Genomic DNA, 72089 nt, shown 5'->3' with positions numbered 1-72089 from the left:
TGTACAGTACAACATGAATGGTAAAAGCTGTTCCGATCGAAATTAATTGTATTCAGTATATTCAGTACACAACGATAATGGATCAATCATCATACAGTTTAATCAATGCAATTGTCATTAATCAGTTACAAAACACAGTACAATGGACAGTAATTAGTATGAAATTATAAAGCACCACCACAAACAAATAAAGCCTCTAAAATGGATCATATCAGGTACAGATATAAAACCAGCCATCTGAGGTGTTGTTTTTGGATTGGTTTGCATTAGATTGTAAAGTGCTAGTGTTTTTCATTTTCTGTCCACCCACTGCATATGTCAGGCAGTATAAATGTAATGTATGAGATCATTCCAACATTTAACGGTGGTCTGCTAAAATATTCACCCTCACCAAAATCTGGCAGATGCTGACATCTAGCTGACACAGAAAGTAACAAGATTTTTTCTTTCCATCGAGGACAAAAACAGACAGAATATACAATACAAGGCACCAACAATGTGAAGCGAATTAAGATTTTTCTTTTTGCATACAATTTTGGTTATATTGTTTGAGGTGAACTTTAACAGTCTGTTGCAAATGGTGTCCACAGATGGGTGCTCTATTCATACACAATCTCAGTTATGACTTTCAGTAATGTTATAGGTTCAAGCTGAGATTTCCTTAAGAAGAACATAAACACTAGACTGACAGCTGAGGAACCATGGTTTTACTGAGGTTAGGTCTCTGCACAGTATTGTTTAACACTAAACCCTTATCCTGTGGAGAGTGTAGTTGTCCATTTTTGCAGGCGATTGTGTCTAGACACCAGCTTACTCAGCCACCCCCTTCTGATCTCATCCAGCAGGTAATCAGTTTTTTTTCCTTTTTGAAACCCAAAGTCTCAACAACTCAAACAAAAACCAGAGAGAGGTACAATAAGTGTAAATAGAGCTTTAACAGAACCTGCACTCCAATAACTCATACTCATTCTAGTGTTTGTTTCACCATCTGCAGTCTAGCATTGTGTAATACACACGTTTTTGTCTAAAAAATGGTAACATAATCAAGGCAGTTGCCAAGTTGAGACCACTTAATGCTTCAGCACCAAACATTCATCTGTAGCATTATAGAGATTTATGCATACGGACGGTAAATATGTCAATATAAATACAGACTGTTAAACACCTGACTAATTTCCTAATGAGTCTACAAACAGACATGACCTTGTTGCTGTTCGACCTCATCTTCAAATGTGTCGTAAAAAATAAGTCCTATGAAATACGATCTTTAAAGTCATTAAGTTGTCTTTTAATTTGACTCCACTGAAGACATTAGAGGAAGCAATTATTCCATTAGCTTGAGCTGAGAATGTGTCACCTTCTGGGGATGAACGGCTAATGTATTGCATCTCCATGTACACATGAATAATTCATTATCATTAATTGCACTTACTGTAGGACCTTATCCAACCCTCGAAAAAAGAAACCACCTTATTATACATTCATTTTAGTCACCGCACTCAAGTGAGGAGACATTTAAGCTGGTAAACTAACAGTAATAAAGCTGTCTTTAAAAAAAGATATATTGTTTCCACTTGGAGATGCCATGAATGTCTCTTACTGTTTTCAAATTAGTGCCATGTTTGTGTGGTGTTTCTTAAAGGTCCCATATTATGCTAAATGCACTTTTTAAATGTGTTCCAACATATCCATGCGTCCACGGTGTGCCTAGAGACTGCCAAAATATTAAAGAAAATAACAATCTCTCCTTTTCTCACTCTCCCCTTTTCTGAAACCCCCACCCCTCCCCCCAAAAACACTCCAGTCAGAATTATCCCCTTTTCTGACCTCACAAACCGTAAAGCCAGAAGCTTCCACTGTGCAGCCCACACCCCTATTTCTTATTGGTCCACGGCCCTGACAGACAGAGGGCGAGGCGTGTCTGGCTTCGCTTCCGGACAGGGGGCGGGGAGAGCTCAAAGATTGTATATTTACGAGGGGACCTGCAACTCTTTTTTAAAAAATAGGCCATTGTGAGATTAGCTGAACATCAGCATAGTACAATAAATTATCTGAAAGTTTTTTTCAGCAAACAATTAAAGAAAAACGTATTAGGGACCACTAAGACCATATAATATGGTGTATAATAGAACCGAAAAGTGTATAATATGGGAGCTTTAAGGTTCACAGAATTTCAACTGACAAAATAGAAAATTGGTGGACTGGGGGTCAGTGACAGAATACCCCCCTGGTGCCCTCTTGGATTCCTCTATGGTGGTCAAAACATTAGAAGGTGCCTTTATCGCTGGCCCAGTGTGCAAGAAAATGTGAAAACTAGAGAAAGCATGTTGCTATGCCATATACTGTAAGTTAACACATCATAGAAAAGGAGTTGGCCTCTATGCCTCCAAATGCTTCAGAAGTTAAAGCTGGGGTATATGATTTGGGAGAAAAGAACAGTTGGGATAGAGATTCGAATCCAAATACCTCAACCGCTCCACTTGTGTTCTCTCTGGTCCCTCCCTTACACGCTCTACACCAACAACGTCGGTGCCAAAGTGAATGGACAGTCCCAACAGCTAATAAGAACGGAGAATCGGAGCCTCGCTCTGATTGGTCAAAGTGTACATGAGCTATGGCAATTTTTGGGGCCGGCACACAGAGGCAGGGGAGAGCAAAGTGATGAGTAGATATTCTCAGACCACTTCACCTAATGGCTAATATGACATTTTTGCCAAATATTACAGTGAAAAAGTTACCCACCCGAGCTTTAATAGTTGTAAATGCATCATAACTTCTTTGGTGCTCCACGTCATTCAGCTTCCACCCTTCTTTCTTTTTCCCGAGCAAGTCAACTGCTGAAGGATTAAAGGAGCTAATGTAAACATTTAAATCAAGCTGATTGATATCTAATTCAAGTTTTTTTGTGCTTTTCAAAAGAATAAAAAAGATTTCAACAAAATGAATACAGTTATTCATATTAAACTGATATCTTCATTACTTTCGCCATCCTTTGAAGAGTTAATTTGCAAAAAAAGCAATCACCTGCATTATTAAAATTATTAATGTAAATCTGTTCGATTATTGTTACCATAAGTGTACAAAATAAAACAGGATTTAGGAAAATAAATAAAATCTGAGATATCTAATTTTGCAAATGAATCCTCAATCTTATCTTTCCATGATAAGATGACATCGCATTTTGTTTGTGGTGACAGCACAGCATATGACAAACATTCATTGTCCATCTAACCGGCTAAATAAACCTTGCAATGATAGCATGATTTCTGAGCTCAGTTACTTAAATGAGTGACATTGGCCTCCATATTTATTCTTCCTCAATGTTGTGTGTCACACTGCACGTCTTCCTTGCTTGAGGAAATGGAGGGGGAGGGAGGACTATGTGTGTGTACGTGTGTGTTTGCATGTGTGTGTGTGTGTGTGTGTGTGTGTGTGTGTGTGTGGGTGTGGGTGTGTATAGGTGTGTGTGTGTGTGTGTGTGTGTGTGTGTGTGTGTGTGAACTGACAGGGTTGATGACCTTTTCAGAGAGCCATCATTTAATAAACCCTGACAGCCTTTTAGAGACCACTTACCATTCATCTGGTCTACAAGATTAGGCCCTCCAGTGAAACTACACTGTGATGGAATCACTGTCCCCAGTCGGCATACTGACAGCAAGAAAACACAAAATCGATATTTCAGTGACGAGGATTCATATTTGAGAATTCTGGCAGCGACATGGAACAGACCTCGTTCTATCCGTCTATTTTCTTTACCTGGTTAACTGTGCAGGGTCATATGGGGTGTCGAACTCTATAATGGATTTGGCAAGAAGTTGGGTACATTCTGGACAGGACACTACAACAGCACAAATGAACATGAGTTGTGCCCTCAACCTGTACCTCCTCTCCAAGTGAGAAATCTACCCTGACAGAGACAAAATACTAATGGTGCATTCAGACAACCCTGAAACTACAAGTCAGACATTTCAAAGATACCTGTGGAAGAGCTGGATCAAGATTCTTAATGCCTGACTATACGTTTGTAGTCAAAAGGAAAATAACCATGTTGATGTCATCAGGGTTATCTTGGCTTGGGCTTGGAGGCTAACAACTTTTAATGTAAAGCATGGGTTACAAACGGGGGACACAAGATTTAAAAGACTTTGACAATCACTAGTCAAGAATGGCGCAACTAACGGGCAATATATCCATTGTCCAGTGTTGTTGGAGCCTGCATCGGAGGGACCCTTAAAGTAAAGATATTGTGGAGCCAAGAGTCATTTAGCTTATCATAAAAAATTTAAATGGATGTGATAAAGTTAGCCCGACTTTATCCTGCCCATACCTGCACCTCTAAATAATTATTACCATGTATCTTAATTAATCTTCACACAATCGGTTAATTTGTGATTTTACTTTGAGGTACTTGCAGTATGTAGCTATTTCTTGGCTTACAACAGTTGGGTGCAGTAACTTCCCCGAGTCTTAGTTTGCTTAGAAGTTGCTAAGCAACCAGTGGGGGTGCTACCCAGAAGTAATGGGTGGATGGATAAATTGCAGGGTGTCAAGAAATAATAACTTCACCAAGTCTTTCTCGACCTTCCAATCAAACTTTCAGCAAGAACGACAAACAACAAAAATTAAAATTCCACACATCAAAGGCCCCAACCAGCTGGGTAAGGCCCTGTTTCCACCTAGGATTATGATGTTATTGTGGCCATCTGATCACAAGTGGCCAGCTCTCAGTCCGTGTGTTCACACTTGTAATTTCACATGTGACTTCTTTGTCTACTTGCGATCGGATACCATTTACCCGCTCTGTATGTAAATCAACACAGTACATCATTTCCGTTTGCATTGGTGTTTTTAACCGGTGGGGTTCAAACAAGTAAACATACAGGGCTGTACAGTGCCACAGTTTTAATCGCATTTGCTATTAAAATGCATTACGTGCAAAGATAATTACAAGTCTAGGTTGACGAGATAGGCTACTGTCTCATTTAGACAAGGAGGAGCTAAGCACAACACTGCTTACTCATTAACACTCGCCAAATGCGGGTAAATATCATAGATAGTATATAAAAGTAAAAAAAGTTATTACGCCACTTTGGCTGGTGAAAGATGTGTGCTTGCCTTTCAGAAAAACCACATGTTAAAGACAAGTGGAAACGGGGTCTTAGGTTTCCTTCTATGAATTGAAAAGAACAGTCCTCCTCCAGACTCCCCTAGCATACGAGACAAGAACAAGAAACTGAGATTCAGAAAAAAAAAATTCTGAGTTATTTTTTCATTTGATCTTCCAAAAATAGGCAAAGTACATTTCACTAGTGCAACAAGACAAACAGATTTTACATGACCAGCCCACTACCACTATCACATCCAACACACAAGTCGGCACATACACGCCAGTGAGACAGGTTCACTGTGAGTGCCTGGACACAGTCATTCGGCGACACGTTTCATGCACCGCTGCAGCAAACAAGAGAAGTGCATACCGGAAACAGGCCGACAAGCATAAAAGCAAGAGCACCAGCACAGGGCACGCAACCGCTTCTTTCGTCAGAGGCACCCGTCTGCATGTTTGTCATATTAAATATGAAGCAATTACACAGCCTCACACAAGCCACACTGCTTCTCAATCTCGCATCTGAAGTGAAACAGAAACCTCTCCTTTCACTTGTTTTCTCACTTGCTTGGAGAAAACTTCAAGAACATCTTATGGAATCAAACGCCTATTCTCCCCTTTTTTCTCTTCAGACCAACTTTTTGCAGTGCGTTGATATGCAAGATGAGGGATAAATTGATGAAGTTACACTTGGATGAATAAATTAGTGGGCCAACTTGTACCAGAATATATTTACATCTAGATGAGATTACAGCCCTGACATACAAGCTCATTACTGGCCTGTGCTGCTTCCTCCATAGTCATCACCCAATTGCATCCTAACTCATTCAGCTGGGTCGCTGCTGTGACTGTGAGAACAATATGTGCTGTAACTGGCTGATTGATGTGATAAATCAGGGGGAAGGAACGCAGAGAAACCACCAGATACACATTATGAGAGCTATAGTTTCAGAAGAGACCCTGAGGTGCAGATAAATGTCTCAACATTGGGGTCGACAGATTCTTAATTAAAGGCTAAATAGCACTGGGTCTGCCCACAAACATCATCAGAAGAAAATCCTAATTAACACACTGACCCCTCTCTTTCCACTTTTTCCTTGCCCACCAGTATGGCGCAATGGTCCTTGGCAAGCCTTTTATGTCCATAGATAAAACACAATGTTTATACGCTATCGTAAAGAAATATGAAACAGAAATTCCACTTTAATGTGGTTCTGTTAAGAGGAAGAAGGAGACTGAGTTGCAAGAAGCAACAACCTAGAGGGCTGTTAACACCAAGCATTACATGTACAGTAGCTACAAACTTCTGTGTTTATGTACATTTATATTTTCCAGAACTTATTCAGTTTTAGTTTTTTCTAAGCCATCTGCTACTCAAAATACTAAAGCTTTGTGTTGAAGATTGGTCTTATATTTCACTACATTTCAGTCCGAGTTAGCCTACTTTATTTTTTGCTTTCTATTATTTAAAGTTGTTAAAATAGCTCAACTAGTGACAACATTAGTATTTATTTTTTATTTTGTTAGATTTATTTATTTAGAAGGTACAGCGCCCATTAATAAACATGAGCACCTGAGTTCAACGTGTAAATGTGACAGATTTAGCCATGCAGGCTTATTTTCACCTGTAGTCCCTGGCAGGTTGATAGCTTAAAAGAAACATTAAAAACTACAAACATACAACACATAAGCACTAAACAAAATGACAGAAGCACAGAAGAGTAAAATGACACACCCATTATTACAACCCATAACATGTTTCTTTTGGTGTGAAAAACATGAAACAAGTGGCAAACAGACACAGATAAAAGTGCATGAACATAATGCAGGTTAAAACACATAAGCATTTAAACACAGACAAAAGCACATAGGGGAGAACGGGGTAATCTGAGCCACTTTTTACATTTGCTCCCCTCTAAGGGAGCTAAAAAAATGTATCACTCAAATTTACACATTTCCCATTAATTCAGGATGTTTCCTAGAAATGGGCATTAGCAGATTTTTTTTCAAGACAAACAGCAGTGAAAATATGATTGTTTCAAAAAAAGTTGTCATGTGGCTCACTTTACCCCAGCTGTGGGGTAAACTGATCCACTTACTTTTTCCACTACACTTTGAAACTACCATAACAACACATATTGTAACAGTAAGAATCCTGAAAGCTAGCCACACATTCCAGAACTAATGTCGGACTAGTAAAAGAATGATGGGGTTTGGTCAATTAAGCAAAGCAAATGTTCTAAACACTTGAAAGTAATTCTGAACAAAATCAAATACAACATATTATAATTCAAAAGGTTTTAATAAGATTCAAATTAAAGATAGAAGCAGTTATATTAGAACACAGTCTGGGGGTCAGAACACAGGATCCTTAGAACCAGCTAGTGTCTGGGGGTCAAATCATAGGAAAATCAGAACCAGCGAGAACAGCCTGGGACTCAGAACACAGGAGAAGACCCAACTGGATTATAACATCAGCCTGTCATACTCTACAACTAGGCCTACTCTACATTCCAGCCCTGAAGGTTACAGGGAAAGATGAGAAGGTGCTCTTTCCGTGTGGTTGCCCCAGGTCGTCTTCCTGGTGTATTTCCTTGGCATGATGGCTTTTTTAATGTGTATGACATTAAAATAAAACACATGTTATGTAATATTACATTAAAATATGTTTAAGACTAAACTTAACTTGTGCCTCATGGTGGGGGAAAGTGAGACAGTGGCTCACTTTCCCCCACAGCATTTGGCACACTTTCCCCCACCACCACAATTTGAGAAAAAACTACCTCTCTTTGCATTTCAGGCTAATCTTCAGTTATCAGCATCACATGGTTTCATATGTTGGTAGTTCATCAACACGTATGATAGAAGTTTTTCTACGTGAATACACTTGCTTTGGCACAACAGTTGATTAAGAAAATTAAGAAAATGTACTTTTACGTGAAAAAAACATGCTTACCACAGCACCATGAGGTCCTCTCTTTCAGGGCCATGGGGAAATGAGAGGGGCTTGAAAACATATATCTCACATGACCACAAATGTTTTCCGTTGCCTAGATACAGGGGGTGGCTCACATTACCCGATGCCTCAGATTCCCCCGTTCTCCCCTAAGCACAGACAAGGAGCAAAACACATATACAAGTAGCATAAACTCAGACCAAAACACATAAGCACAGACAAGAAGCATACATAGATCAGTAGCATAAACACAGACAAAAGCACAATAAGTAAACACAAAGACAAGCACACTATCCCAGATCATTATGGCCGCATACTGTATCTGATTTGTCAATAGCCAGTGTTTTATAGATTTTGAGAAGGATTTGAGTGATGATTCTTAGTTCTGTGGGTATAGTATTCCAAGTATGTGCTGCTCGATAGGAAAAGGCTTACTCTCCCAAAATTACTTTTTCTATATGGTATTTTACAATCCCCTCTTGTGGATGCTCTTTATAAAGAGTTTATAAAACAAGTATGTTTCTTACATGATTAGCATTCGTAATAACAATGCTAAAATATATAAATTTTTTTCCATTTACTTAAAGCTACCATAATCAAAACATTAATGATACAAATGTATCCAATGTGAAATCAATGCGACAATGTGAGGGCTCACTGTTGCAGGTGAACCTAAAGGTATCATCATCTCTCTATTGAGTTTCAGCTTATTGTTTAAAATGATTAAAACCATTAACTCAAAATACTCTGTTCAATTCACAAGGATTTTTTTTGTCTGCCACAATTCTCCCGTACAAAACAGCAGGATTACAGGTGCACAGGATCAACGTGACTGGGCTGAAATGGCCTGAGAATTAAAGTGTAAGTGAAAAGCCTGGACACAAATGGAGGAAGAAAACAACATAGTGTGGTAAGGTAAAGGTTGCTCTACAGGGAAATCTTCTGAAGGGTCTCAAGGGGAGGATAAAAACCTCTGTCATCAGTGACCTGAGTGCGCACACACACACACACACACACACACACACACACACACACACACACACACACACACACACACACACACACACACACACACACACACACACACACACACACACACACACACACACACACACACACACACACACACACACACACACACACACACACACACACACACACACACACACACACACACACACACACACACACACACACACACACACACACACACACACACACACACACACACACACACACACACACACACACACACACACACACTGCAGCTTGATTGAAAGCCAGATATCATCCAAATAAAAAAACACTGGAGAAAAAGTTCCTCAATCTTATAATAAGTATTCTCAGCACAATCCAATTTTAAAAACTGAACACAGGGTGGAACATGTTGGCATTTACAATCATGATGTATTGTGCTAAAACGAATAAAAGACAACAGAGTTGACCATTGTGTGACATTTGAAGGGCACTGCCTTGGAGACTGGGCACACCAGCACCTGTCACTTTTTGCCTCCAGATGTTTACTAGATGCCATTTGACACTTTGCGACAGCCATCTATCACTCAGCACAAAGCCATATCCTTCTCCCTCCCCAAGCAACATTACAATCTCCAGCAGCAATCTGAATATGAGATGCAGGAAGGGAGAAGAAGAGCAGGCTGTGGAGAATGAGGAGTGTAAGGTTAAGTCGCAGGCTTCCAGTGACAGTCCAACAACAGGGGATTTTGAACGCATGTTGTCAGGTACATGTTATAGCCCCGAGAAATGGCTGCTGTTTACGGTTTACAGCAGGCAATGAAGGCTAGAGCAGCGCTGTCAAGGACCTCATGGGTGCCAGCTGATGGACAGGCCATGTTATTTGTATTAAATCACAGAGAATAAGATTGACTCTGCGTTTCTGTTTTGATCAGCACTCGTTGTATCATGTGTTTAAAGAGATAAACAGAAGCAACGTTTTTTCCTGTTAAAATCTCTCGAGATGTTTTTCCTTCCCCATTCACCTAATTGGAAGTTAGCCGAAACCCTAATCTGCTTTTTGTTTTTATTTATACCACTGTAGCAGAAATTTTGCCAGGAAACATGTAATACGATTTGCACCTATATTGCTAATGCTACACTCCATAGCTGTTGCATCGGCAAAAGGTGAGGTGTGTTTTACTCCTTAAAGTAAAATGACCAATAAACTGATTTTAGCTTTATTTTAAACTCAAATGTACCAGTGATTCAACAACTTGAAAATTAAACTGAAAGTAAAAGGCGCTCCGAGGAACTTTTCGTTTGTTATTTCTTGCATCCCCTTTGGACAAAAGCAGTAGTGTTTTTACTACGCCAGCTGTTGTTCCAGGGTGAGCGTACCCATGACAAAGGCATTAAGAAAAACTATATAAAAATAGTATTCTTTGCACTGATGGTCTCGTTTGTAATGTATGATCATCAAACATTTTCAGGGTTTTTGTTTCCATCTTTTATTATTTTACAATGACGTGAAGAAGGGAAGAATCTGGTTGGGATGGTGTGCACTGTGCACATTTCATCTTATTTACTCTATGGTCTGTAACAGCTTTAAAACTGCTGTCAATCATTTAGAGAGTGGAGCTAAATCCCAAAAAATAAAGCACAACCCCATGTAGTAAGAGTGCTCTGACCTCCCTAGAGGCAAAAGTGTGAAGATGAAGAAATATAGATAATGTGAGGTGTTGTGGTAAGTGACAGTTAACAGGGAAATGTGTGACGTTTACACAACAGAAATGAATTACTCTTGTGGAAACTTCTGTGGGTTTACTTTTGCTTTTAGATCCAGTATATCAACAATTAGACGTCTGAGTCAATTAAATGCAAAATTAGCTAAATTAGCCTGCTCTATTTTATTTCTGAAAATCAAATAATCACATAGGGAGTTTGATTCATGCAAAAAAATTAGGTTTTCTGTACCTACTATATGCTTAAATGTAAAGGTTCAACTGTTCAGCAAAATATTTTGACGTTAATTTCTTTGACAGGAGCCGGTTTCTATTGTAGTTGTTTTTCTCCTTAGGACTTGGTCCCTATCATGACACAGAAATTCAAATCAGTCAGGGTAATATCGAGAAAAGAATGCTCTCACAGGGCTTTCCATTCAGTGTCATACAATTAATCTGTAGCTTGGACAGAAATTGCAATGCAAAAATGCAGTTATGTTGTTTGGATGCTGTAGCTGGTCTAGCTCTTAATTGGGTTTCGTTTTAGTAGGTATGCTTATCACAAAATGAAGCATTAAATCATTAAAAGACCACTGTCTTTTGACATTTATCTGCAGCTTTCAAATAAAACCACGCTTGTATGAAACAAACTTGAGAAGGTTGTCTCAAGTTCATTTGCCACTGCACACAGAGTAATAAAAGAATTTGATACCAAAATAGACTTCTAATCGGAAAAACAGTAGATGACATTACAGAGGTTTGGTCAGAGGGATGAATCACCCATTGTCCTTGAATGCAATTTGTGGTTCAGAGCAACCTTTGACTTTGGTGTGCTGTGAGAGTATAATTTCTATAGGTTACAAGGGAAGCCTTTAACCATGTTGTTAATAATGACGGCAAACAAACACACACACACACACACACACACACACACACACACACACACACACACACACACACACACACACACACACACACACACACACACACACACACACACACACACACACACACACACACACACACACACACACACACACACACACACACACACACACACACACACACACACACACACACACACACACACACACACACACACACACACACACACACACACACACACGCAAAGACACACAACAACAAACTCATCAGAGTGTAAAATCAGATTCATAAATTGGCAGCAGGCAAAGAAGGAGGCCTGTCAGTCAGTAATGCATACACAGAGCAGGAGTGTTTGCTTAGATTCTCAGGCGGCAACACTGTTATTTTGTGAAACAAATCTGTACCTCCTTCTACATATACATATTAATGGCACAATGGTAGTGTGGACAATATATACCTGTACATAAGTTGCTATCCTACTTTGCTATGCAAGCATTCTTCTATAACCCAATATCAACAATTCCATTCCCACCTTCATTCTCAACTCCTCAATGTCAAACAATGGAACCATACCGCTTCTGCAACAGGATTTTTTCTCTTAATGTTTTCAAACTGCAGTTGTTAAGTCGCTCCTAAAGAAAGGCAACTCAAATCCTTCAATATGTAAAAAAATAAATAAAAGAAGACCAACATGATTGTATTTTGCAACAAAGAGTAAAGAGTAAAGGTTGTTCAGATGAATTCCTCATCCGTAAAGACAAAACCCCAAGATTGTATAGACTCAGATCAGCAGTGACATTAAGGGTGTATTCACACATGCCGTGTTTAGTTCGGTTGAAATGAACTCAGGTGCACTTCCGCCTTCGGTGCGCATCATTCAGACATTTGTGAATACAGCAATCGCACTCGGGGGCGGACCAAACAAACGCTCCGAGACCCAGCTGAAGAGGTAGTCTCGGTGCGTTTCCAAACGCACTCTGCTGCAGTTCGTTTGTGGTGTGAATTTGTCCGGACTCGATCCGACCCAATTGCAGGAAGCACTGTGGCTTTTCTTTTTTAATAAATCGCCATCAGCTTCACATTATGGGAAAGTGTTGTTGTCGCCATTGTCGTTAGGAAGATAAGTTGTGGTTTGACTAGGAGCCCCGAGCGAATAAATTACATTTGATAGACAGGACGCGTAAACATGCTGATGTGTTCAGCGATCAGATGAAGGAGAGGAGAGTGTCTCCCGCACAGTGACAACAGGTTCACGCTGCGCTTTTTATGAAGTGCGTGTTCTTATTTTGCTTCCCATGTTACGGGACCGTCAATACTATCCCTGTGTCAGTTTGGAGCTGAGCCGCGCCAAACTCACACCCAGCTGACACACGGCTAAATCAGCTGTGTGTCAGCTTGAGCCTATTCCTCGCGAGCCGCGCGTCCAGCAGCAAAAATATAGTAAATAATATGTTTCACATCGTAGGCTACAAGCCACACATTGACACAGGCCTGCATATTATAACCATATGAAACAACCATAATTTTATGTTTTTTATGTTCTTTTAGCAGTTAACTTTTCAAAATTCGTCTTTCCTCGTTTTTTTGCTGTCTTTGCGGTGTTAGTTGTAGGTATCCGGGAATGGTAAATTGAGGGTTCGTTTGTGAAGACATTGCTACTCGCTGTCCACAATTTTTGAAACTCAGTAAGGCCTTCAGATCTTTAGCAGTCAAACTTGGTGATGCTGTTTTTAGCCACTATGCTGAACACAAATGGAACCAAATCTTGATGATCACAAATGCGATAATAATTTAACCCTAGAAACTTTCCAATTTAAATAAAACCTGTTCCCCTGTGCCTTTGATTGATTGGTTTCCCTACTGCACTATCATTTTAATTGTTGCATTTCTGGAAACATATAGCACTTTAATTTTATGTCACATTTTGAAATTCCATATTTTATCATGATTTTACTTTGCTTTTATGCCTTTTATGGTTGTGAATGTCATTCTTGTGTTTTTTCTTTCTCATTTAAAGTACATCGAATTGCCTTTGTGTATCAAATGTGCTATACTAAATAAAGCTCTAACTATCAGGCTAATAATTTGGCCACAATATATCACATTGACCATACACACTGTGTCATGACTCACGGCTCGGCAGTCTCTCCTTCTCCTATGTGTGTTTTCCCCCGTCTGTCTCTCCTTTGTTTTGTTGTTCCATGTGTCGGCCTCCCTGTTGGCATGTGGGCGTGGTGGCACTCTAGGGCAGGCTGTTCCAGGTGTGGATCGTTGGGCTAATCAGGGCAGGCTGTTTCCAGGTGTGGATCGTTGGGATAATCAGGGCTCCCTATTTAAACCTGTGGACTCCAGTCATTCAGCGCCAGAGTATACTACGTACCAGAGCGTTGCCGCCGCTGGTCACCTTACCTGCGGGTTTCCGGATATCCACTTGCCTCTGCTCGCCACGCCATTCAGCCGTCCAGTGTCCTGCCTGCCTGCCTAAATAAACATTGTTCTAAACTGACTACCTGGTGTCCGTTCTGCTTTTGCGTCCAACCTCGAGCTATCACAACATACTGTATATAGTCTTCTTTTTCAAGTTGTGTGAGAGAGAGGCAGATATGCAACAATGATTCAAGGTCTGATTCATACACAAGACATGCCAGCACCTGAGCCAACTGAGCCTCCAATGCATCTCAGTTGCCCAATGTTCAGTGTTCATCTAACTTCACACTCAAGGTGTTGAACATACACAAATCACAGTAGGAATAACATACCACCCTAACCCTAAGGTCAGGTCAGTTAGCTGTGCACTTTCTGCTAAAAGTCAAATATGCAACTAGCAAGTGGACCAGCTTAATGGCAGTGTGCAATGGTCATGGAATTAGGGACGGTTTGAGCAGAGAGTTTGTGCATGCAACAAAACCTGTTGCAAAAGCTTGTTTTTATTATTTGATTTGGTTTGAATATATTTAAAAAAGGGACAAAGCAATGAGTGCCAGGAAGAGGACACAAAAAACAAGAGGACATTTGAAAGTCTATTTTAATTTAATTTAGTGAAGAACTCGGTGTGTTGAACCCTGGGCTAAAATGAATAACCACAGAATTGACATGCCCAAAGTTAGTCAGGTGGCCATGAAGGTAGATTTTGAAAGAGCATTTCATTTCCATTCATTTAGAATGGGCGACAGCTAGGGCTGGCCCAAATACCATTTTACAGGCTTCGAATACTCGTTGGATTTTCCGAGCGAGTATTCGAATACTCGTTCTAAAAAAAACACACCACCAAAACAAACATTAATAATCCGAATGTACTCCCTAAAACCGAGTGTGTGAGCCGCAACAGTAAGCTGCGTAGTCTGTTGATGCTTTAATAGCTTTCGAACGGTAATAAAGTCGGAGTTCCTTACTTTTTCCCCGTGGAAGCGAACAGGTGTTGTTCCGTTCCAAATCAGCTGTCCTCTGTGCCATCGTAACCCTTACATGAGCTTTTCAATTAATCCCGTAACATGCAAGTTTTCCGGGAATTATAAATCCATACAAAGATCCAATATTGACAGTCTTTTGTGTCCATATTATATCCATTATTGACCGCGTATTCCCATGATGATGCAAGCTGTTGATGATGGGCAATAGCAGCGCACGTAGCGAACAGCTAAGCTTAGACATTAGCATTACACCAATCAATACTTTTCCTTCCAAAATCGCGCTAATGTTGTGGTACAGAGTTAAGAGGAACACATAATGTATTCTTCCTCCATCTCTCTCTCCCTTCTGGCTTGGTGCCGCTTTTAGTTTGTCTCGCTCTGGTAACGTCAGCGGCCAACTAGGTCAAAGTTCAAATAATTCGATAATATATTTTAAATTAACTTTTCAATTGTTGTATAACTTGTGTATCTAAATATTATTTGCTGACAATATATATATATATATTAGAGGTGGGCATAGATTAATTTTTTTAATCTAGATTAATCTAGATTAATTTTGAAATTAATCTAGATTAATCTAGATTAAAATGGCTCATTTGAATTCATTCATAATATGCGTGTGCTCCCTAAATAATGACTCAAAGTAAGTCTTTGAGAACGTGTTTCTCAAGCCAGGTGGCGCATCAGACCAGGGGCTCATCTCCTGTTTCCAACATGCATCACAAACTGCTTGAGGAAGCTGTTCTACTATGATAATTGGTGATGAAAATAAATAATGTTCAACAAGATGTACTTGTGTTTACAAACTGTTTATTCAGTTAAACATGAACTTTGAACTGTAGGCCATAAGAGGTAACGATGAATTGTTTAGGGCTGCAACTAACGATTATTTCAATAATCGATTAATCGGTCGATTATTTTTTCGATTAATCGATGAATCGGATAAAAAAAATAAACATTTGTAAATGCTGCATCTTTATTCAAAAACTGAACATTACTTCAAATTCACAGTGCACACTGAAGTGTCAAAACACCAGGTTATTGCTCCAACGTCCCGGAACTATTAAAAGTAATATTAAATGATAAAAAATTAATAATAAACTTAACTGGGATAACACAAAAAAAACATACAATGTATGATATACATTTATACAGTATAAGGGATGTCCATGGTAAACCAGTCAACCGATAATATTTTTAACCGGTAAATACTAACGGTTAAAAAAATTAAATCATCTTAATTTCTCTCAGATGACAGGAGAGTTAATTTGTATTGATATTGATACCATTTTCAAGACTCCTTAACGATCCAAGTCTTTATTGATATCAAAATTGATAATTTTCTATTATTTTGTTGAAATAGAACTTGTATTATTGCTTTAATTGCTGATATGATCATAGCTCTAGATAGGACATTAAACAGGTCATAATTCCATTCCATCTTTACTATCTATTTTATCTTGCTGGGAAAACAAGTTTCGCCAAAATCTCAAATTTCTTTTTTTTTGTGTTGCATTTGAACACATCAATCATATTACTGAGCCGGCCTGAACACATCACAGTTGACATGTTTGCTACTTTTTTTAAGCTAACTAGCTTTATATCCTTCCGATTTTAACATGGATTTAAAATCTGGATCACTATTTTTAACTGACGGGACTTTCTACACCGTTCGGTTGTATGATTACTGCCGCTGCATTGAATGACTGTTGATGCGCCGATGCCGATTCTCCGAGCACGTCTGCACACCGTCTGCAGCAGCAGCTGACAGAGTTTTTTTGGACTAGACGGATACTGAGTTAATGGAGTTTTTTTTAACCCAAAGAAAGCAAAGGTACAACACTTTTATATAGGCCTGCAGTCCAGTGTTAGATATGACCAAAATACAAGCTGTGGCAGCTCACACTATAGCTTTCCCGCACGTGAAGCGAGCCTTCACGTGCGGAAGGGGGTTCACCCCGACGGCGAACAGCATCTCCCCTGAGCCGAACAGGAGGTGGAATTAAGAGATTAACGGCGATATTTTTTTTATCGCCCGATAAGAGTTTGGCGTTAACGCAGCCGTTAACGCCGTTATCGGCCCACCACTAATATATATATATATATATATATATATATATATATATATATATATATAAAATATATATATATATATGCAGTTTGAGCTACTTTTGCAAAAAATACATTAAAAAAAAAAATTGAGAGAAAAAATTAAAATTAAAATACAAATACTGATTTGAGCTCCGAATACTAATTTAGCAAACAAATACTCGGATATTCGAATAATTCGGGCCAGCCCCAGCGACAGCACATGGAGGACGTGGGAAGAGAGCCAGGTCAAAAATAAATAAAAATAAAATTGTTTCCCCAGGGTGGAGATCTTATGAGCCTTTCACTTGATGGAAGTGGATACATTTGAAGCTTTATTAAATATAACTTGAGGGGGAAAAAGCAGATATAACGGTACTAAAAGATATATGGATCAAGAGAAGACATCGCCTGAAGCTAGATAGTTGTGCCATGCATGTTGTGTGAAATCCCTTTGATGATAAATATTGATTATAGCCCAACCTTCATGGTCACTTAGTTAATCCCCTGGAGGACATTTCTTTCTCTGCATTTGACCCATTTAAACAATTTAGGAGGAGTTGGCAGCCACAACACAACAGCTTGAAAACCAACTCCCACACAAACTTGTCAGTTCTTAGGTTCAAAATACACGGTCTTTCACGAACATTGCAGCACTCCATTTAAGTTAAAATGACTATATTATTAGGTGGGAAATGGGGATGAATAAAGGTCAAGCGGTGTGATGAAACGGGATCAAGCGTTAAGGGATGAACGGAGAGACTAATGTGGATCGATAAAATGGTGTGGTTCATAAGACAGAAGGAGGTGAGAGGCAGGGGCGTGGACACATAGGCCACGAGAGATTGGATGAGTGAGGCATAGTCTTATACTGAACCTAAGTTATAAAACATTTATTTGGTGAAACCTAAACCAACGCACCCAAGGGAAACCCACCCAGATGTATTAAAGACAGGCAAACTCTCAAGGGAAAACTTTAACTTATTATCCACTAAAACACTGTGCTTCCCAAGGCTTTTATACCAGAGCTATGAATCTGAGGGAAACATATATGAGTGGAAGCTTTACACTGAGGATTAATATGTTTGCCAGTGGTTGTTTCATCTCTAAATTTTTTGTCTATATACCCAATTTTATTAAGACACAGCAGCGAATGGGTTAATTCAACCGCTACAGAAGCGCCAGCCAATGGTGCTTGACATCCTCAGGTCCTTTATGATGTTGTAAGGGTGACAGTTCAGCATGTGGTAGCACTTTTATGTGCACTGAATGGTCCTCTACCAGCCACCCCAGGGCTTCACAACTAATCACAGCTACAGTACAAGAGTGTCAAATAATTTTCTTGCTTCCTTTATCACTACACTCATCTACTATGGGGCAAAGGAAGGCAGAGTTAAAGTAAATCTAAATGAAGCTGCTATGAATAGTAAAGAATAAGAAGAGCAGGACAGATAAGATGCCAGATAATAAAATAAATGCAAGACACTCTACTCGGCTGAACCCTTTTTTTGGAAGTTGATAAGAGACAATGATTTAAATATCTTAGATACACCACACATAATTTTTACATCAGCTGCTGTTGAATACAATTCTATTTTTGCAACACATTCCCCTTTCCTCTTTGTGTAGTTCACAAGTTTAATTTTTCTTAATGTGATGTGACACAACCCCTCTTTCCTGCAGATTTAAAGCTAAAAGGGGATTCTAAACCACAATTTCAAGCAGGTCAGGTACATTTATGGGTATTTTTTGAACGTGTGTGTGTGTGTGTGTGTATGTGTGTGTGTGTGTGTGGGGGGGGGGGGCGATTATACGTATTGGACCTTGATGTTGTTGCTGCAGCAAAAGGAGTGTTTCTGGTAGGACTGATGCAGTGATAGCTGAAGGATTAACGGTCAGGGGTCAAACCACTGTGCTGATTTCTCCTCCATCTAAAGTGGATACACTCACACACGCACACTCACATGCAGACACACACACACACACACACACACACACACACACACACACACACACACACACACACACACACACACACACACACACACACACACACACACACGTCCACCAGCACCAGCATCACCACCACCTCCACCACCACCACTAACTCAAGTGGTATACAGCAGGATGTGCATGGATGTGTAGTGGCCTTGGGCATAAACATTCAGTTTCCTTGTAAAGCATCCCAACTGTTAAGTGCCACCCCCCCCCCCCCCCCCCCCATGAAATCAGTCATGGTTGGTGGCTTTGGGGCAACAAAAACATTGCTTTTGGCCACCAAACGGGGGCTCCAGCTACTGAATATAGATATACATCAAAAGAAAAAATTAGACAATGTAATACATTTTTATTTTTTTTAATCAGAAGAAGAAACCTGTATTAAGTTATGTTACATAGGGGGTAAAGATATTCTGGTCACACACACATGTGGAAAGTTAGAGGATTAGCTCTGGTAATCCTTTAAGTAAAACTAAGCAGCTCTTCTGTTCCCATCAGTTTGAGATTGGCAGTTAGGTCTTTTGATGTGACTGGTAATCTTCCCCATGTCTGAGAAGTTGCCTGGTAGCATTAAAGCACAACAAAGCAGCTGGGGCACACAAGTCGCCTGCCTCAAGCGCTACGCAGATTCACTTTCCTTCAAATTGGAAAAGGGCAGAAAAGTACCCGCTTTCTTGGGATTCCACATACATCCTGAAACTATTTGTGGAATAGTATCCAAACATAATGTACTTCCAACAGTATGTTTTTCGTATTGCCCACACACTCATTAAAATGCCAAACACTGAATGGGTAATTGGGACTAGATAAAAAATGTTCCACACTATCCTTGTAACTATTTTGCCTATAAAAAGTGCATGCAGTGATTGGTGAGCTTCCCCCTTTTTAACTGGCAATTTACAACCTGTATCATGGTGTGACTTCAGAGGGTGCTTGGTACAAATTGCAACTTGGGCGTTCAACAAAACACTTGAACACAAAACACTTTGTTTACACTTTCTTCAAAGTTAGCAAGGTAATGCACGTCTGACTCATTTTTCAAGAAGTAACTGAGCTGAATAAAGGACCTAAAGCAACACATGAATGTAAATAGGAATTTCTTTACATATAAGAAACTATGTGATCGGGACGTATTGAAATCAATCAAGTAATAATCACAATACACATTCTACACATGGTACTGTAGCTTTAGGTTACACAAGCACAATACATAGAATTACTTTAGAAATATACCCTGGCTTACAGCATACATACAGCATATATTATTGAGCACATTATGCAAACACACACACAAACACACCTCTTTGTCACCTGTGGGCATTGGAAAAGGTGGCCATGGATTGTGCATTTTTAACCAGAACAATATAGCACATACTGTAAATCAAGTGCCAACATGCTTTATCACATCTGACTGGTGAATAACAAATGCTGTCAGAGAAACAAAGCCAGAGAGGCTATAGCAATTTTGGACTGTGATATGGTTGAAATGCATTCATTTAGCCAGAGCAGATGTGGTACCCAGATACGCAGAGAGGCTCATCATGACAGATTCTCCCTCCGTATTGTTGGTTGATGAAAAGAAAACAAGCTTGGCAGCTCTGATGATATGGCTCTGGTAATATAACATACTGTACAAGTAAGAAACTTATAAGCTCTGTTTCCAATAAAGTAGACTGAATTTCTAAGAAATGATCACTCGGCGGCTCATGTGAGAAATGTGGAGAGAAACATGGTGTGTTACAACTGCATCCCTGTGAGTTAGCATGGTCAAACACATACATGATGAATTTCAATATATCCAGCTGAGCATTAATTATGAATCGCCTGCCTTGTTGGCTATGCATCAGGAGAGGCAAACTATGACATACCGCACATTGGGTGCATGAAGCCGAGAAAATAGCATATACAGCACACATGAAAAGTGTGTGTGTGTGACAAGATGTGTTTGTGTGCAGAAGTGCGGGAGGAGAAGCTTGATTTTACTCATATCTTTTTTGACAAAAGATAAACCTGTGTGTGTGTGTGTTAGGGGGTGGGGAGGGGGATTTGGGGGTCGTTCTCAATGTATATGTTTTCCCTTGTGGTTTTGGCTATCCCCCTATTTGATGCTTGATGTATTTCTTTTTGATGGATTACATATATATTTTCTACAGCAGTAATGTTATTCATAGGTTCTGACACACAGCTGTCACAGTCAAAATTACAACAAAAGATACTTAGGATTAATCAAAGAGCATGACCGTTCTCCTGGGAATCCACCCGTACACACACGCACAAAGTATACATAAATACATGAAATTACACAAAAAATACCGAACACGCATATTCTGGGCAATGTTGGCCTGTATGACAGACCACATCAGTCACACCACAGGCATTCATAAATGTTGAGGAGGCCAGCATAGTAGGTGGCATGACATTATTCCAACTCATTACCATCAACCTGGAACATTGTAACATGACAAGACACAGTTTGATGCTTGTTAATAATCTATTTTTACGGAGTTTATACGGCCATGAATCGGGGCCAGTGAATGCCCAGTGGCCATGTCCTAAACAAAATGAATGAGATTGTAGTAGAGATGAGGTTTGTTACTAAGTAGGAGAGCCACAGAGATACATATCAGCCTGAACTAAACGTATGTGTTGCAGCCTTTTTCTCAAGCTGATGTTTTCTTGCATTTAAAGCACAGCAAGTGTGATCGGCCGTCTAGAGTTTCTATGAGAACGTAGTTGAAGCCCTGATTTGGTTTATGGTTATACAGATAACATGTTGACTTAGCAGGAAACATGAACAAAAGCATAATATTTGCTATTGTGCTGAAGTTATTTAAGTCAACAGGTCAGATAGACCTGATTAATATTTCTTCTTCTTCTTCAAATTGTTGTGTTTATTTGGTATTTCAATTTCTATACCTTCTAAATCCTAAAAACCTTTGATTATTATTAAACGGTTATTATTTGTATAGATTAAACGTAACCTCAGGTTGTTCACATCCCTCATTTGACAGAAAAAAAGGGACAACAGTATCAAAAACTTTTCCTCAAAATAATTCAATAAACATCATCACAATCATGATCCTTACGTTTCTTCATAAAATAAAACATCCTTCTCGATAAAAAAAAATTACATCAAGGTGCTAGGGGAGAACGGGGTAAGTAGGCACACTTTTTACTCTAGTGAGAATTGCTCATCACTTAAACATCTTTCAATAGTCATTCCTACATTAAATTTAAGCTTAAGGTGTTGGCTTGAAATGTGTACTCCTAACTTTTTCTATCTTATTGTAATAAAGAAGAAAATTAATCATCAAAGACACCCTTACACATTGTGACAACCGACCCCATAAAGGGGTCGGTTGTCACACACTATGGGGTTGTTTGTCAAAATGTTATCTTAATGGGAATAATCTTAAAAAGAAGGCAATAAAGCAGAACTAAATTTGAAAGTTTAATTGCATTGTCGAGTTGACAAATAGGCCTACATAACTTACTGTAGCCTTGGCAGCTGGTCTAGTTTGGGATGCACTGGGTTGTTTTGATTTTGATGCCCTTTTTTCTTTTGCATGCTAGCTGCCTTTTCCTGCTATATTCTCTCCTTCTCTGGGGTGTCAGTGAGGATACAGCTTGACAATTTCTTTCGTTATTGGGTTCCTTTTCTGGCTGCAGCCTTTGGATAACATGTGACAACCAACCCCCCAAAAAATGTGACGACCAACCCCAACTTGAATTTCTTGCTAGCATCAAGGCCAACAACCATCTGACAACTAATTAGCTTGCTAACCACAATCTAAACTATAGTTTACCCTTCACACTTTTTATGGGTAACAAGTGTTTTGTTATAAACCCATTGTGTAAAAGCCTAGAAGAAAAATACTGAGGAGCTAAATATTTTCAATTTGACATGAAAAACACAAACAGTCCTCAAACCTCAAATTCAGCAGTCTAACTCCGATGAAGACTAGGTGACCTCTGATCCCAATTCTGGATATTTACATACCAAAATTTCACCGACAGCGCCTTCTGGTTCCGAGATATAACGATTGTGACAACCAACCCGTGTGACATATTACCCCGTTCTCCCCTATTGGGTCTGAAAAGATGCTTATTTTGCAAAGTAAAAGATTATCCCACAAAATTATCAAGGAAAGTTAACTAGTAAATTTAATTTGGACCATGTGATTTAAAAAAGAAAAAATAATTACACCAGTATTGGATCATTAATCAACATCATTAATCAGTATTTTCAATCCCAACATATGCTGCTACTAATAAATCACAGCTTCAGTGGGGAAATGGATATATGCTGCTTTTCTAACTGGATCACTGGAGTCACTCAAGGCAAAGTGTTCCACTGTCCGGTTTTAAGAAATATGACGGACCTCAAAGTGACAGTGTTACTGAAGAATTCAACATTAAACTCCTTGTCGGACTGAAACCTAAACGCCCCGTCAAAGTAGAATTTTTTCAGATGGGGGGGGGGGGGGGGGGCTTATCTTATTTGGCTTTATATGGCTCCACGATGAAATTATATTTTATAATTATACAGCTCTGAGTCAGCTTCTTAAACACAGCCCAGTGGGAGTATTATTCAACAGCTGTAAAACATCTTGTTTTTAAACATGGGATGTGCAAAGTTCATTCTGTTCTTCCGATTAAAAAGAAAACCAACATTTGCATTGCATGAGATTCAATTGATCATGAATTATTTTTGCACATCTTTCAGTGCAGATGAAGATAGATTCCATAAGACCTAATGTAAAGCATGCCCACGTGTAGAACATACAGACATTTCTCAAGATCCTCTGAGCTTCCTGTTGGTAAAAAAGGAGATTTAGCCGTTTTTTTGAAGGCCTCAAGGATTTCCCTATTTGATTGTGATTAATCTCTGTGAGTAGTATGTTAATTGAGGCTGTGCTCTACATGATTTTAAATGGAGGGAAAACAACATTTTTACAATATCTTTGTAGAAAATCGTGATCCTCAGGCTAAGTATGCTAACTGAGTGCTTAAGACTGTTACATTTCACTTATATCCCAGCAATGTAGTGATTCAAATATTGTGTTCTCGTTTAAAACACAGCCTTAGAGTCATAAAATATCACACTTAATGTAAGATCAACATACTGTTAGAGCACTGATCCATGACAAATCCAACTATGCAAGGCAAAACATTATGTGGATATGCTTGTTTTTTTTTTTTTAATTCATATCGACATTAGTGTGACTGTACATATCAGCAGTTTGAGGTGTTCTTTATGTTTTAAAAGACATAATACACAAAAGAATCTGTGAAACTGAAATCCCAGACCCTGAAAGGGTTGGACTGGGTGTTTTGTATGCAGGCTCAGCGAAAAAACAGACCGGAGGAGGACAGAGTATCAGGAAATCTGCTTCAAACTCTCCATGGCAGAGGTTATGAAAAACTATCAAAAAATCCAACACCAGATCAAGTTTTGGATGTTAACATGAGCCAGGACCTGTTAGGAAACAAAAAAGTCAGAAATATGTATTTGTTACATGACCCAAAGTAAATCCAAGTGACTGCAGCAGCCTCCCTCAATGTTTAGCTCTTTAACACGGCTTTGTACTGCATGAAGACTCAGGTGCTACTCAACCAAGGAATTACTTTTAAGTATTCACAGTGAAGTCGAGGTCACCGTTAAATTAATCACTCCTCACGCTGTAAGTAGAGCTTGTTAATTGGGTTTTTGAAGAGGCTCTCCAATGAAAAATGGCGGCATCCTTTATTCTGTATAGGCCTGCATGGTTAATCCGAGAATGTGTCATTAGTTTTAGGTCACAAGTTTTCAATAAAGCCTTTTATAAGGGCTCTGGGAAGTGGAAACTCAAGTGCACATGCTCACACCTTTTGATATGTTTTCCTTTGCAGATTCGGTTAACATGTGAACCTCTCACCAACACACACCTGTTGTGTCCCTGGATGACTTTGGAGATGGTAGGATTATAATTTTTTTCCTATTTATAGGTCATGCAGAATGAGCAAGGACAACATATGTCATTTCCTGAATGTGACCTGAATATGGAAACAAAATGGAGCATATAGGTTTTTTCCCGAACAGTACCAAGAATAAACAGATGCTCTGTGACTTCAACATTATTGTGATATATGAGAGGCACAAATTGGGAGTAACCCAAATGATGAAAAACAGCCCAAAAAAAACAGACCGGAAAGAGTATGGTCATACACATGGTGCATACACATACATTCACACGGCTCAATAACAAGTTAGTAGAACAGCATGGTAAACAAATAAATGGGAGGAAAATAGGGAAGGCGAGGGAAGCGTGGAAAATACACAGAAGGATAGGAGGGCAGATAAAAAAGAGAGACATAAAGAATAAGAGAGAGAGAGAGAGAGAAAGTAGGGGATGACATGCACCTCATTCGTTGCATGTGACAGTCCTTCTCCAAAGCCATCTCTCTCACTCTCTCTGTCTCACTCTCTCTCTCGCGCGCGCACCTATTCTCGCATCCACATCTCACCATCTCTCCGTCCGCTCCGCTTCTGTTGCTCCGCTCAGTAACATCGCTTCATCCCCTCCTCCCTCCACCTCATTTTTCCTGATTTTTTTTTTTTCATTTTCAAATTCGATTCCTCATTTTCGACATGGTCTTTACGTGAAGTCCGACAACTTGCAGAGCCAGAGGACGCCGTTTAGAAAGGGGGAAACAAACAACAAACAACGAAACAGACGGCACAAGCTCTGTCGGGGAATAAGAGAAAAAACTACGCACATTCGCATCTTTTGTTGAGTGCCTTGGCTTGATCGGAGCAACAGTATGGATCTGTCATTCATGGCGCAGGTGAGACATTTGTTTCTCTTCCAATCTGCACGAAGATGTTTGGGAACTTTAGTTTACATCTGTCCATTGTTTTCATGGGCGTGGTCGCTCAACAAGTTCCGTTTGACAATTATTGATTGTACACGATGAACCTGACGATAAAAAGCATTATACATTTAGTTTACTTTAGAAAGGTCATTGCTTATTCCCAAATTGCTAGTGGGACTTAACCCCCCTCCCAACAATGAATTGCTGTAATATTGGAATGGTCATTAAAGGTCATTAAGTTAATAGTTAACATTTCTAAAAATATTAAGGATTAGGACAGTTGTCATGCCTTGGACATACTGAATAATTTTCCTGATTTTATTTTTTATATTAAATTTTTTCTAGTCAAATGTCACCAGTTTGAGTGGACCAGGAATACATGTCATATTGTGGAATGTGTGCTTTTCAGAGCACTTGAACATGGCAATTGACTTTGGCCTCATGGTGAATATGTGTTATTGCGCATCACTTTGTTTTCATTAGGAGCAGACATGGTAGGCTTTTTCCTCCTCTCCCCTCTCTCAGTGTCTGGCTGCTTATGGTATGTCTGGTGCCATTTACTTTGCCATTTTCTGTGCGACGGCTATTAAATGGTTCAGAGCATTATCTTTGTTGCCAGTCAGTGGCTGTTCAGCAGGCCAGACTGAGCAAAAATGCTCACAAATCTTTGAAAAAGAAAGAATTCCTGAATAGAAATGCATCGGAGCATGGTGCCACCTGAGAATACATTTTTGTTCAATAAAGCATGATTGAAAGAGAGGTGGTATAATAACTTTGCAGAGCACAGTCAGCATTATTCACTGTATAGTTGTGCAAACTTTTAGTGAGTAAAATGATACAAACCTGTGTTATGTAAACTGACAATACAATGTCTTCAAGGACAAAATGTGCTCTAGTTTGAGAAACTGGTTGGGTGTACAGGAACCAGGCTTACAGCAACTGACAACAGCAAGGAAGCAGACAACTGTCAGCCTTAAGGAGTTATGGGCAGTCAGTTACAACTATAAGTTGAATACCACACAGATTGAAAGCAGCATAGTATGTTTCTTCTGAACTGACTATGTGTGTACTGTAGATGCACAGCTATACAGCGCGCTTAACCCCTCACTCCCAGTTAAGAAAGGAGGGTATGGATGTTGTTTTTAAAGATTTAAAAAGCAATTGTGAAACTGTAAAAGTATCGGATACAATATTGTATGATTAGCTTTACAAATTGGAAATTAAGGTTGAAACCAATTTTTAATAGTGCCAGACTAGCTGTCAAATAAGTGACATTGTCCTGGGAGCCAAGTGACAGATTGAAGCAAAAAAGTATAGGCCTATAATGAGTGGAGTAGAGGCTGCAACTGTCAAATTTTCAGAATTAATTGATTAATCTACTAATTATCTTATCAATAAATCAATTCATTGGAAGCTAATGCCGAGAACACCAGCAAAACAGCTTTTTGTTACAATGCAATGTCATCCAGCAAGGTGTCCCGTTGATCAATCATCTACTACATACAAGCGCACATCATTTCTGCTAGATTACTTTGTAACATGAACTCTGTATGTCAACTGTTGACCTCGCGATCGCTGTGACGAAAGTTGCTGCTTTCCAGGTTTTGTAAAATTCTGTCTGGGAGTATCTCAAATTGTTGATCAGTGTTTTTGTGTCTCTCTGGTAAGCCTCAAACAGCATTACTCAAACTGGACTTGACTGCATGGATCATATTTCATTGTTTCACAGGGACCGAACAACAGGTACCCACCTATGTCCTGCAATGTTTTAATGCAGGACTGTTTTCGGTCTAAATCCCTGATAAGAAAACCTGAAATAATAACTCATGGAGCCAGATGGAGCCAGGAAATAAATATTTTACTGGAAATGATCATTTGCTTATCAATAGTGTGGCGACTAATTGAACATAATCTGTCTGATTAACTTCGAGTTCCCCATGACCTCAAACACTTACGTTCTGTCACTCTTCAGTTTCTTTTCTCGCAGTATCCACATACCCTCTCCTTAGGGAATGCATTTCTATCAGACAGTTAATGGCTAATTTGACAGGTGAGGTGATTTTCATGTCAGTGCATAGTGAGTCACTCTGTAATGGTGACAGTGAATGAAGTCAGGCAAATGTCTTTGGAGTTTTGAAGATTGACTTCACAATGGATGATTTGTTTTGCTTTTGTATCTCAGTACAGCTCTGCCGCCTGCAAATCACTAAACCCTCGCCATTACTTTGTGTCCAAAAGATGACGGATGCTGCCGAAACGGTTCCCTCCTAAAGACAGGGAAAGTTTTTAAAGAACTGTAACTCAGAGGAACTCTGCTTACTGATTTTCTCGCTGTGGTAGAGGATAAAGAATGAGTAATTTGGAGGATTTACTGGTCATTTCTTGCTGCTGTTTATTTGAAGAAAACACAATAAACTCTTCAATGATATACAGTATAGTTTTCTGAATTTAAATTCTTGAAGACGTTTTGGATTCAACAGAAGAAATACATGTTCCACAAGACTAGTGCATGCATCGTTTGTGTAACATGAAACAGAAAACCAGTTCAGACTAGTAACATAATTGACCATTGACCATTTGAACAAAAAGAAGGCGTTGCAATATGGGGAACATATTGCAACGCCTTCTTTTTGTTCAAATTGATTACTATGATACCACAGAAACATGCTAAATAGCTCTCTGCAGAACAATGTGTGTGCCTTTGTGTTTGGTGAATGATTTGGTGGCGATGCCTCGCTGGTTTGAAATGAAAAAGGGCAAACTTCATTAGTTTGAAAGTGGTGGCATCCTCAAGCATGGCAAAACATCGATTAATTGGTGACAATCACACTGAAGCTATTGAATACTAATCTGCGGGCAATGAAGCGATTTGTTTTTCTTATTTTTCAAACAGACTTAACTAAAAAATGTGTTCATCCAACTTCCCTTAGCTCCCTAATTATGGATATTAAGTTTTTCTCAATCACACAGGCACATACTTGCACCCTGTGCGTGCTGTTGAAATTATTGAAATGGCAGAAGTTAGGGCATACAAATGAGCCAATTTGTTTCCCCGGTTACTAACTGATGTTTAGGTCAGGTTTGATGCATTGTAGACAGGCTCAAGTGCCATCTTCGTCTCAGACTTGTTTCGACTGAATGATCTGCCACATGGCAGCTAAACCCCTAAGGGTCTGTCTAACGAGCACACACTGACCCACTGGCCTTGGCCTTTTACACCGTACACACGAGCAAGCACGCACAGACCTTTTAAAAAATGTATTATAAGCAACAGTCCATCCCTATGCTCTTGAAAAAGGCACAGAAAGAAAGTCAACACAGAACTCCACATGCCCAAATCCTTTCCTTTCCTTTAATTACATGTCTGGTGCAGTTCCCTCTTGAGCGAAACGCTACAGGTCTATTTTCATATTCTCACTTCAGATGTTTTGCCTTTTCATGACAGGCCTTCAGCAAACCATCGTTACTCATTTACAGTGAAGCTGTGGCTCTGAGTCATTCTAACTGACAGGGCTGTCCATCTCTGCTCGTGTTAGAAGGGATGGATGACAGTGAGAGGGCTAGGATGGAGGGAGTGGTTGACAGCCTCAACATAAACAGAGCCATCTGTATTTACCCACAGCAGCAGGAATCTCAGACCTGGGTCAGGCAGGAACTGTAAAACGGTGTTACCGACCACAAAGATTGGTTGGAAACTCCGCAAGAAAACTAGTTTGTGCACCATAAAGCAAGATATTGGAACGCAAGTTGAATAGTTCAGATGAGATTATTTTTCTATTAAACACACTTCTTGAAAATAGCAGCAGTCACAAGGCCCATATCAAAACCATCTCTGTTCTGCATAAGAAATTCAATTACATAATATTCTTATCGCACTGTTCATTTTTCACGCCCAGACTGCCCCTTTAAAAAAAATGCTATCATGGTGTCAATGGTGGGGTCTCATTTGAAGAGTGTAATAATGGCACACCAGCATTTTCATCTCTAGGAGTTCATTTCCCCTTTAGTCTTTTGTCTGCTTTTTCATCAATTTGTTTTTTTTATATGAAAGCTGTAGTCTATAGAAAGTGAAAACTTGCAATAGCCCCAATTTTTCATGACCCTGCAGTGTTGTTAAAAGCTAGAGAAAAATAATCACCGTAAACCAATTAAAAGTTGCTGTATGCACAAGAGAAATCATTGCTTTAAATAGATGAAAAGCGGATGAATCCGTCTTTGTTTGTCTATTTTAAGTGGCTTTCCACTAAGAATTATTTGAGGATTGGAAGCCTTTTATTGTCAGTATTGTTCATAATTATTGTTTAGCTGCTAGTTCTATCCCTTCATGTCTTTATTCTATTTTTGTCGGGATACATCAAACTAAAATTGTTGGGACAAAGTAAAAAATCTGAAAAACCACAATGTGACTAAACAAGTGTGTGTATTCAAGCACATTTATACAGGGCCCGTAAACAACGTTAAAAGGTATTGAGCCTGTAAATGAGGAAAACACAATGAAAGCCTTGTAGCCATGAAGCACAGGTAAGGCTCTTCACAGCAGAGCCACTTGATAGTTTAAACTCACTTGATGGATGAACCCCATGCAGAGAGAACATGGGAGGCAGGAACACTCAGAACAAACAGATTGTGCTGCACTTTGGTGGAAGGTTTTTGCTTTGGCTGATTGTTGTGCCAACATCCCAAAAATCACACCAAAGAAAAATACCAGTTAATGTTTCCATGCTGTTAGTGTGTAGAGTCAGTGCCACTGTATGGGATCATGTTTAATAAGCAACTGAAAGGATCAGCCTCTTCCTGTTTCAGTGAAACATCTGTATGCTCTCAATGGGAACATATGGCTAACCACCAGGAAATTGCTGGTGTCTATTTTTGGCTCTGATAATTGTTGAAGCAGGCGCTAAACAGCCTCTCCACTAAATTGAAAAACGATTGTCCTGTCTTGGCTTAGCAACTGGTACGGTAACTAAGCATGGGAGCTTAAGTAATTTACCAGAAATGTCAATCATCATGTCATCATTCAGCAATTCTGCGTATTTAAGATCTCTTTACACGGTTTCAACTGTCTCAATTTAGCTGCCACCCTCATCATTGTAAATGCCAAATAGGACTATGTTGTGCAAGATAAGAAAACTTACAGTATAGCAACAGCAAACAAGGGCAGAGCTTACCGTGCGGTAACAAAGCTTACTGTATATCATTTCCCAGAGTGTCTGTGCTACCTTATCTTAGAACATGTTTGCACGGTAGACAAACATCTGCCAGCTATTTTGCAACTGAAATGAATGATTGCATATTGAAAAAAGTCCCGGGGAGAATAGGGAGACTTAATGGACTGTGACAGCCAAGTATGAAATAATAACATATTTTCTTGATAGAAATAACCCCATAACTGCATGATGCTTCCTGTATAACTGTCCTTCTGATATTCAGTAGGTATGAATAATGTAACCCTACATAAATAATCTATTCTCCACCCATTCTGAGATAATTTCACAACAACAATATCCCTTGTATTGATATGTTTTAGAAAAAAAACTGAGCCATTATTTGGGTTGAAACTTTGATGGATATTGCTTCAGTCTGTTCATCTTCAAAAAGAAAAAGAAAGAAAAGGAAAAGCTCAACGTTTATGTTGCAATTGCCGTAAAATCACTCATAAAATTCTAATCTGAATTCAGCTCATGAGCAGGTATTTTGATGAAAAGGACACAGGTGGAAATTATGAGAGTTAAACAGTGGGTGCTGATGAAGTCTGGAGAAATGCTGAATGACAGCGGCTGAGTACACACAGAAAGCGCAGATGAATTATGATTGTATTAAACATCACCACGGCTGCTGTAATTTATTGGACTCATTTAGCATTTTTTTGCAATCATTAACAGGCTAAACATAATGTAGTACAACTATGTATAGAGTGAGTCTCCACAGGTTTTGCTAGTTTGCCAGAAGATTTTAACAAACATTTCTTGTTGGTTTCAACACAAATTTCCGATTTTATTTTAAAGGGATTATTTTCAATTGTTTTAAACAGCTTTTCTGTTTTTGAGCACTTTATGTCTGTTCTCACCTCTTTTGATCCTTGAAACCCCAGGGACTACACACAATGCATCTCTAATAATACTGTCATCAAAACCTGCTTTTGATTTGATCTATTTCATAGGATGTTCTCTTTGAGTCTGCCTTGAAACCAATGACATAGACAGTCATTTCTCTCTCCCACCTCTCATTCATCTCTTTTTCAATCTGCAAAGCAGCTGAGGTTATTGCATATAATGCCCCCATCCCCCTGTCCCCCTTTTTTGTAGAGAGAAAGATCTTTAGTTTGGAGTCCAAGACAGCATTTTAGGTCTGAATGACAGTCTCAGTGGCCACAACTCGATAACAATCTATACAGACTGTATCTATACGGCATCTCATTATCCAGGATTATGCGACACCCTTGCCATTAGAACTCAATTACCGTATTTCAGTCACATAGCTCATTTGTGTCATATGCATCTGATCATTTAAGCTACAAATGGACTAGTTTCAATTTATCCTGCTGATAAAATCCACCAACGCTAAATGCCCCCCTCCCACCCCCTGTGCTAAACGACTATGTGTTGCTGCTATTGTCTGCAACCAGCTTCTGATATTTTACACCTTTGGATTTATAGCAGCTTTTTTTTTGGCAATCAGTACCAGCCAAGCCCTGGTTAATGCTACAGAGCTCAATGTTTTATATAAAGCAAATCTGACTGTGACCTTCTCATTTCAGGTGCATGCAACTTTAATGGCAAGATGATGAATCAAGCACTTACAGTAGAGTCAGTTGTATTACTTATGGAAATCATTTGGAATGCCCGCTGGTATGCATGAGTGGTGGGGAAGTACACTAACTTAGATTTTTCTTAAAATGTTAAAATGTAATGGTGCTTTCAAGGAGTTTTGAATCAATTTACAGCTGGGGCTTGAAGGTTTCATTTGCATATCTTGTTAGGTGCGTGGGCTAAATATTATAATGGTCTTGTTTTCAGCAGAGTTTCCATCCAAATGCAACAGTCTCAGTCCTGCAGAGATCTATGGTCTCTGAGTTGCTGTTTCTGCTGTTCTACCCCCAAGCTTATTGACAGAGAGCAACAAACAAAGCATTATCTCATGAGCTTTTTATCAGGATTTCAGGCAATTTGCCCCAAAATGACTGAATGAGTATTGAGCGTCTCCATGTTGCAACCCGTAGCGCAACACAACAGTCTGGTGTGGGGGGAAAGTGAGCCAGAAATGCATTTGGGCTTACAGCTAGAGAGTTGCAGCTCAGATAGGAGGTATGGAATTAAACAATGAAAATCTGTTTTCTCCAGAGCATAAAGGAAACATGGTGCAGGCGCTTGTACTTAAGTGAGCTCAAGTCTTAACAATCCTTACCGTATCTTGCTTGTTTAACGTGTTGTCTACAGTCTGTAAATGATAATGTATCAAATCTATTACACAAGCTCACAAAGCTCATGTGTGTAAACCTTGAAACACTTGGCGATGGTATTCTTTATTGCTGCAATTACTAATGAAAGAATGAACTGGCTTTAATTGATTCATTTTTAACCAAAGAGTCTTATGTGATGCTCCCAGTTTACCCATAAACACACACATTGTGAGGCAAGGCACTGTGTCCTGACGCCCACAGCATTGCTGCTTCCCGCTGAGAGATATATATATAAATCCACCTCAGAGTGTGAAAGACACAGGAATCTGTGATTTATGGACAGACAGGCCTGAAAAACACTGCGTCTTAAAGTGAAAGTGTATGTTTGTGTATTTGTGTGTGTGTGATCAAATTAATTGGTAATTTTTGTATGCTTAGCAATAATTTACATGTGATTGTGCTGTGTTGTACACATTTTCTAAACTATTTACTAAGCAAAATGTTTTTCCTCAATGCCTCAAACTGTAAGTTGCACACACCACACATTAATACAAGGACACACACATAATGTATAAATCCTACAGACTAAGGGCATGCAAAGTGATGGAGCCCTGCTGTTACAGCATCTGAAAACACCGTAACTAGGCCAACATGGCACTCGCGTGAGACATTCATAACACCCCCTCCTCCCACAGGGGGAAAACATATCATTCATAAGTGCTGATGCCAACCTGCAGCCGTACATACAGCACCGCAGCAGCTACACCAGTGTGTAGCAGCAACATGCTAATTTCTGTTTACAGCCAATTGTCGTTATGCTGATAGCACAATATGGAAAGCATTCAGACACATGAGTCCATAAACAAGTTTCTCTTCAACAAAGACACTTCACAAAATAATATTTTCCTTTTCTGTACATAAACCTCTTACTTTTTTCGAAGTGGTTTGCTTGTAGTGTTGTAAGGTTGAATCAGCAAGTTATTTTAAGTGGAAAACTTTTTTGGCAATAAATCGCTTATTAACTTACCATGCCATGATGATTATGGTATGCATTAAGTTTGTCTTTCAATTAATTTTTTTTTCAGGCATTATAATGTATTTTCCCTTTCATGACTCGTTTGGCAGGTCTGTACCACTGAATTGTGTTTGTAAGAAAGTTTGAAGTACAAGCAAATTAGTGAAGGCCACTTGCATTAAGAAAGTAAATCTGTTTGTATGAGTGGTTCTCAAATTGATTTTTGTCAGCCAGTAGACACACATTTTTGCTACAGTATGAAACATTTCGTACAGTAGTGAAACAGTATTTAAAACTTAGAATCTTTATTATAGAGGCTTAGGAAAATAAAAAATGGCTGTGCTGTGACCCAATTCAGTACATATTATAATTATATTGGGTATATATTGTGCATAACAAGTACACGAATCACACAATATTTCTCTTTATCTCTGATCCGCTTCATGTTTACTCTGTCTTATTGCAAATTAATCCAGAGAGGTAAACATGACCTGTTATGGACTCACAGGTAACTCATTCATTGAACAATCAAGCAGTTTCTTTAGTATGCATACTGGCTTTTGAGTATATTTAATATAGTTTCTGTTCCATTTTTAAACAGAAAAAAACATCCTCAAACCAAAGCTCAGAACTAGTATGGAAGATGGACACAGCTTTTCCATAACTTCTTAGCTTCTTAGGGACAATTAATCATGTTTGTACACAAGATTGAAAGTTTGTGTCAGCAGCAAGCAAGCAATTACACAAGGGAGGAACAGAACAAGGGAGAAATAGTTGTGAGGGCCCTTTTATATGTAAAAAAATAAAGTTTACAATATATAGGTAATGTATAGGGATGAAGGAAGCTCTGAAGAATTGCATTGTGTTATACTTAATTTGTATTTCACAGAAAGCATGGTGGTTCAGGGGGGTCTGCAGAGTTGTTGCGCAGTACACAACAAAAAAAGTTAGTGGAGAAAGTTTGCTCATACTGCATAATAAACGTAAGCCTCTATCAAGGCCTTCTCAAAAGGTATATCAAGGTTTGCTCAGTTTTCAAAACCCAGTTTGTGTCTCTGGAACTTAATTAAAAAAGTTCTCAAACTACATCTCTTATAGACAATTTTAAAGTACCCAAACAGAAAATTAAGCACATAAGTAGTATGTTTACATAAAGTGGATGTGCCTGCTCTCTTGTGTGCATGTTTACTTTAAAGTAGGTACAGTATGTGCATGTGAGAGTGAGGAATTCCTTCCATCTGGCCATGATTTCTGAATAATTCTTGCTACCTTTTAGTTACAGTCCCCAGTGGAGTTATCTCACATAAAGACACAGCCCTACAGCGCATGTCGCTGTGGATAAAAACCTCTGCCAAATGCTATAAATGAAAATATATCACGATATGTGGAGGCATGCAGATAACTTTGGTCAGAATATTAAATGAGAGAGCTGCAGAAATAGATGGAAAGACATTGAGGAAGATGTTAAGTAAGAACGTAGGTTAATTTTTATTTATATAGCACTTTTTAAAACAGACCTTAAGTCCTTGACATGTTACACAGGCATATTAAAATGAATTTGTCCATTTAAAAAAAATATTATAAAAACAATACAAAACAATTGACAATATAAAACAGTGGAGAAGACAAAAACAAAGTAGGAAGTTAATTTCAGTAAATAAATACTGTAAATATGAAGAGCAAAAGTAGTAGAACATTGTACAATAAACACACAAGAATAGACAGACCAAACATAACAATGCACAACATACAAAATACAAACAAAGAAAATGGCTCAAATCTATATAAATGCTTGCCTATAAAAATGGGGTTTGAGGAGCATTTTAAACAGTACAGAGATTGTGCAGATCTGAGTTGTTGGGGAAGATGATTCCAGAGGGTTGGGGCTTTGACTGAAAAAAGTGTGATCACGAAGCGTTCTAAAAATGTACTTATACAATGAGTTTGATACTATAAATAAAACTGTAATTCAGAAAGCAGAAGGTGATGTGAGGAGTTGAGGAGAAGCCATTTCAGGCTACATGAGATCTGGAGTGACTGTTGACTCTCAAGTCACTGTACAGTATAGCCTAAAGGAGCCAGGAGGGAAAGGATTTGAGACCAGCAATGACAAGGTCAGAGGAGAGAGAGAGAGAGCTAAAAGAGACCACAGAGCGATGTGTAGCATCCAAGACTCAACCATACCTGGAGGCTTGAGTGGAACACAGATCTCATCTTGGCTTTGTAGGGTTTTTTCTTAATACGGAGATAAGTGATAAAAGCTGAAGGTTGTGCTGTATCGTTCTTGCCTCCATTTTAATAGCATTGCTGGTACTTTTCCCTTTATATTGGTATTCGCAATTCAACAGTGAACAATACGTTCTTCAATCTACCTTATAGCTCCCCAATCGACATTATACTGTACACACACTGATAGAGCCAAGTGTATTTGAACCTTCAAACAGTAGATTTATTTTCCTTGCCAATGCTAAACCAAAGGAAGTGCATCAAGAGATGGTAAAAAAATGGTCTGCGCACATGACAATATTCTCATTGTTTTTTTCTTTCACTGTGACATTGGATGACTCGCTATAAGCAAGAAGTAGCTTTGTGTTGAAGTTCTGTGTAGAAGCTTTTTCACATTTCTGAACTCTAAAGTGACACAGATTGGGGCTGAAATTTGTGTGACTGATTTTAAAATGTATCTTGCAAAAACGTTGGCCAATGTGAAGAGTGATCCAGAATTTAAATTATGACAATATAGGCTAGTTGTTTAATTCGGGGGAAAAAAGAAAGAAAGCTGATTTGATGGTGTAGTAGCCGAATCGTTCCCCAGGCTGACAAAAGACAAAGGACTGTAGACTGGACTTTTTAAATCAGTGTTCCAAGTTTATTGCAGGAGTTTCCAGAAGACATACAGAGGATTTCATGGAGCATGATAGCAGCAGGGTGAGGGTCTTTTTCTTCATTTTCAAAGCGTACACAAGCACAGAGTGACGTAAGAAGCTTGATTCCAGTCCAGCCTTTTTTCCCAAAGTCTTAGTCAATAAAACTGCACACGGTTCTTTGTTTATAACACTGGAACTTCGTGGATACCTGGCCATAACGGAGCCTCTGTGAAGTCCCCAGACCGACATTCATGCCGTGACCTTGACCTTGACACAGAGTGCTTCCTGCCGTTTACACCTTATCTCCCGTTGCAGTTCTCTCAGTTATTTTTAGATACTGGGACAGACATGAAACTTTCAACTACGGCGTCCATCTGGATTTCTCTTTCCGACAGATGAGTCCCACCGCATACAGGTAGTCTCTTCATGTTCCCTTGTTATTTTATCCTGTTCGTGACGCCAATTGTAGTAGCCGAATCGTTCCCCAGGCTGACAAAAGACAAAGGACTGTAGACTGGACTTTTTAAATCAGTGTTCCAAGTTTATTGCAGGAGTTTCCAGAAGACATACAGAGGATTTCATGGAGCATGATAGCAGCAGCCGCATGGCACCTCTCGATAGTTACAGAACAGTGGTTTATATCGTGTGTTGGGGTGTATCACGTGTCTTAATCTTCTACAAATAGACAGATCGGTCTCATCATCTGTGCAACAACAAGTCAAACACATGTCCTTACATAGATGTTTTTGTTACTTCCCCAGTGACCCCAACCTTTAGAGTCTATCTGCTCAGCAACTCTTGGTGAATAGCTATTTTAACCCACCACAATAGCTTGGCTTAAATGAGAGCTTTTAATTTCCAGAGTAGCTGACCATTGGAGTGTTTTGCACGACATCACAATTTGTCATAATCATTATCTCTACTTATTTACAATTCGCAGTCGTCCAAGGGGTGTAAACACAAAAGCAGGACGGATTGGCAAAACATGTATCACAGGGCTAAAATGGCCCTAAGGAAAAGTCGTCTGTTTGATAGTGGTGAAGACGTTTCATCATTTTATTGCCATCATCGTTGCACATCAGAGATCAAAGTGGATCTGGTTTTTCTGCTTGCTCTGTATTTTAAGAGCGGGTGCAAAGCAGGGCCACCCCTGCTGCCCCCTCACTCTGAGTCTTACATGAGTGGAGATTCAATTAAGGTCTTCCATATCTGAAATTTCTCTCTTTTGCACGGAGAAAGAGCAGGCATGGATGGAGCCCATAGGGAGGGATGGCCAGCAACTGATACACATAGATATTTTTCCCCACCGTCGGATTTCTTACACAATTTGTGAAACCTTCTCCGGTTGTTCAGCATTGATAATGACAATGGTTTGACTGTGGTTTTGTTACATAACAAATCCTCTCTTTTTATTTAGTTTTCATTTATATTTTTAAATTTTTGAGGATCTTTGCTACAGCATATGATGTTTGTTTCTTTCACTTCTGCCCTCATTATTTCTGCTGCAAAGCTATACAATTATTGAGACAGAAGAGAAAAAAAAATTAGATAAGGAAGTTATTATTATTATTATTATTATTTTGCACTCAGAGAAGAAAGATTGAAATTGAAAAGTGGAAATACAAATTTGTGAATTAAGACGAAATACAATGTTGAGAATAAACTCCACAGTTCGAGACTGCGGTAAAGCTGCAGCAAAAAAATGTGTTGTAGCCCATTATTGAAACCGGAAGTTCTGATCCGTCAACATCTTCGCAGCTTTACTGCAGTCTTTACCTGTCGATTTAATTATCAGCATTGTATTTCATCTCTATTCTTGACTCTGCGTCTTCATTTTCGAAGCGCATCATGAAAAATAAAAACTTCTGAATGCACACGGGAAAGATGTTGATCTGACACTAAACATGTCCCAGCAAAAGGCTAGTTGGTTGAATTGTTAAGTTACTGTCACTGAGCATCTGTTAACACATGTTGGTTTATATGATCTTAATGTAGCCAGCTTGTTAAAGGTGAAGTGAGCGTTATATTTATGTTAATAATATACATGTTAAATCGTCGTCGCTCATAACACAGGTCTCTCAGTCACCCGCTCTGCATTTAATCGGCAAATAAACTTTTCAAGTATCCCACAAACTGATATCCAATCAGAAGAGAGAACGCTACGATCAGGCACGTCTCTCTGCCGGTGCACGCTCAGAGAGCGACAGAGGGGTGAATGTTTATACGCCTACAATGGCGGAGCAGGTAAAAATCCTTCCCAAAGTCTGTTTTGATGGTTTTTATCATGTTTTATTGCACTTATGGATCTGAGATGATGCTAGATGACTCACTGCTTGAAGACCACAGTGCATTAATGTGGTGACGAAGATGAGGGTGGGGACTGCTAAATGCAGTCACTGACAGGAAGTTAGCTAAAAGTACGATTTCGCTTACTGAACCTTTAATTACTACATATTTTGCCAAAAACAAATTACATGCGGCCAAATGAAGAAAGAATGGAAGACATTGGGAGACGGAGCAAGACTTTTGGCCACAAGCTTACACAGTGTAATGTGTAGTCAGCTCTTGGAAGCTGAAACTCCCTTATATGTATTATACGCATCAGCTCCACCCTCAGGCTCCTGCAGGCAGAGGCTCTTCACAGAATGGGGGGTGCATGCCGCCGAGACATCTCTGCTTCAGAACCATTATCTGAAGCAAGGCTTGTTTCTGATGACTGTGGCACAGTCTAAGGGAAAGAAGAAGTAATGCAATTATCTCAGAATGCACTGGAATGTTTAGCCCATAGATAGTAAATAATATGGATTTAGCATCCGGGCTAACCTCAGTTATTCACACGGCATCCAATAATCCTGGTTTGTGCGCGTCGCCATTTTGTGAGATTTTTACTCCGCCTCACGTCGGGGGGAGGGAGATAGCTGACGTATACCTCCGAGGCAAAGTGAGGGACAACGGGCGGAGAGCTGTCACTCAAGAGATCGCGCCAATACATTTTAACCTCCGATAAAATAAAAACTAGCGTGGTCCAAAAAAATTCACCCCCCTCAGTGTTGTCATGGAGATATGACCTAAACATACAGACTAAAATGGTTTTGTGGACCAGGCTGTAAATAGGTTTAATGAGACTTTGAAAACGGCCTGTCTAACAAGTGAGTCAAAGAAAAACTGCTCGGACTTCCGGGATACTACAGTTGTGGTCACTTCCTTATTGGATGCTGGTAAAAATCGCTGAGGTTGGGGCTTGATTTAGCCTCACTTGTGACTGTATAAAGATACATATAGATCATGAGAACAGACTCCTCTTCCTGATTATAATTGTATTTATGATACAGACTCAAATGGAAAATCCTGTTCATAGAAAGAAAAACCTTTCAAATGAGTAAAGACAGTTATGGTTCATTTATTCATCAGACATACTCAAACACATACATACATACAAAAACATCTATTGTGTTAAATGATATAGTGAATCATAAATCAAATCTAAAACTTAGCTGTGAGTTATTGTGATGTAGTATCAGTATCAGACAAGCAAACAGACTTTATTCTCCAATGGATACAGTCTTTTGGCTTGCATGACTTGTGTTTCGTGACAAGTTGGAGCACATTCAAAAGTCTTCCACCGAGGGCCCATCGTATCCAGCACTGAAAAGCCGCCACTGATGCTGAACATGAAAGCGCTAACATGTGACTCCACTGGGTGTGTTTTAATTGAAATTGCCCGCAATGTAAAATACATGAGCGAGCCCTGGATGGAGAGTTAAAAGTGGTGTGTGACCCTGCACAGCAAGAAATCTCTGTTGCTATAGCATGATGTGTTCTTTGGTGTAAACTGTACCATGAAACACATGCTGCACATAATCCAGTTTATGCATATTTAAAATAGCTGCTCCTGTGAATAATAAATGTCCCCAGGCTTTGCCGAAAAAGCATTTTTCTGTAGATTTTGAAAAAGTACCTCAAAAGAGTGACATGAATAGTTAATTAATCAAGCGTAAATATGCCAAACTAAAACAGCGTTAGTGCAGGGATTTGGCACTGCGGGAGAAGCATTTTCATGATGAATCTCCTGTCAGATGAGTTATCCCAAAAAAATGTAAAGTAAGGCAACCAAAGGAAATGTGATATAGTATATGCACACACATCATATATCTGACACTCTAATCTATGTACATGTATTAATTCAGTAACCTTATGTTGAAATGCCTGAATGATTTTCCCCTCCAGCGTACTAAACTTGTAGAAGTTAAACAGTTCTGTCACTTTACTGTCATTACCAATTTAAAGATGGAAGCAAAGATGGGCCTGAGTTTGTGCCCAGAGAATCTAAAGTAAACAATACTGAATTACTTGGCATGGAGTTGAATATAAGGCCTTGTGAAAATTATTCCCTGACTACATGAAACGTTTAAGAAAAAAATCAATATGTATTAACAGAATTTTGAACTCGGGAACATAGGACAATCCCCTTGTTGGATACTTGACATTTCAAACAAAACTTTTGATCCAGGGGAAACATGTATAAGGCAAGTTTTACTGACAGGTTTAGACTTACAGTTCAATTAAATAATTTTATTTAAAAGGTCTATGTTGTGCAGGGTTAATAATGAATAGTGCATTGATATCATTTCAGAAGCATAATCTTGATGCCTAGAGGAGGTTTTCACCACAATAATCATGAGCAAAAGACTTTCAAGGCTGACAGTAATTGGATTGTCTGTGATCTTAGCTTCTTTATTCCTTGTTATGGGGAGAAAAACAGGGGTGCAGTCAAAGTATCTGCCGGAAGATTAAAGATGAAATCTTAACTTTTCTTCAAAATGATAAGCCTTTTTCCAATTCCACACATTGCTCATCCCTTTGTCTGTCTGTCTGTTTGTCAGGCAGTTGGGATCATATTAAGTTTTATTTCTGTGTGAAGTGACAGCTAGGGAGTCACAGAACAAAGCACTACAGACTGAGACACACACTTACACATGTCAAGAGTTTGTCAGCTCTGGTGGGAGCTGGATGAGGGGGGATTGGACCCAAACACTGACAAGCGTGGCAGCAGGTTAAGGTCTGTGATGTATTGATAAAGATGACTTACTGACAGGTAGAAAGATATAGAGGCAGGTAGACTGATAAGTGTATGTCCAGGTAAACATAGAGCAGAGGCATCAACATCACCTGGATCAGTAACTCAGATCATCGGACAAGAAACAAAGGAATAAGTCTGGTATTGTATGGCTGATGAAAGGGAGGAGGTGTGTGTGTGTGTTGGGGGGGAGGGGGGTTGAAATGTTCCTGGAGACGATGGACAGAGATAGACAGAGAGAGCTGGAGAGTCAGAGACTAGGACCATGGAGACTACAGCTTTCGACACACAGCCTCTCTCTCTCTCGTCACTAAAAATTCTCGTCCGTGTGATCATCTGGCGACGCCTCTGAGTTCTCATCTGGCAGGAATAAGAAATCACCCTCTGTTTGTAGGAAATTTTAATGTTTCATAGCTGACGAGTTAACCTTCATCTAAAAATTCAAGTCATCACGCAACTGCTAATGAGCAGCCTATATCACACAGAGTAACTAACTCCAGCTGTGAACATGCATTATTTTCATCACTTGTCAGGTTTCAAAGAAAGTTTTTTTTTGTACTACTGTGAGTGCAAATAGTGTACACACATCCATTACATTGGGGTCACCATTGAGAGAAGAAATATAAAGGTGTTGCATCTATCATTCATAATATCAAAAATTTATAATAGATTTTCTCCCGTGCTGCACAATTCCAACTGAGCTGATGGATTGACCAGGGTGTCAAGCGGGGATCACTTGGTCTACACTTGTTCTACTGAGTTTTAAGATGTATTAAAAAATGCTGCTGGGTTGCTGAGACAGGGGAAAATCAATGAAAGCACAGCTGTAAATCTGACCAGCAGGAGCCAAGCCTGAAACGACAGGTCTACCCATTTCTGTGCGGATGAACAAGAAGCCTTCCTTTAAACCTCCGTAAATCTGCCTCCAGATTTATGGCAGGTCTAGGTCAATATGTTACTGTATAGTATGGTACAGACAAAATCTATTGTTTTCACTAAGTGGCTGCTATTGTATAGGATTGGCTTTTTTTTTCATTTTTTGTTTTTTTACTGCAAGCTGCTGCCCTTTACACGTACAAAGATAAATCCTCTTATACTCTAATCCCATTTCATTTATTTCCCTGGTCTGTGGTATCCTTAAATGTATGTACAGTGGGTCAGAGAAAACAGCCCGTCAAAAACTTCACGTGTGTTAATTATCATATCAGTAGTGATTAGGGCTGCAACAACGAATCGATAAAATCGATTACTAAAAGCGTTGGCAACGAATTTGGTCATCGATTTGTTGAGTCGCCCGATTAATAAGTCACTTGTAGGCGCGGCACTGTTTACATCCAGCCGCCGACAGGTTCATGCACGCCCACAGCGAGCCTTCCGCACGTGAAGCGGTGCGGGAAAGCTATAGTGTGAGCGGCCACAGCTTGTATTTTGGTCATATCTAACACTGGACTGTAGGCCTATATAAATGTGTTGTACCTTTGCTGTCTTTGGGTTAAAAAAAACTCCTTCAACTCAGTATCCGTCTAGTCCAGAAAAACTCTGTCAGCTGCTGCTGCTGCTGCAGACGGTGTGCAGACGTGCTCGGAGAGTCGGCATCGGCGCATCAACAGTCATTCAAAGCAGCGGCAGTAATCACACAACCGAACGGTGTAGAAAGTCCCTTCAGTTAAAAATAGTAATCCAGTTTTTAAATCCATGTAAAAATCGGAAGGATATAGAGCTAGTTAGCTTAAAAAAAGTAGCAAACATGTCAAATGTGATGTGTTCAGGCCGGCTCAGTAATATGATTGATGTGTTCAAATGCAACACAAAAAAAATAAATAAATTGAGATTTTGGCGAAAACTTGTTTTCCCAGCAATATAAAATAGATAGTAAAGATGGAATGAGGACCTGTTTTAATGTCCTATCTTGAGCTATGATCATACCAGCAATTAAAGCAATAATACAAGTTCTATTTCAACAAAATAATAGAAAAGTATCAATAGTGATATCAATAAAGACTTGGATCGTTATCGGTTGACTGGTTGGACATTCCTTATATACTTTATAAATGTATATCATACATTGTATGTTTTTTTTGTGTTATCCCAGTTAAGTTTATTTTAAATTTTTTATCATTTAATATTACTTTTAATAGTTCCGGGACGTTGGAGCAATGAACTGGTGTTTTGACACTTCAGTCTGCACTGTGAATTTGAAGTAATGTTCAGTTTTTGAATAAAGATGCGGCATTTACAAATGATTTAATCGAAAAAATAATCGACCGATTAATCGATTATTAAAATAATCGTTAGTTGCAGCCCTAGTAGTGATTGAATGAATGTATTAATAAGGGGGGTATTTTGGACACATCCATTGTCTGTGCCAGCCAGACAGGAAGAGAGATGCTAGACAAGTGTCACCAGCCTAGTGCAGTATGCTTGCATTTTTCAAAAAGCTGTTATTTTCCAGTTATGAATTAATGAAAAGATTATTGTTTAGTTTTCTGTCCACACACCAAAGTGCAAGAACAACACTTTTGAGTAAATAGGAGGCAGTTTTAAAGTAAGTATAGTGTACCCCACAATAACATGTAAAGAAGGGAATAAAATGTTCCTACCAGGGACCACTGAATTAGCAGACGGTTAAAACAGATCTAGTGTTCTACTAATAGTCCCGCCAACCTTACTTAATGTTACTAACAGGATGGAACATACGTGAAAGGCTTTATCTACATCTGGTTGGAAGAAGCGCCAAAGCTCTGTCGACTAGAAGCGCATGTAGACTGGAAAGACACCATCCCGATACAAACAGTTTATGTGTTGCACCATTACAGTTAATTTATTTAGCAGGCTACTGATTTGGCATGTGCGATGTCTGGTTAGCTGAATGTATTGTGCTATCTGACTTCCAAGTTGTTGTTTGTTCTGGGTTTGTTTGGGTTTTGTTCCTATCAAAACTAAATAAATCCATTTGCAAAAAGATTTTCAAGTTAGTACACTTTGCAGTTGATTCAGCACTCTCTCTTAAAGAGCAATCTTGTCTGTCCTACTCTAACGTCGCACTTTAGTCAATAGAGCAAAGATGGTGGTGACGGTTGGGGAAATCAACAACTGTGTTTTTATTGATTGCGTGTGTGCGATTTCACACATGAAGTCCATCTTTACACATCAGGGGTTCGCCTCTTTTCCCATTTTCTCCGATAGCGTTTTGAGAGTTGACCTTGAGGTTGCGTTCTCCACAAGGAAAGATGCATTGACTTAGCTTTGAGACTGGCGTCATATTATCCTTAAGTGCTTGGGGGCTTGCCTTTTGTTGTTAGGTAAACTTTATGTTTAGGTTTGACCACTATCCAAAGACATTTATTTTCGGCTTTGCTTGTTTGTTCCAAAGCCATTTCACTGAGCACGTACTGGTGCCGTCATCCCACACAAGGCAATTACAGTCCATTCTATTTCACAATTACCGTGATCATCCAGGTACGTTGGCACAGCTCTAAGAACAGCTGGGACAAATAAATCAAAGCTGTGAAGGGAACTCCACTGTACCGCCTACTGTAGATTGGGGGTTTGCTGCATGGAGTATTGCACAGGTTTAGGCATCACTCCAAGCCAAGAAGGCGTGAAATGTGTACATCAGAAGATTTATGTAGTGGAGGGAAAATCTTTTCTTGACGATGTCACACAATTGAATTAAACAGTTGTTTACCTTTATTTCCCATTCAGTTTACTCATCTACAAAATCAAATCCAAATCCAAAGTGATTGCCAATAGGTGTTATCCATATAGGATATAAATGGGTTGAAGATATAAACTTCAAAAGGTAGTTTTGAAGGGTCAAGGGAGACTTCTGCCACCACCCTAGTATATTGAAGTTGATTTTATGCTGCTTATCGAGTGGCTATTTGAAGAATTTGAGCCCGATGACTTCAATTTGTTGAAACCACATGGGAGGTGGATCCTTTAAAGAGAACAACGCTGCTGTGTCAGAAGTAGTGGTAGTAGTTGTGATCCATCCAACAGAAGCACCCACTTGTAAATCTGCATTTAATTTCATCTGGAGCCCATCAGGATACCAGACACAGAAATGGCGTGTAAATGGGCCCTCTCTGGAACGACTGCGAACCAGTTTACTTTCAGTTTTAGTATAAAGACTTCACTACTTCAGACAAAAACTGGAGAAAAGACAAGACGTACAACCTTTGTCAGGGGAATACCCTTTGATTGTTGAAGCTCAATTCTACCACACTCACTAAGGGGCCCTTTACACGGTGAAAATGTGACAGTTTTCCCGTTTTTGGTTTCAAAAGTTAACACGTGCAGATGCAATTGATTTGAGAACTTCACTCGTGCACATGTTTTCGGAGAAAACGGGCAGAAATCGCTGTAGTACGCATGCCAAGCTAATAGTCAGCGGTGATAGCTAGTAGATAGCTCTTCCGGTACAATTTGATGCATAAAACCTTACTGTAACCGAAAATTAATGCCACTAACGTTCATAAAGCGGTTGGTGTAAGCTTGGGGTTACAAGTATTGTAAATGACAAGCTTTCTGTCCTCTTATTTCACCACGTTGAACTCGTGAAAACAGAAGACATGCTGATAGTGAAGGGGCTTTGTGATCGGCTACCTTCCTGTTAGGCGTTCTTCAAAGTAAAAGTCAACTCACGTTTGTCCAGTGAAATACTATTAATGTGAAGCCAGTCAAATGCTTTTACTATGAAGCCGTAGCCTTAATGCTCCTTTTATTTGAACAGTAACTTAACCGCTGCACGCTGATCTATAGACAGGGCCGCCCATAAGGGGTAGAAAGTGGGAAAGCTTTCTAGGGCCCAGCCACCAGGGGGGGGGGGGGGGCCCAGAGAGAGAGAAAAAAAAAAGGTTTTTGCAGATTACCTAATTTAGCCAACCTTTATTATGAACGCTATATTCGCAAGAGAACTTTCTATAAAAGAAAACATTTTATTCATTGTTACTTGGGTAAAATATCTCACATTTTATATTGAAAAACTAAAAGTATCATGGGTCGTTTTTTCCCCCTCAAAACCGTTGCATGCATTGATGATGAGCAAGCTAACCTAGCAAGCTCAGTGATGCCAGGACCTGGACATAAATCAGGGTACCAGAAAAGAAAGGAAAAAAAGGGAACTTTCAAGGGCTTTAGACCCCCGGAAAATGTCTTAATATCAGTATTTCTGCTAGCAGAAGTGTATTTTCAAGTCAGAGATACTGTGATATTTCATCAAGTTTTGAGGTGTCTTTGAAATTATTCTGTATATTTTATCTATTATTTTCTAGGAAAATTTGAAAATTACATATTTAGTCTTTAAAGAGGACCTATGATGCTTTTTGACTTTTATGATCTATAAACGTTGTTATGATGATTCATAGTCATGCTTAACCATACTAAATTATCAAATAATGACTTACATGCATTTCGACGTATTCCCTGCTGACCGTCTGGGGTGTCTGTGCAGAGCACTAAACACTATTCTAGCCAGTCGAGAAGTCACGTGTTCAAAGCGGTCTACCCTTCCGTAACTTTGTGACGTCGCATGTAACTTTGTGAAGTCACCACGCGGATGTTTCCATGTATGGTAATGCTGTCACTTCCCTGTTCGCGTCTGCCTCGCGCCCTTATAGGTCCATGCTCGCGCTTCCCGCCACTGAAAGTGTTCCGGAAGGAAGGTAACCAATCACAACGGAGTGGGGTTTGCAGGACGGGGGGAGGGGAGCGGAGATGGCCGATCACAGGCGGAGGGAGCGGAGATTGCCGAAGCACACACACTCAAGGGTTGACAGGACGTGCTGGATCGCCAAAATAAGAGAAAGAGCTTCCCGAAAATCTACATAGTTTTTTGTGATGTGATTCGTGTCAGGTTGCTCTATAGCAGTGTAAAACAAGAAATTAAGACCAGAAAAGTAGTATAATAGGTCCTCTTTAAATGAAGGTGGCAGATGCAGGGCTGTACAGTGCGACAGTTTTGGTCGCATTTGCTACTGAAATTGATCACGTGCGATGATGAATACAAGTCCACTCGCACTAGTGCTAATGAGGAGAGGCTGTCTTTGAAACACAGAGGAGCGTTGCACAACACTGCTTAGAGGGCTCTACATTAACACATCGGGTAAATGAGTCTTAGGCAAGTAAGTTATTGAGTCCACCCTCCACTTTGGCTGGTGAAAGATGTGTGCTCGGGATCTGTGCTCGTGCGAAGATTCTAGCGTCTAATAAACTTCACCAACGGTAATAACCGGAAGGACACGGCTCTCTGCTCTCTTTACATTCCCGCAGTTAAGTTAGCGTGTGTGCAAACAGAACATTTCCTGTGCGCCTTCACATTAAAAGTCTGTTGCTAGCCAAACGTGAGTTGACTTTTATTTTGAAGCCGGTAAGAACAGGAAGTTAGCGCTTTACAGCACTGTATTGCTCTAGCTTGAAAGGCAACTCATTCAGCTGCAGAGAGCAGTCAACAGTAGTCTATTTAAACAAAGTTTGAAATAACTTATTTCAAACTTTGTGTACGTTACACAACAAGCCACTGAAAAACTACTCCCAACATATTCACAACAACCTATTTAATTTATCCTAAATTGTACCAATATGTATACTTATTTATTGAATGTTTTATTGAATTGAACTTTTAATGTTTTAAAGTTTGGTTTTAATTAACAGAAGGACATTTTCAAACATTTTTCATTATTATTAATATAATAATTATATGTATATACAAAAAATATATAGATATAGATATTATTTTTATATTTTTATGGGGAGAAATAATTCTGAATCAGCAAAAAAAATGCAATTGGCAGGTTAGATTATTTTGTCTAAATTGCAATCAGTGCACCCCTATTCATTCTTCTATAATTATTACTGCACACACTAGGATATAATATTAATTGAGAATCTCAAATGAGACCAGGATGACATGCTCAAAGGTAATTAGAGCGAAATGTAAGGGTTAAGGTTATGCAAGTTTTCGATCATACTTTGTGTGCTACCAAATTTATTTTTGTGCTACTGAATTTTTTTGATTGCTAGCACCGGTGCTACCACCTAAAAAAATAAGCGTACAGCCCTGGGCAGATGGTTGTTATACTGACGAGGAAAGCTTCTGGTAGCAGTGCTATCATGGTAAACCCCCCCTACAGCATTGGTGTGTCTAAAAGCTTACATTACAGGAAATGTTACAGTAAATGTGCCAAAAAGCAGGTGCAGAGATCTTGCAAGAGCAGAACATTTCTAGAAAAAACTAGACTAAATTGGCGGGTGTTATATTTGAGCCCTGCACGACACTCTCCACTGATCACAGTGATGCACCTAAACAGCACCTAAAATGTAATACAAAGCTTTTGAGTGGATGTGCTTGTTGAAGGCATTTACATACAGCTAGTAGTTTACTTACTTCAAAGAATGGTTTTCGAGGAGACAAATGTGGACAGTTTGGACTGTATCACTGAAGTCACTCATCTATGAAGGTCAACAAGCATGGTTTTCCTGGGAGAAATGCTTAAGGGACAACCGTTACTGCCCACATAAGTGCTCAGATGCTTTGGGATGATCCTTCTCGAGGTCTTTATTTCCCTCTTTACCATAGATGCTTGCTGTGCTGACCTCATGTGCATGATCCACGTGGGAGTAGTGGGACTATATTAATGGATAATGGAATATGCAGTCCCTTGAAAAAATTATTATATTATACCAACATGTAATCAAAACACCCATTCACATGTACATACTGAAGCACACCATCTCTGCCAAAAATAGGGAACCAGGACAATCAAATATTTAGATCTAGGCTTGCTAGTAGAATATTTTTGCATACCCTCCCTGTATCCACATCATTTCTTATGGTACACTTCCCCATTTACGCAACCAGCTCACTTGTTTGGACAATGAGTTACTGATAAATAAAACATAAATATAAAGAATGCAGACAGGGTTGAGAGAGCTTCAGTTATCTTCCCGACCGAACGTTAAGCCAGATGCAGCTTTGAATGCAGGATAATGTTTTCAAGAATATGGTGAAGAGAAAAATGAGAAATCACACTAGCAGCATGTTGACAAGGGAGGTCAGAGGAGCTCCTTTGAAGTAATATTTGACTGGATGTGCCAAAACTTTCTTCAATTAAACAACGACAAAACTGAAGTCATTGTCTTTGGTAACAGGGATGAACAATTAAAAGTCAGCGCACAGCTTAAATCTGTTATGTTAGAAAGCACACACCAAGCTAGAAATCTTGGAGTAGTCATAGATTCAGACTTGAATTTCAAAAAACACATTAAATCAATTACTAAGTCAGCCTACTACCACCTTAAAAATATATCAAGAATTAAAGGGCTACTGTCTCAGCAGGACTTAGAAAAACTTGTCCATGCATTTATTTTTAGTAGACTTGACTACTGTAATAGTGTCTTTGCAGGCCTTCCTAAAAAATCAATCAGACAGCTTCAGCTAATTCAAAACGCTGCTGCTCGAGTCCTCACTAGGACCAAAAAAGTGGATCACATTACCCCAGTTCTGAGGTCTTTACACTGGCTTCCTGTCACTCTAAGAATTGATTTTAAAATATTGATGTTGGTCTATAAAGCCCTAAATGGTTTAGGCCCCAAATACATCGCTGACCTGCTGATCCCATACAAACCAGTCAGAGCTCTCAGATCGTCTGACACCGGGCTACTGACAGTCCCCAGAGTAAGGACTAGACAGGGAGAGTCAGCCTTCAGTTTTAATGCACCCAAGCTCTGGAATAAACTTCCAGGGGACTTGAGGTCCGCTTCAACACTCGGCTCTTTTAAATCAGGTCTGAAGACTTTACTGTTTCCGTTTTAACCTGTAATTTTAAATTTGTATTAGTTTTTATTATTTTTAAATGTTTTAATTATTTTATGTTTTATTTATATTCATGTTTCTCATTCGCTTTTTTTTAAATGTGTGCTCTATTCTTGATGTATTTTGTTTTTGCATCTGTAAAGCACCTTGAATGGCCTTGTGTCCGAAATGTGCTTTAGAAATAAACTTGCCTTGCCTTGCCTTGCCTTGCCTAATATGTCGAACCCAAAATCTGGCTGCTTGTGCCGAGCCATTGCACTTAGATCACCGTTTAAGGATCCACAGCTTTGCAGAAATACCTAACTCTTTTTCAGTGTTCATGACGTACATGTAGCGGATGATGGGTTAATACAGTATAAGATGATTTGCATGGTCTGTGCAAGATATGCATGTATGTTAGTAGAAACATATGTTTTTGTTGTGAACAATATTTTAGAGTTTGCCCTCATATAAATTTCAAATATTGACTTACTTGATATAATGATGTTTTATTGTCTTTTACAATATTGAAATAAGACGCACATTTCTTTAAATTAACATAGAAATGGAATGAACAATAAGACAGGTATAGAAAAGCATAATAAGATAAGATGGAAATTAAACACAAAATTAAGTAAAAGAAGAAAACTATTAACAAAGTTATTAAAAACTAGTGCAGGCCCCCCGGTGCCAACCGCCAGCCCCGCATTTTGAAGTTATCCTACTCATATTTTACAGACATATGTATCTCATTCCCCTGGTACTTTGTGAATAATTTGGTGTTGATTGCGTAAAAGTTGAGAAAGTTGTGGTTAAAAACCTGTTTTTCAGTTTATGCTAATTAGCGAAAAATATTTCCGGGCGGACTTACAGTATCTCACAAAAGTGAGTACACCCGAACTCTGATGTGTTTACCACAGTCTGTGGTAAACACATCAGAGTTCGGTCTATTTGCACTACTGTTCATTTGCAATGAAGGAAAGTGATTTTAATAAATAAAATTAATTTCCTTTTAAAAACAAGATCTGGTCTTCAAATCTTTTTTCCGAATATGAGTTTTGAAAAACGGGGGGTCGTCTTATTATCAGGGTCGTCTTATATTCGGACCAATATGGTATATGTATATGTCATTTTGTGTCATTTTGGTTGGTGGTGTGCCCCAGGATTTTGTAAATGTAAAAAATGTGCCACGGCTCAAAAAAGGTTGAAAATCACTGACCTACTACATAGGTTTTTTTTGTGCTACCTAACACAACAAAAAAACAACGTGGGCCGCAGGGCAGTACTGCAACATGATAACGTCACCAAACACACCTCCGAACGACCACTGGCTTGCTATAGAAGCTGAGGGTAAAGGTTATGGACTGGCCAAGCAGTCTCCAGACCTAAACCATATTGAGCATCTTTGGGGCATCCTCAAACGGGAGATGGAAGAGCGCAAGGTCTCTAATATCCACCAGCTCCTTGATGTCGTCATGAATGGGTGGAAGAGGATTCCAGTGGCAACCTGTGAAGCTCTGGTGAACTCCATGCCCAAGGCAGTGCTGGAAAATAATGATGGCAACACAAAATATTGACACTTTGGGCCCAATTTGGACATTTTCACTTAGGGGTGTACTCACTTTTGTTGCCAGCAGTTTAGACATTAATGGCTGTGTGTTGAGTTACTTTAAGGGGACAGTAAATTTACACTGTTATACAAGCTGTACACTGACTACTTAACATTGTATCAAAGTGTAATTTATTCAGTGTTGTCCCATGGAAAGATATAATGAAATATTTGAAGAAATGTGAGGGGTGTACTAATTTTTGTGAGATACTGTACATGGTCCAAGAGGCTTTTTTGTAGAGCACCCTCAAGTGTACCTTTGTGAGAAATGTGTGAGGGGCGTTGCCTCTCAAACTCCATTTACTTTAGCATGGCAAAGACGTAGAAGTGAAAATTCTGAAAGTTCTTCGCCTTGTGTCTGAAGCTGTTAAAAGAGCCCCCCATTTCCCAGATGTATTATATATATATATACACATGTATATATACATACATATTCACCACTGTTCTTGATAAACCCAGATAACCAGTCTTTAAAGAGGACCTATGATACTTTTCGACTTTTATGACCTATAAACGTTGTTATAATGATTTATAGTCATGTTTAACCATATTAGAGTATCAAATAATTACGTACATGCATTTCGACGTATTCCCTGCTGACCGTCTGGGGTGGCTATGCAGAGCACTAAACACTATGGCAGCCGGTCAAGCCGAACTCGTTCAAATTTCCGGATAGTTTCTGTCACGCTCGGGTCGTTTCTGTCATGTTTCCATGTACGGTAATGCTGCCGCTCAGGCAAGCAGTTTAGCAGTTTTTAACAAGAAATTAAGACCAGAAAAGTAGTATAATAGGATCTCTTTAAGCCTATTCCAAAACGGCTTCAACCTCACTGTGGTTCTTATCTGTGTCTGAAAGTTATAATTGTTTTCAGATGTTTGTCTCCAATGACAGACTAGATGTTAACCACACCTTCATAAAACCTATCGTGCAGTATAAGTATTGGCAAGTTGACAATTTGTAAGATAGAACAGGAATTCAAAATCCATTTAGATACATTTGTGGTTTGGAATCATTGCTTCTCTCATGGCTGATCATTTCCAAATGCTTAGCACTTGCATGTGATGTGCGTATACTTTTTTGATATCAGGTTGTAATACAAAATTTGAAGGTTAAAACAGACGATAGGTACACTAGGGTTTGTAGCAGGCAGAATCAGCAGTTACAGTGGCTGAGTGGGGGGCAGGGAGACCCAGGTTGCTGGACTTCATGCATGCCTGTCTGCCTCCATCATGCTCATGTGAACAGCAGGCACTCCACAGGATGTGTCATGTCATTATTCACCACCAGGGGCCAATGAACAGAGAGCAGCACAATGCTTTCGAAACAGTGTGTTCCCCTGTGCGAGGGAAGAACTGAAGTGTGTGTGTGTGTGTGTGTGTGTGTGTGTGTGAGTGTGTGTGTGTGTGTGTGTGTGTGTGTGTGTGTGTGTGTGTGTGTGTGTGACAACATCATTGTGCATTAGCCTGTGTGGAAATGAAAGCATGAGGCTGAGGGAGTGGGATTGTGAGAGAGTGAAGGTGCGCAAATGAGCAAGCAAGAGAGAATTTCTGTGTATGCGAGCCCTCAACATCCCTCCAAGGTATTTTTAGCATTGTTTTTCGACGTATGTAGCAGAGTCTGTTTTCCAGCCTAAGCGAGCCAAAGGTCTCTCATGCATTTCCCAATCACATGCCCTGCTATGGAGACACACATACACGTAAAACACTCAAATAGAAACACACACACGAGAGCATTTACTTGCTTCTGCGCTAATGGCTAACTTTCACAGGGTTCCAATTGTCCCAAGCAATAAATCATTTTCACTTTCCACATCTGAAATATTCATTCAATGTTAATCAAGCACACACACACATGTACGCATGCACGCGCGCGCACACACACACACACACACACACACACACACACACACACACACACACACACACACATTCAGTGGTGTGTAAGACAGACCGGGACCCTGCATGCATGTGTGGAAAACCTTGTAACCATTTACTAATGATGTCGTGATGCAGTTTCCTCTCGTTTCTTTTAATATAGCACTCAGACTTGCCAATGCATGACCAATGACTAAATTTGGCGTGTGATGACTGTCAGGAAAGCCAAGATTTTTCTTAAAGGTTTGACTCACTGCAAAGGGATTGTTTATATACTGTATACAGTATATAGATTGTTTTTATCATAACATTTGAGGAAATAAAAAATATAATAGAAATGAAATACAAAGTACAGTGTTTTTCGGAGAGAGGGCATGACAAGTTTATGTCATACATATCATGAGTGTTTGTATTTATAATAATGCAAAAAATGCAAACCATGTTGAAGGTTAGTTTTGAGTTTCGCTTTTCAATTGTAATTGAGTCAATGTAAGCAGCCTCGCATGTTGACTTAAATTTTACTTTGGTACTAAATTGTTCTGACATGAGCTAATGAAGCTGTAAGTTATATGGGAAATGAAGAACTGACTAATCAAACTGGGAAAATGGAAATGGGAAGAAAATCTGTCTTTAATGTTTGTGACTGAATAATTTATTTAGTTTCCTTTCATTTGCAATTACAACTTTGGTTAACTAAACTCAGTCAGTTTTACATTATCACAAATCATTAATTAACTGTAAACTAACTTTGTTAGTGAGGTTCACTTAATTTATTTTTAAGGAAACGGGGGAACTTTGCAATGCAGGGAGGTCTATAGATACTGGAATAAGGGTCAATGAAAGCCACCACATGTACGTTTTTAACTGCAGAATGTCGCTCCCGCTTTGTTGCCAAAACCCAATTTCCAGACATGACCTCAATGTCCTCAATAGCAGCTACTGCTGTGTCAGCCAGTGATTGGAAAAGCTGAGTCTGAATAAAACACCTTAGGGTGAAATGTTTCACTTCTCGCGTAATACTCTCTTCCTCAAAGGCAGGTTGACTAGAAGTGCCGAAACTGAAATGTACTGTAACACTTTCTCTTTACTTGTCCCTTGTAGATTCCAGTTATGACGGGAGCCTTCATGGACTCCTCGCCCAATGACGACTACAGTGGGGAGCACTCACTCTTTAACTCCTCTGCCAGTGTTCACGCCGCTGCCTCGTCCGCCTCAGTACAAGGCCAGCAGGATGAGCAGCAGTCCATGTCCAGTGATGCCATCTGGCTCTGGATTGCCATTATCGCCACTATTGGAAACATTGTGGTGGTGGGCATCGTCTACGCCTGCACTTTCTGATGAGCATATGCTTACAAAGACAAACGTGCATACACACACACACACACACACACTCACTCATCCTGCTTTTTCCGGTTCGCTGGACCCCTGAGTGAAGCCACGCTTTGCAGGCAGACAGATACACTCTCTATCTCTCTCTCTCGCGCTCTCTCTCTCTCTCCTTCGCATATGGCCTTTGGATAGGTTTGGGCCCCTGAGGGTGTGGAAGCCTATTATGTGGTACTACTAGACAATGACATATATACTGTTATATTTCTTTATCAGAGAGAAAAACCTGGGACCTAGCTGCATTTGTCAGCACACCACTTTTGGGGATGCTGGAACTGGAAGTTTGAGAAGAGGCTTTAGTTTATATTTAGTTGAAAACAGCAACATCAGACTTGTGCTCTGAAGCAAGAATCAAATTATGTTTTGTTTTTTTATCTTAAGTTTGTTTCTGTGTTCCCCTCAGACAACACCCTCACTTGTAATACAGAGATGAGGATGGAGGTTAAATGGGGCTTATGATCCGGGCCATCTTAAACATCCACCAGATTGCTCCAGGGCTGTTTAATTATGTGGCTGAACATGGATGGTGAATGTTAAAACATTCAGAGAGTAACGGGATTTACTTTCATGTCAGGCAGCCCTGAGGCCCCGTACGTTAGAGCTCATTTAAGGACTTATATGTGGATGAGACATGGTACAGACACTGATCATCAGTGTATTCAGTGTATTTCCAAACAATTTTACTGAAAACAGAGAATAGGACACTGAACATCATTAAACACATTTTGGTTAAAATCTCTTAAAATACTTTTCTGCAATTCCATGTTAATTATACACAATGAATAAGGACTTTTTAATCAGATGTGTAGTGTAAAACGAAGTCAACCCGTTTGAAATGAATGGCGTTATTGTCAAAATCTTACAGTAATATTCACCAGGGATTATTAGGAAATCAATTAGTATTTTCATTGTCTGTTCAATTTTGTCTAGATGGTATCAACAGATGTTAACATAATACAGTTCAAAAAAACACATTGAATTGCAAGACAACATAGACTACTTTACTCACTGCACCTAACAATTTTTTTTGGTAGTTGTTCGTTAGTTTTCCTAAAGTACATCTTGTAAAAGTGTTTTTATCAATGGAATCAATGAGGTGGAAGTTCCTCATATAGGGGCAGGTGTATTTGTTTAAAGTTAATTTAACACTGACCAGATATCTAGTGAACATTGTGATACATGTATGCTGGTGTGAGTGGGTAAAGGATGCCTTATTTTGAAATGAAATGTCATATATCAAGCTGTCACTGTTCAGTAGATTAGCTTTGTGTTTCTGTGGAATACTGAGGCAGCTGTCTCCATGGCAACTAATCCTCGCCCTAATTGGGATAGACATCTCTTCTCTTGGGCATTAACCTGCAGCCACAGATGGGTTTTTATTCCGAGCATCGAGTAATGGCTCCCACACAAGGGAAACCACCGGAAAAAATACACTGCATTTACCAAAATATTACATCTGGTAACCATTGAATGTTCTTCGCTTACACTGTTTTATTCCCTTTTTTTCTGAACAGTAAAATGTCGATGGAGAAAGGATAAAAATGTTGGTAATATTGTGTTAGTAATATTGCTTTTGCCAAATGTGAATTCAAAGTCAACAAGTATAGTTTTTATTTGTCTGTCAAATAATCTATATATTTAGACACAGAGAAAGAGAGACAGTTCTTTTTTCACTAAACCTATATTTCCTCTGGGTTTTAGGAGATTATATAAATGTGCTTTAGGTTAAAAGATACAAAGCTGTTTCGTAAACACTAAATGGGTTTGGATGTTCAAACACATGTTCGGACACACCTCTGTTTCAACAATACTTTGACAATGTGCAAAGAAGGACTTTTCAAGCCTGTTATTTTTAATAAATGGTTGATGTAGAAATAATGTATTTAGACATGTTGTAAACCACATACACAATGCTCCTTTTGTAAAAACATATGCCAATAAACTTTCTGGAAGAATGATTTTTTTCTTCCTCTGCTGATCAAAGAGTAATCTTACGTCTACAGAAACAATTCAGCCCGATCTTAAGAGTGTAGTGATGAACGACTCACTGGTAGTGCGAGCTAAATGAAAACATTTTGCTTCGAACACAGTGCTTCATCATGTGAAAAGGTGTTTTAGCTCCATCTTTTTTCCTGCGCCCGAATAATCTGCCGTTGCTCCTTGTGAATCCCTACCCACTGCCAGACATCACCAGTCACTGCTAAGCCATCAGGTGAGATTGATGCTTCAAGCTTAGATGGCGCCATCTGTCATTTTGACACAGGCACAGGTTGTTTAGAAACCAGCTGGATTCACTCCTCTGTGGAGCACGGCACCCCTCTATTTCGCTCTGTCTTCATACTTGTTTAGCTGCACAAAAAAAGGCAAGGCATTTCCAAAAAAAATACACGTTTAATACAATGTGAGATAGTCATGTTAACTCAAAAAAGCGTCTGAGCTGTTTGTGTACAGAAATGTATCCCAACCAAAGTTTAAAATCTTTGTGGCTAAAATGACTTTTACTGCAGCAGATCTCCTAACCTTTATGCCTCCTTTACTTAACCTTTGTGGAAAACGTCATCGGGTCAAGGAGAGATGAAAAGGTGCTTCCTTTCGAACATAGGAAAAGACAGCACTGTTTAAAATCAATTTGACTCTTTTCCTAACAGACCTCATTGCGCGACGGCGAGCATTGCTGACGTAAGTCTGTAGAGTGAAACTACATACTATTTCCGAAAATGGACTACAACAAGCGCTCTTTCGATTCCATGTGTTCTTGTCATAATGATTTCAATCAGGTTGTCGCCAACAGAGTTTGGGTCACTTAGGTCGGACTTGGCCAACGGGAATATATTAGGCCATTTGAATCCCAATACACATGTGAAAAAAGAGGGTACAAGTGATTTGCCCCCAGTAGTCTTCATTAAATTAGTATTTTATTTTCTTGGTGTAAATGGTCTTAATGGTGTAAGTTATGGGCTACGAAAATAACTATTATGATGTTGGTCTTTTATGAGTCCTTTATTATCTTTATGGGTGGGGGGGGGTTATTCTGTTTTAGTCAAGTTAAATCTTCCTCTCTTCTCTTCTCTTGTCTTCTGTTTTACCGCATCTCTCGTTCGTATTCGTGTTGAGTCGATAAACTGCGTTGGTGGCCTGTTGCTATAAATATTGCCGCCGTAAAGGATTATGGGATACAAATATCTCCTTTCCTTTCGTAAAGGTTGGCTAGGAGTAACCTATGCTAAAGGAGGGTTAAAGGATGCATCGAGGCACCTTTCCTAAGCATTTTTAGAATTCGAACCACCTTTCCTCTAAATACTTCCTGGTCATCTCGTTGGCAAAGGAAATTTCCTATGCAAAAAACAGAATCTGTAGAGGCCCCAAGACTCTTCAGTCATGAACATTTTGAACTGATTGACATCTACTGCTGGTCAAAATTGCTATTAAAAAATTCAATTAATAAATTTTTATCTTTAACCATAATAAAAGGTTTGACTTAATATTTACTGACATCCTCGGTAAAGACATGTGATTTTACAACTGTAACAATCCTTTCCAGAATGGTTTCCTCGCAAGGGGCTGCAAATCCCCTTCACCTACGAGAGAAGTGATGTCAAAGAAATCAAGAGATCACACTCAAAATTGCATGAAACTGTACTGTGCAACCTTTATGCCACCTTACAGACTGAATCAGATTGATCAACACTGAGAAGGCAGCATTAGTTTGATACTACGTGGATCAGCTCCCTTCAAATTCGCCATGGGCCCTTCTGATCTCCCAAAGCAGAGGAGATAGAGCTGGAAGTAAAGACTGCGCCAACAACCTTCAAATTCCTCCCAATGCCTTTTGTGCTCCCCCTCCCCCCACCTTATCTGATCAAGAGACTCAATTTTGGAAGAAAAAAATAAAATTCCCAGGGGCTTCACTACAGCCACTGACTCCCAGGGGCAAGGGAAGTTTAAAAAGATCGCTCAGTAATACCAAGATAAAATGGAATACCATTAACCTTGCCTGGGCTAATCTATGCTTATGCTTGGTAATTATTGGATTGTTCAGGTGATAGTTTGAGAGAAAGCTACAGTGGCTAAGTCTTCATCGTAATGGTCTGTGCAAGATGAGGCTGGCTTTGCCTGTGAATAATTGATTTTGTCGTTAATTTTAAGCCAGGATGGGATTAATCAGTCTGAAAGTATGAGAGGAGGAGAGGAGAGGAGGAGAAAGTGTGAAACAGGAGGATGTAAGGAGAGGTTGTCTCGCTTCTTTGTCGGTTGCCCCCGCCCTCGAGTCTCACAGGAGGAAACACTGTAGCCTGACTCCTGTCCAGTCGAGAGTGACAGTGATGAGGTGCTGGGTATATATGCTAATATATGCCAAGCCGCTTAGACACACATCTTGACAAACTGTCACTTCACATACATATATGAGAACCCACAGTGTGCTTCTATACTTATCCCCAGCTTTAACAAAGACTTTACGTTGCCTTCTATATAATGTTTCACCTAATTGTTCGTTGTGACAAAGCATTGAAACAGGAGGAGGAGAGGTAGAAGAAGATGTCTATTACAGCGTGTAAGTGTCTGGGTTTATAGTATGTCGGAGTGTTAATAAGTGAGCAATACTGGTTCCCCTCAGTGTCATTGGGAGCCTTCCTATGCTGTGGCTTCAAGTAAGACACTTATTCAATAAGGAAGACATAATGATGGAGGTTAATATTAGTTGTTAGGACTCATAAGATTAGGTTAGTATCAAGGGTTTTAATCACAATGATTCCTTCTGGAAATCACTTTCCAAAAAGAAGAATGAGATCACCAACATGCTTCCACTCCACAAAATACTTTTTCAACTCTGAATAAAAGAGGCACTGATATGGCACAAGCCAAGGTATCAGAGCACAACATGAACAATGCTGAGGTGGCATCATCTGTTATCGACTCAGAAGTTGGAATGATAAAGTGTTTTTGATGGGATTACTTGAGCGCACAAGCAGAATTGAGTTTTTTTTCTTCTGTGGCCCGATGACTATGTGAGCAACCGAAAACTGCCATCGATTCGCACTAACAGAGATTTTACATTTAACTGGCATTGTATGCGCTTCATAACATATACAGTACAAGAGGGAAAAGAGGTTGGTGGGGAAATTATTTTAGGCGGGCTGCTACCATGGCAACAGCAGGCTGTAATGGATTTAGACAGCAACTTTGGCTTGTGCCAGCCATTTTCTGAACCTAGATTTGGCATGCATCTTTTTCTTTCTTATTCCTTTCTTTCTCGCACAAGGACACACCCTGTAATGATGCGTTTAAAGTTTAAACAAAATGATAATCCACATGAGGATAATTATTGGTGATTTGAAAGTATAAGCAATTCTGCAGAGAAGAAATTGACACAGAGTAGTTGACTGATGATGTGTATCCTGAATAAGATTCAATATGTTAAATAGACCTCCCAAATGGAGTTGTAATTGAAAGCTTTTTGAGTTAGTGCAGACGTCATTTGTGCGGACACAAGATACAGGCTAAATGTAAAAGAAGTCACATGTCATCCATTTCTGCATTAAGCTTTTCTTTCTACCTCTGTTCACATGGGATGGTAAACATTGTGCCAAGTGTGACAGAATTCAGAGAGTCTTTACTGTAATGCAATCCCCGCAGCTCCACCACTCCCTGAGGCTGAAGCAGCCTCAGTGAAAGTGCTTCATTACTGTTACTCTGTGATAGGATCTCAGCATCACACAACATCCAAAAGGCAGGAGGGGCCTTATTCTTTTGATTTAGTATCAATGTTTAGAGCAATCCTGGGTGTCTCTCTTTCTCTCTCTCTCTCTCTCTCTCTCTCTCTCTCTCTCTCTCTCTCTCTCTCTCTCTCTCTCTCTCTCTCTCTCTCTCTCACACACACACACACACACACACACACACACACACACACACACACACACACACACACACACGTGGGAGACAAGTGGCTTTCTCTGCCTGTCATATTATATAGAAAACATCCTTAGAAAGAGGGGGGGATTTATGAGGAAGCTGCCCTTGGAAGTAGATGGATACAGCTCTGGCTATATGGACTGAGATAAATCTCACACAGATTAAGTTTATAAGTGTTATTGCTAGTTTTATTTGAGTTGAATATTCATTTATATCAAGCAAGTTGACAAAGTGCAGATTAATACAATATTTAAACAATTTTATTTTAGGCACACCAAAGGATCACACAAATCAGTATTATTCATCGTCTGGTGACCATAAATGTACAAAATGTCATGCTAATCCATCCCATAATTTTTTAGTCTGGACCAAAATGTTAAACTGAATGACAAATACCCCTCAAATCATTCATTCAACCATTGTGCCCTATGGGCAAATTTTATCCTGGGAGAGTGTCATCATAGGATAAAAATGATCACCCAGAACAACATTGTATTCACCCAGAGCATGACAGAGCCACCTGATCCCCTCACTGTATGGGTCTAGCATTCAGGCCTGTACTGTGCTCTAAGTGTCGCCTATGCACACGTATTCATTCACTTGTTGAGAACATGGTGGAGGATGACTCATCTGAACAAATCCCTCTTGTCCACATCTCTGTCGATCAATACCTATGGTTGTTGTACCACTGAGCTCTCAAATGTGCATTATTTCTCTAATTGTTGAAGGATTGTTCTTGCTGAGACTGATCACATCCTGCTTTGACATTATCAAACACCTGAGGAAGGTTTGCCCTTCCGTTATTCCTTACATAGAGCTCTAATGCATAGGGATCACCCCATATACAGTACTTTTGACCTTCCCATGGATCTAAATGTAGAGGCCACTTGTGTCAACTGTTCCTATTGAAACCAGTTGGTCAATCCATGCCTCAACAGTGAACCGTGTTTCAGAGTCATTTAGATTTCACTCTTGCCATATGGATGCAAAAATCAGAATAAACCTGGAAGTAACATTTGCAAACCACTTCAAACATTAATCACAAAGCAGATATGAAGTTCGATTTAAGAGCAGGAACCTGATCTGTGCAGCAGACGATGGGAACATTAAATATAAGTCTTGGAAAATACAGCAGGAGTCGTGGGATTAAGACGCCCATCCCTCAGAAGACCGCTGCTGCCAGCATTTCTGTCACTCCACTGATATTATTGGATATCAGCATGCAGAACATGCAGCCTGTCACCATGGCGACTGACATGTGTCACTCCAGTTGCCTGACGCGCCCAATGGCAGACACAGTTGAATCTCACCTGCTTGCGTTGCTGGCCAAAATGAAATTGGAAACCACTCCAGGGTATAATGGAGGAAGAGGGAGTGAGACAAATAAAGTGACAGAAGCACAGGCTGACAGAAAGTGACAGGGAGATTGAGAAGGGCAAAAATGAAAGAGGGTGCGGGGGAAAGGATCAAGATTAACAGTGGTAACCTCTGTACATTTCACTGTGCAGTGAGGAATGTCTGACAGGTGTTCTAGAGTGATCGATGCTGATCTTTGTCATCGCTAGCTAACTCTGAAACATTGGCAGGTGTGCCCGTGATAGAGTTTCTATTTTAACTAACAATCTTATATCTATCATGTTATTCATGTTTCACAAGTATGGCCACTACTGTGTGACTTAAAGGCAGTCATGTATTCAAATATTTTCTTTAAGTTTCAGTATACTATGACTTACAAGTAATGATCCAGCATTTAATGCATTGATGCAGTAACAAGCATTACTTTAAGAGTAAAAACACTCATTGTCATAAACAGGCCATGTGAGTGTTTTCAATTATTTCAGTGGTTGAAAGTATAAGGAACATCTTCTATTTGAATATTTTTTATTTTCTACTACTTTATACTTTATACTCCACTACAATTCAGATAAATATTGTACTTAAGGTATAAAGTAGCATACAATGTAAATACTTATGTACCTCAAAACTGCACGAGTTACATTCCACCACTGTTCAAAGCAATGCACAGTGTATGTTGACAGATTTGAGATCAGATGAGATACATTGTTGGTCAGAAATCAAATTCAAATTCACACGCTCAACAATCCAAATATTTCAGTAGCCTTAGGTGAGTATCAAGTCTGATGACAGTCATGTGGACAGAATGTGTGCAAGTATGTGCAAGTTATCACCTGACATGTTCTAATGCACATGAGTTTATCGAAAGATGAGGTATTCATATTTTGTCTGTTCAATTGTTAAGGCTCAGAACACTTTGTATTTCATCCAGTAGAGGGCTCCATATATATATATATATATTTGTTGCAGATGGTAATCCAAGAGGATGAGTGTATACCAGGGGTGTCCAAACTTTTTTCATTGAGGGCCACATACAGAAAAATCTACGAAGGGCCGGGCCACTCTGCAAAAATAACACATTTATCAGGACATGTAGCTGCTCTGATGTTTAGTTTCATAGTGTCTTCGTAAATTGTAATCCTTCTTCACGGCAACACTTTCCTTGCACATTAAACAGACACATGCCCCCTCTTGTTAAATGCCATTGATACACCCAGTGTTTTCTGCTTTTGCATCCAATGTCCTGCTGGGTGAAAATAGTAGCCAGCCGAGATCCCGACCCTCCTAGGGGGGTCCGGGGGTATGCCCCCCCGGGAGATTTTTTAAAGTTTTTAAAGTGAAATGCATAAATCTGGTGCACTTTGAGAGGCAAATTAAGAGGCTAAAGCTGAAGAATTTTTTATGAAAAAAAAAATTGAGACACTTTCAGATGAATTAGAAGCTATTGGAGAAGGACACATGGATTTTCCATAATAATATTAATTTAAAATAAAATAATATGCAGGGTCCTCTGGGATGGGCTTGGTGCTCTTTTTCTTTTATGGGACATATTTCTCTGTAATATAATGAGTGCATTTAAATTATTTAAAAATTAAAAGGACCATATTACATTATATTTTTTAAAATGTGCCACGGGCCAATCAATCAGTTTTGACACCCCTGCACACTAGTGGGTTACTAAGAAATGCAAAAAAAAAAAAAAAAAAAAAAATTTTTTTTTTTTTTTCCAAATGGCCATATTACATTATATTTTCAAAATCGGCCGCGGGCCAATAAAAAGCGGGCCGCGGGCCGCAGTTGGCCCGCGGGCCGTAGTTTGGACACCCCTGGTGTATACACATCCATCAAATACTCTATGTATGTATGTATCCTTTAGAATCAATATAGTGCAAACATACAAGGTATTTGACTCAAGCTCTTTTTTGTGTATTATTGTATATTTGTGTAATAAGAACTTTATATAACGACATATATGCTCAGACATATGATATATACAAGAGATCTACTGTTTGTATGTGTGGATATATGTACGGAAGAATCATTTTTATTTCAGGCTAATTGCACAATCTTTCTCTTATATAGCTGATATAATGGGTCAAGAGTGTGAAATAAGATTGGTCTTTCTCTGTTTTGAATTACAGTGATATGTATCACTTACTAAGAGGACAGGAGTTGAAGGAAATTGATGTAAAACCTTTTGATTGCTTCTCTCATTATCTTTTGCATTTATTTAAAAGTAAGATAAAAATTGATGAAAAATCAGTCTCACACTAATGACACAAATGTGTTACAGAAACAGTCTCTGTCTCTGTAAGAGTAAATAAAGTAATACTGGTGGTCTGTGTCATCTCTGCCAAGAACATTTGAGCAGTCAGATGCACAGCATTAAAGAAGGGGTTGAATTCTACTTTGATTTCTTCAGACATGGCTTTGTGTTCCATGACTGGCGGCATAAGTGCATCACACAGTACAGCATTAGTGGTTTCAGACAAGAGCCAAGGCCCCTCCCAGGGTCATACCCTGGGGTTTGATTTGATTCGATCTCTTTTAAGGTCCTACTTTCCTTTTCAAAGGTCCTGACTGCAGTGGACAGCTATGAAAACAGTATATACACAAATACACAAGAGGATAAATAACTTATGAGGCAATCGTTGGCAATGCCATTCTTTAATGTTGGGCACCCTCCGACTATGACTAAATATAAATAAAAAAGTTGTATAAAGAAACATCATTTATTGAACATCCTATGCTATGCTGTTTTGTACACTCATAAGGGTATTAGTTGGAAACAGTAGCCTTTAGTTATTTCCGATTGTTCCAGTCTTTATGCTCCATTTCTTCAGAACTCCTCTGCTAATTTTAGCACCACAACTACAAAAAGAGACCAAAACAACACAATTGACAATGATGAGTGTCCTCAAGAAGAAACATAGTGGAATGGATCTGAATTGTGCTGCAACTGTATATCCTGCTTATCGCTGTGGGGATTGAATATAATGTTTTTGTCCTGATGGTTTTACACTTCAACAAGAAGGCCTACACCATGGCAGACATCTTTTTGAGCACCAAGCCATCCCAAAGGGTTCCGAAACGGTGTAGCTACACACTGCAGTCCGTTTATTTGTCGACAGAATCATTTCCGTGTTTATTCTAATAGAAAATGGAGTAGAATTTGGTCATAAAAATATATATTCTCACTGTCTCTCATTGTATTCTGTATGTATTTGTGAGGCAATGCATGTATGCATGTGTAGCCTCAACAGCGTATGTGTGTGCTCTGAGTCTGACAAGGGGATACTTCTACTCTATCCTGTGTTATGGCTATGCTATTACTCAGCTTGCATGGTTCACAAAAAGGTGAAGTTCATTGATGAGTACAAGATAATCTCCTATATACTGGATTTGATTCCTGGAAGCTCTTGGAAGTTGTCCAAATATTGGATGACAAGCAATGTTCCCACACTCTTAATAAAGGGGACCAGGTTTCAGTGTATCTGGCCTTTCTCAACAGTACTCTGAACCCACTGCTGTATGTCTTCTCAGGAAATTACTTTAAGAGGAAAGTTGGCGCCATCTACTGGAGGACTAGTCATCATCGCAGAAGATCGGAAATGACCACGGCTCAATTCCAAAGTCCTTCCTAAAGCCTCAAGTCCTAAACCCTTACTGACTTAAGCTGATGTCATCTGTAGTGCTTGAGTGGGAGAGGCTGCGAGGGCTCAAAATGGTAAAATGGGATGGTGCTTTGCCACAGATCACTTAACTTTTGCAATGCAATTTATATTCAATTTAACGGGGCTTTATTGGCCTGGAAAACGAGAGTAAACATTGCCAAATCAAGAGCAAAGAAATTAAATGAAATAGCCCAAATACATTTTACTACTAATACATGAAAACAAAAAAAACAGTTAATTGTCAAGTATTCAATTTATTTCCACAAAGCAAATATAAAATATTGTATATGAACGTCATGAGCGCTGAGAATATTTAATGAGTTGACAGTGGGATCAGATAAATGATCGACCAAACATAAAATCATCATAAAACACCTAGATGGAGATTTCTGTGGAGTAGCCTATTTGTGCTTCAAATTGTACAGGGACGCGCTGTTACAGGCTTTCTCCAGTCGGAGCTGCAGAGTAGTGACACAAAAACTCACATAAGATTATTTTTCTTCACAGTGACCCTAATACACCGTGTTAATGTGATTTTTTGTTTGGCTTTTTAATTAAAATCATACCTCATCCTACGCCAGACTTGTGAGGAAATGCACAGAATAAGGAGTTTCCCCCGAAGTCACGGCGCTATAAACTTTGGGTATTTCCCTTAGCCAAAGTCTGCAGAAATGCTGACTTATGGAAATGGGGCATAAAGGGCACAAAGAGAGCCTTCGTAGACTTGATGATTTGACAGTGGGACAGCCCTAAGCCCTCACTGACTTAGCAGGAGCATGCCTCAAAGTCTGTGAGTCTGTAAGGGTGACCATTGAGATTGTGCCCACATATCAGCACTCTGTTGTATCTAGTTACATCAACAGAATGAAACAAATTAAGATTGTGGTAATTTTTAATGTAAGGATGGGAGGATCAGACTCTTCTTGACATCCTGTCGTATATCAATCTACAGGAAATTAGTCACAAATTGTTGTTCATTTAGACGATTATAATGCTGTTACATGGTAAAACAGCGCTATCAAAGGATGATGAATATTGTGCTTTCGGAAGTAATTTACATAATTCAATCTTTAGAAGAAATTTTACAGTCTCCATAAAGACACTTCTGTATTTCTCTGCAGATGAACAGTATGTATAGTACAGTAATAGTAAGTTTTTCTTATCTTTTTTCTTATCGTATATGAGTTTCAATTGTTTTATGGCCTTAGTGTTACCAACCACAAACGTTTTTTTTTCTTTCATTTGATTGCATAATGCAGTTTACACTATGTAGGCTTACTTTCCTAATTATGGTCGAACAGTATATCTTGGAATGTAGACAAAACATTTATTCAATTGCGAGATACTTAGCACACAGACAGTCTCTCTATAACAATCTAGTGGGGAATTGTGAGGTTTAAAGAGCAAGTCAGTGTTTTTTTTTTATCACAATGATTATACAGTTGCAACAAAGTATCAACCACACAGAGAAACGTCTGATCTGATATTATATTAACAACTTGGACACAGGGACATGTTTAGGGATGGGCCTGTGATAGCATTACACATTGCTAAAACCCTCTCCCCAAACAATGAAAAATCATAGACATGGTTTAACAAGGAATATTATGAATTCAAGTCAAGCTTGAAGTCTTTGTGTTTTTGCAACATGGCGTCTTATTGTTAGTGGAGCTAAAGTGATAGTGTTAATTGTTAGCTTGCCCGACCATTAGCTTAGTTAGATTTAGTAACCTTATCCATTAGCTTTATCCACTTATCCTTCAGAGGGCTTTACAAGGGTTTGAGCCAATTCTATCTAATATTTGGAGTCTGTTTCAAACCAACATAGACATTACATTTAAAATCTCCTATATATAACAACATACTGTATATTTTAGTGAATATAAGAAGCTTTTGTTTGTCTTCTTCTTTGGAATTATTCTCTCTCGGAAGTCGAGGACAATGTTTTCTCTAAATTTCAAGTGGTGAAGTTGCCACTATTGTCTGGCATAGTCAGGGCGTAGCAAACGGTCAACATTGACAGGCAACAATTTGGTGGAAACATTCATTGTCGCCATACTCTCTTAATGCATTTGATGATTATCAGACTTTATAATGCAGTTACCATGCATAGATGAATTAACATAACATGACTAAACGTTATTATAAAATGTTTTTGTGGGCAAAACTTCTTACTAAAATGTAGATTAAAAGTGTGATGTTCGGTTTTTGTATTAATATCTCAGTTTTAGATTGTACAGTAAAACACATCTCAAGTAGCCTATCAACATGTAACTCGTGGTCTGTAAGCCATTTGGTCGGCTGAATGTTCCAACTGCACATCCATTTCCAATTATCCAAATCTAATAACATGGACAATCACAGTTAATTACTGTACTCTCTAGCTTGTTATGCTTTCCGATCCAGATTATTGGAATAGCCTTAGTATGTTTCACTTAAGTCTAAGATTTGTGCTGCATTTGTTGCAAGTTGCTCAGCTATTTTCCTTTTCACATAAAATAAGCATACGGGTTCTAGATATTATGGGAGTTATTTGATAAGTTAGAATGTGCTTATTTCCATGTGTTCAGCATAAATTCATTTATAATAATAATATAATAATAGATGAAACGTATATAGAGCTTTTCATGAAATCAAAGTCGCTTGAGAACTGAATTATGTCAGATGCCCCATCTAAATGTTCTTGTTTGGCATCACACTGATTCCCTCAGGATTCCAACGGAATCCCATTGTGCCCTAATGGGAAGGAGGCAGGATAAGGAAATAGTATGGGCGGGATGTAAGTTGCCTAAATTCATCTGTATTCAATTGTCCTAATAAGATCTCTGGCTTACATGAATAGTGGTTATCTTCTACTTTGTTGTATCAACTCTATCTGAAAATGTACTTTTTCTGTCAGTCAAAATAGGTCTTGCTAATAGATTTGGGCACCAAATCTAGGTATTTGTGAACCAAATATGAAAAAATATACATTTAATGGTGCCCAAATATTTTAATCCATATGACACAATATGATCTCCAGAATTTTTTTTATATTGTGTCATCATTAGGTCAAAGATTGAATTTGTATATCTACTAATATCAGCCACAGCTGTACTTTGCATTTAGGGTCAATTAGCAAATTAGTAGATTCCTAGTCTTGTTGTTTTAATACGACAGATATGTGAATGCATTATGCTTTTGATGATACAAACATGAGCTTTGGCACACTGTTTGAGTCCTAAATCCTTAAGTCCTAAGGAAGACTCTTGGCTATAGGGCCATCCCATATTTGTCCTAAGGCACCAATAGCGCCCCATGCCCTCTTAGGTTGTTATTCTACCAGAAACTCAAGTTCTAACTTCTTAGGGCTCGTCTTGGGTGCAGTAGTATCTGCCTCCTAATGTGTGCATGGTGCAAGACCGTATTTGATTGATTGATTCAATTTTATTTCAGACATATCAAAAAAAGAAAAATTAAAAGCATGAAAATACAATAAAAAATATGTTCAAATGATTTCACAAATAAAAATAAACAAAAAATAAACAAATAACATATTGAATTGATATGCCTGAAAAGGTATACACCTTAAGGCTGAGTACAGAGGACTTCAGCATGATGGATGCTGATTATTTGTTTGTCAGTGTCGAGGGCTGTCACAGTAGTAGCCGGGAATAGAATACTTCAGCCTTGTTGTCCTTAATGCAATGCAATGCAATGTTTGCAATGTACGGAATGACACTGGATGATTTAACTCTTCTATGACTTCCCTTCCCTCTTTTGATGCATGTTTTGTCTTTCAGACTTTCAGGGAAATATTCATCACATGACATCCACTCTGCTGCCATGCTCCACCTTACACATGAGGTATGATAAGAACTTGTCAAGGAATCAGGTCCTCCAAACAGCCCACAGAGTCTGACTTGGTACCAGTTCACAGTTTGGTTCATGCTTCCCCAGACTTCCATCATGTATCTGCGATGGAATGCACAACCTAGGGACAAGGGTCATTCTCCAGGGATGACAGAGCTCTGCTGTTGGGACTTCTATCAGACTGGAGGCCAAGCAGCAATTTAAATTTATTGCCTTGGCTCACTAAACAGAAACAGTTTATTCACATGTAAACAGTTGGCCTGCTTAAACATGGAAGGGGATATGTCATAACCCCTTCCGTGTTCCCATGGCTTCACTTCAAATCGTGTGTGTGTGTGTGTGTGTGTGTGTGTGTGTGTGTGTGTGTGTGTGTGTGTGTGTGTGTGTGTGTGTGTGTGTGTCCAGGTCAAACAACACAATCTTGAGCTGCATCATGTAAATGTCATAAAGGTCCTCTGAGATTATAAAGGTAATGTCGTATACACCAACTTTAAAGTAAACTAACAGCAGTGTTTATAGTTCTTGCATGGGAAAAATATCTTGTTGAAGAGAGGGCATAGAGCAACCCGTCTGAGTTGTCCATTCTCCATTAAGAGAGAGAGAGAGAGAGAGAGAGAGAGAGAGAGAGAGTCAGTGACAGACAAAGCGCAGTAGCAGAAGCTGCTGGAACAGTGAAGTGTATGTGGACATTTTCACATCTTCAACCGGAGGAATGACGCTCTTGCTTATAAGGTATGCATCCGCTTCATTTGGTTGTTGTTTTACCAGTATTTGCTGTTGTTAAAATATTAAAAAGGGCCTATTAAACTAACTATATTTAACATTGTTTAACATAAACAATGGTCTACAAAATATCAGAGTGTTTAATCTAGACATGGCTTTCAAACCTGCTCAAATAAAACCCAATTCTAATTCTAATATGTTAGGATGTAGACTGCAGCTCTGCCATTACATTTATCTTAACAGATTTTAGCCCCACTGTGTACTCTTTGTACAATGCTGACTTGAAAAACACGGAGTAAAGGGTTTAAAAATCTTACTCCTGATGTGTGCAAACCAATGCAAAAACATTTTATGACTGCATTTGTGACAATTGTAAGCAAAAAATATGATGAAAGTATGGATGCACTCAAGTGTGGGGGGAGGGGGGGAGTTGAGGTTTGTTTGAAAAATAACAGCCTTTCCTGCAATTGCTTTTTAATAATATGTATGTCTTAGGCACCTTGAGTAGAAGATAGCTTCCAGTTCTGTACACAAATAAAACTTGCTAAAAGTGTGTTTTACAAATACATACATAT

General features: G+C 39.1%; 1 protein-coding gene across 1 annotated transcript; it reads left to right on the top strand.

The window, feature by feature from the left end:
- Nucleotides 1–25854: 25854 nt before the first annotated feature.
- LOC307261393 (uncharacterized protein C14orf132-like) lies at nucleotides 25855–55951 on the top strand (the record flags this gene model as incomplete). Its single annotated transcript, XM_080041933.1, has 2 exons — nucleotides 25855–25950; nucleotides 55715–55951. Exons 1-2 carry the CDS (start codon nucleotides 25927–25929, stop codon nucleotides 55949–55951), a joined length of 261 nt encoding a protein of 86 aa, XP_079898059.1. The 5' UTR covers nucleotides 25855–25926.
- Nucleotides 55952–72089: the final 16138 nt, after the last annotated feature.

Source organism: Ammodytes marinus (genome assembly GCF_949987685.1).
Source record: "Ammodytes marinus genome assembly, chromosome: 15".
NCBI classification, from domain to species: Eukaryota; Metazoa; Chordata; class Actinopteri; order Uranoscopiformes; family Ammodytidae; genus Ammodytes; species Ammodytes marinus.
Note: the sequence above shows the minus strand (reverse complement) of the source record. Positions and strands in the feature narration are given on the sequence as shown.